The following is a 71514-nucleotide window of genomic DNA, read 5'->3' on the forward strand; positions in this document are numbered from 1 at the left end:
ACTAATTGTCTAGGTAAAACAAAAACAATTTATAATAAGTCAATTTTATAATAAGTAGATCATGATAATTATTAGAATAATAAAGTACTACTTTTAGATTTAAGATAATAGCTAACATTTATAAAATTTAATAAAACAATTATGTTTATTGATAAAATAGTATTTTATTTTACTACAATAATTAGCATTGTTAGAGATAAAATAAGGGTTATTACAATCTATCCCCCTTAAAAGAAGTTTCGTCCCGAAACTTAAAGTTAGAAAAATATAGGTATTAAAATCTACCCTCCTTAAAAGAAGGTTTGTTCGGAAACTTTTAGTTATAAAAATATAGGGTATTAAAATCTACCCTCTTTAAAAGAAGTTTCGTCCTGAAACTTAAAGTTTGGAAAATTTAATACTTTGAAACTCTTTCTAAAATAAAATCAATAAAATTTTGCAACATTTTGAACCATAAAATATTAAGGATATTACCTTCTATCCACCTTAAAAAAAAGGAGTTCGTCCCCGAACTCTAATTACACTAGTCACATAATCATGTAAGGAGAATCACATACTAACAAGTAAAAAGAGATAGTCTCTTCAATTAAACGGCTTGTCCTATAACTTTGAACTTCACTCTTAATTAGTCATTTTAATCCTAGACAACTCAAACGCTGAGATGTGAAGATCTCTGCGTCAATCCCAAAGAGCGATTTGGCTCTGATACCATTTTGTAACACCCCCGATTTACTAACTAGAAAGAAATAAGAATATAAAAGACTTTATAATAAATTTGCGGAAACTTACACCTAAATCGGAGGTGTCACCGCCACACTTGATCACATTGTCAAGTGCTAAGGCTTACAATACTCAATCTATTACAACTCGATTACTAGGTGGTCTATTTAAACTAGAAGTATTAAACGGTCATACACGACAAAACGATAATATTGAGCTCTTTCAACTTGTAATTGCATCTTTCACGATCCATCTGCTCCAGTCAATCTTGACTGCTCACCATAGTGGACAAATTCCAAAAGGATCGTCGCAGGGCCACCATAAGAAAAAGACATGGCCGCAAACACACATAACAAATAAACACACACGTCAGCAAAAGCTGAGTAATCAACGCTTATTGAATAAGCAGACATATAATAATAATAATAATAATAATAATAATAATAATAATAAATAATAATAATAATAATAATAATTTAACAAACACATAAGTACAAATTGATAAACAATTCTTATAAAACTAGTACATATAACCATAAGTAACAAGGGTTTATTTTTAATTTCTTATAAGTTCACCATTTGAGTATTGTGGATCGAGTCCACCACCCAATAGTATATATTGAACTATTGGATGTAACCACCAGAGAGATGTGGATCGCGTCCACCACCCATTAGTATATATTAAACTATTGGATGTAACCACCAGAAAAATGTGAATCTAGTCCACCACCCAATAGTATTGGACTATTGGATGTAACCACCAGAAAAATGTGAATCTAGTCCACCACCCAATAGTATTGGACTATTGGATGTAACCACCAAACAGGTCTTAGTCTTTAAGTGTGCACACCCCCCAGTGAGTGTTTTTAACTCAAAGGAGTAGAATAAGCCTAGGTCGTGCTAGTTAGCTCCGACTAAAATATTAAGACACGATGTGTCATACCACCAATATGTTCATCACCTTAGGGGATCCTGCCTAAGATGTCTTACCGACCAAGTGTATTACATTTTAAGTACTTATATTTTAATAGAGAGTGTGTATGATTGTACATGCATAACCAGTTATCAACAAGCAATTATTTTGCACTTTTACGCAAGGTCATTTCGAAAATCAAGGCAACTTACTACCACCTACATCAAATTGTTAACATATAAAAATATTAAAGGGGTTTTCTAACACTTCTAATCTCACTGCATACCCATATATATATATATATAAGTTACATTAATAAGCTAGGCACATATCTGACTATCGTATGTCACGGTTCAACCATTCCGACTAATAAAATATGTATAGTATAATTCGATAAGTCACATGCCGTAATAATCTTTAACATAAAATACCAAGAAAACAACATATCACACGTATTCACGTAAAAACCATATTTCTTTATAGGGTTTACAAAGTGGTGAACATAGTAGCTTACCTTAACTGCTTATATAGTTTCAAAGATCGCGTACACGCACACTAATAGGGATCTTCCCGCTCTACGGATTCTACAACCAAGTATAACATAACCAGTGTCAAATACCATAGTGGTCGTAACCTATGTAATATATATAGTAGACATATTTTACGATACATATATATGTGTGTGTGTGTACGATGCGGGTGTGAAAGGCCTTGTTATAATCTCTGTTAGATTAGTGGGTGGATAAAATATTTAAATCCAAAATATGATAACCTTATTACTATAATAAGTCAAAATTATAAGGAAAGCTAAATCAACCTAGCATCTAAATACGTAGCAGTGTTAGAATCGATTTCATAAAAAAAAGAATTTGTTTATTTATAAATATAGTACCAAAGTTTAATGAAAACAGAGGTTAATAATGAAATCCTTTCTCTTATGTGACTCAAGAGAAAAGGATGAACCCTCAAGAAAAGAGTTAACTTTACGTAACCAAGACACCTAAAAAAAATGCAAAAGAATAGTCGAGCAACCAAGCCAATTTCGGAAAGGAACACTACCTTCGTTACCGATCGGGTTTCTAAAATGTAAAGCCAAGTGTGTAGGGGATGATGCAGACTACAAGGTAGTGTTTTTCACGGTAGTATTCGGTGTAATTTAGTGGTGTTTCGGTGCAGCCGAAAGTAGGTAGAAACCAACTTCCGCGATCGAGGTTTATCTTTAGTTTTCTTGAGTGGTTCTTCTGGAGAGGATGTGAGGGAGTAATATGTTTTTGCAAAACCCTAGGAATGATGACAAAGTCAGTATTTATAGGAAATCCTAAAAGTGTGAAGTTAAGGGTTAAAATACTAATTAACCGGGATAAGATGATGATAAGCATTGCTAAAAGATAAGTAGCTAGTTTGTTAGTTTCGGGAAGTTTGTTAGAGATGGATGGAATAAGATCACGGTGGATTGGGTTATGATCCTAAGTTTGTTGGACAATTCAAATCATAATAAGATTGAGATGAGTTAAATCTTGAGGCCTGATCACGTATGCGAGATACTAGGGGTTACTTGGTGATGGAGGTTAATGAGTCATACGGTTTCTTTGGTGTAGGTGCCTCCCACTAATTGTCTAGGTAAAACAAAAACAATTTATAATAAGTCAATTTTATAATAAGTAGATCATGATAATTATTAGAATAATAAAGTACTACTTTTAGATTTAAGATAATAGCTAACATTTATAAAATTTAATAAAACAATTATGTTTATTGATAAAATAGTATTTTATTTTACTACAATAATTAGCATTGTTAGAGATAAAATAAGGGTTATTACACTTTATTATGCAAATAGTAAGAGTAAACATCTTTCCGCAACGGAGGTAGTACGATTTTTCATTCATGTATATCTTTTATAATCCCGTGCTTACCTACTTTAAGTAAAAATCGAGTTACTAACCTTAATAGCGGGGTAAGTTGATTTAGCAATATATGTATATTAGAAGATAAATTTTATCAGTCTTGCATCAATTTGCTTGTGTTATACTCCGTACTACCTTCCTTTTAAATGATATTTACATTTTTCTTTTTAGTCCATTTCATAATGTTATTTATATTGTTTTAAAATAATATTAAAAAATACGGAGTATTTATTTTAAAAAATATATTTTAATATTAGGTAGTCCCTTTTAAATGTTATTTATATATTTTTTTTAACTATTTTTGGGCATGCACGCTTACCCCTCTTACCCCAAAACATTTACAATTTTTCACTCACTTTCTCTCTTTTTTTTCTTCGCTCATACACCCTTTTATATATCTCTGTTATTTTATCAATATTTTATTACATGCACCCACATTTTCTTATACTCTACATTATTTTTAAAATATTTATGCAAAATGTAATTGAAAATATCATTATGAAAATGAAGCTAGTAGTATATAGATGGATAATTACATAAAATATTTGTCCTTCTCTTTAATTAAATATGCATGATTATGTTCTTTAATTTAATAGTTGAAGATATAATTATTTATTTAATACTCCGTATAAGATATTAGATATGAGATTATGTTACATTAGTATGGTAAAGTTGCGTTAATAATATTGTTGTTAAAAACCTAGTGATGTTCTAAGATTGCTAAATATCTTTATTATGCATTATATTAATAGGGTAAAATAGTATTGTATATTGTCATACTTCGTATTATTTAAATTGTAATACAACTTGCTGACAAAATAAGGTACATTAGAATTCAAATTTTCCTTTCCATAATATTGTTATTAAACGTTCCAAGATCGGTAAATATTCTAATTAGGCGTTAGATTAGTATGGTTAATTTTATAAATTATATTATTTATTTTATATGAAAAGAAGGCGAATGATAGAGTGAAATTTGTCATCACCATATTAATTTCCTCTATTCTAGTATATTATACGATAGATAGAAAATCCTGATATTATGACTTTATCAAATCAATTGACTAAAGTGACGTATCCTATATACGACAATGTTAAGTAGTTAGGTTGTTAATTTTATTTGTTTCCTTATGCAAACATATTACTATATTAGTACTTATTTTTAAGCAATGACATAATAAATAAGATAGTCTTATTTCCATACATTAAATAATTACATAAGTTAATTCGAATAAATATGGAAGGGCAAAATAGCGATTTTTTTTAATGAGAGTGTGACATGTGTCAGATGTGGTTCCAGGTTATTTATTGATAGATAGATAGTTATAAAGTGCGCCGTAAATGTCTTGGATAGATAGTTATGATGTGTGTCGTAGATATCTTATACATGACGGGCTATTGGTTTATTTGGTAAAAAATTTGTAAAAACTTATGTCAATTATATTCACATGCAAGACTGTGTACGTTACATTTTCATTGACATATATACAAGAATTATTTTAAGCATCCCAAATTACGTACGTACTATACATATATCAATTTATTCAACAAAATATTGGCCAAACTCCTAATAATATTTTGAAATTATACATGCAATTAACTTTAAGTTAAGTTGTCGTTAATACATTATTTATATGCCTATCGCTTAATTCTACTCATAAATAAATAAAATAAATATTTTAAAAATAATAGTTGACCAATACACATTCACTAATTGCGTGGATATCTTACTTTTTTTTATGACCATCCTTTTATTTATGCTATTATTAAATTGCTTAATTTAAAGCTCTAAATTTTTACCGTGTTAATATTAAATGAAATATTCACACGCATATAATCTTTTGGTTTGGAAAATATATGCACATGTAATAAAAATTATTAAATTAACTAAGTAATTCAGTCCATTTATTCAGGGGAAGAAAAAAGATCGGGAAAAATATCAATGTGAGAGCGCCATGTGTCAGTTTTTCTTTTAGGCCACTCTTTTAGTATAGTTATATAGATATCGGATCTAAATTGAAATACAACAATGTATATATAGAATAAAATACAATAAAAAATAGTTACGCATTATGCAAAATGTAAAGATATTCATGTTATACATAAATAAAATCAATAGTATATTTAGTTAATCCGTATATGCATAGTTTCCTTAATTTCATGTAGAAAATCTAATACTAGGAAGTCCATAAAAGATTTTTATTTAATAGAGATAGTTAGAAAAATATTTATTTTAATTATTTATTTATATTAAAAGAGAGGCAAATCAATGAGTGACACTTGTCATCACCACATTGATTTCCTCTCTTTTAGTATAATATATATAGAAGATTTGATAATTTTAATAAATATATTATAAATTAATTCTCATGTTTTGTGTTTAACTTATTTTTATTCTTTTAATATTTTACAAAGGGTAAAATAGGCAATGACTATTTACACTGCTCAAGCGCTCCCATATATAATAGAGATCATTGGGTAGGTATGAGTGTATGACCCCTTTATAAGTTTGTGGATATAGATGTTCCATAGTAGGTAGCTCATTGGTTTGTTTGTGACATTCATTCGGAATAGGAGATGGAATGTGGAGAAAATTAGAAATATTGTTCCCTCTTATATTTGACTATTTGTGATCTTATTTTAGCAACTCCTCTTTACAATAGTACAAATCAGGAAGATTTCAGTAGATGGATGGAAACTAAGGATGGGAATTTTAATATCAATTCAATCAGCTTATTTTCTTTTAATCAATTCACACTAACCCTATCTCTATGAATTACTCATGGAAATCACTATGGAAAATAAAAACTCCCTTTATATATAAAATGTTAATTTAAATTGTTGTCATGAGATCTTGCTAGTGGCTGAGAGCTTATTAAAAAAGTTGGAGTTCCTTTCTCCTCTTTGTTCTAGACTAGAGTCTAGACGGGGTGTCCATTCTGATAACCATTTGCATCTAATCAAAGGTTGTTTTTTTTTTTTTTTGTCAAAAGCTAAATCATTACAACACTAATCGGGAATTACATTACAAATTAAAACACGAGGGGTGGAGTCATAGAATTTCTTTTTAACAGAATACCAAGAGTCTTCAACGAGGCAAGACGAACTTCTTTTAGAACCAATACTTATCCTGCAAAACCAAGAGTTGGTAGAAAATACGGGCCTTCTACCTCTTCTTAATCTTGGGCGAGAGTAAGAAGAGACAGTCATCGGGGTGTCTTGAGAGGAAGAACAGGTTGGACGAACAAAACACTTCAAGGGACAGAAATTTTGCATTTGGAAGGATCAAAGACGACGACGTAGCTTCACTAGTATATATCATTTGGTACTGCATTTTTCAAAGGTTAAAATGTAAGTCCTCTTTTAATCTGGTGTCTTTAAAAAAAAAATTAGACGAACTGGATGAATTATAACCTTGCTCATAATATGGATTGGAAGGTGCTATTTTGGGTAGTTGTTTGGCATATTTTGAAGTCAAGGAATAGGTAGGGGTGAGCACGAGTCGGGTACCCTGCAAACCTATAGCATTATCAGATCAGGAAACCGATATCTAATAATGCTAAAATCGATATCCATAAACCGAATCGTTAAGTTCCGGTACTTGTATTTCGGGTACCCAAACTTTCGGAAAGGATACCAGGTAATCGTTATGATATCCAATTGAAAAAAGTAGACTTTATAGCTAGATTATTGTAATATCATTCAACACCAAATGCTAATATTAGTATATGATTTTGACTACATTACTAATAACATCACAATTTACTCAAATTAACATTGATTATTAACATTTTAGGATTTTGAGCTCTTGGAAAAAATAATTCAATTGGGAAAAACTTTTAAAAAAAAGGATTATCGGATCATTATCGGGTACCCGTCATTTATAAAACGATATCCGTATCCAATACTTCAATTTCGGATCGAGTACCCGAACCGCTAATCATATCGATTCTGGTACCCTTTTCTCGGATCGATCCTAGATCAGGTTTCTGGTTTTTGGTTTTTCGGATAATTTTGCTCAGCCCTAGGAATCATGACAGTTTTTGAGCTAAACAAAAGTGGTTACACTCATATTTGTTTTGGCACTATCCCTATTGTCACCAGTGCTAGAAAAAGAAGGATAGGCATACAGATAGCAATGATGGTGGTGGCACTTCGAAAGAGGTGTAACTATGTAAGTTGGTAGTGATGATTGTGCCCTCTAGCTTGGATGTATTCAAAGTTCTTCATGCTTAAGGCTCAGAGGTGGTTTTTGTTTCTTTTGGAATATTTTGGTAGATTATATCAGGTTGTTAGTTGGTCTGTATATAACCAGACAATAATTTTTGGTATATATGTACGTCCTTCTTGTAACAAACTCGATTATAAACTTATAATACGGAGTAGCATAAAGACTAGTAGCTTTGTGACAATAGATTAATTTTCAATCACATTAGGTTCGGGTCGTTTTGAATACACTCGGAATATGCAATTTGATTATACACCCGGACACACAAATATCTGGATAATTCAGGTTGGTCAATTATTACAACTCTCATTTCAAGTCAGTCAACCACTAACAGATACGAATACGACTATACTCCATTTTTGTTCTAACTTGGTTGCCTCTCACTAGATTAAACTGCCTTAGCTCTTCCAATCGTTAATTTCAGCTCAGAAATTGGCTCAATCTTGGTGTATTACCGATTTGTCGTCGCATCGCATTCCCATGATTTGAGGTTTGAATCAATGAATTTCATTTATTTTTCCAATTATTCGGGGTATTGCAAATGGGCGTCGGATTGGGGTTTGGGAAATTTACGATCTTGTTCATGTAAATATCCAATTATCAATATGTTTAAAATCTGGGTTATATGTGATTTAGTTTTCCGGGTTCTATTTTATTTTCATAAATTGTATTACTTCTATTGAATATTTGTTATAGGGCAAGTGATTCGATTTCTAGATTTTCTCTTTCACTTGCTGTCTAGGTTGCTTGGAAACGGGAAACAGGAAACGGAAACGGAAGCGGGGAAACGGAGATACGGGAAAACTTCAAATTTCAAAATTGTAAAATACGGGGAAACGACTTAAATATATAACTAGCTAGCTTAGGACTCGTGTAACGCACATATGAAATTAAAATTTGTTTACGGAGTATTATAATTACTCGTAAATAATATTATAAATATGAAATATTTTTAATGAATTAATATTTTGTCACGACGTAGTAAAATTTTGAATTTGTATAAGACACAATTAGTTCAAAGTAGAGCTGGCAATGGGTTGGGTTGGGTCGAAATCAGGTCGACCCATTTATAAACGGGTTGAGATTTTTCCAACCCAACCCGACCTGTTTAATTAAACGGGTTGAGATTTTCAACCCAACCCAACCCAACTATAAACGGGTTGACCTGAAGTTGACCCGTTTTGTAATCCCCCGTAATTTTATATATTTTGTTTATATATTTTAACGTATATTAATACATTTAAATATAATTTACGGATTTCAGAAATGAATGTGTAATTAAAATATAATTATTTTATTTCATTTTGAATAATTTTAATGATTTATGAAATCAAAATGTATTTTTGAATTTTACGTTAAAACGAATTCGAATTTCGAAATCACGTTCGATTGAAATTAGCAAGCAACCCTAACCATTTCGGATTCAATAACCTAAACCCTACTCCTAGCCCAATTGGGTAAAAGCCCAAACCAATAAAAATACTCCCTCCCCTTTCCTAATGCACGTGAACCCAAAGAAACACAAAAAAAAAAAAAAACCTCCTCTTGCTCCTTCACTGTTCACGTAACAAGCACCAAACCCTCAACACCCTCCTCCTTGCTGCCGCTGCTCACGCCGCCGGACCCACCAGCACGTCACCGGCATCCCGTCGCCACTGGTAACGCCCACCTTCTCTCTTGTCGTTCTCTTTCTCTTGTTCGTTTTCTTGATCTCCTCCTCAACCGGTTCTTGTTCTCGCACAGCACCACCACCACGCTGAGCGCTCGTGGTTCGGCAATAACCGCCGTCCTCGTCGTCCACCCTTGCACGGTAGATTCCTCCTCCTTATTTCCGTTCTCCCGTCGTGTTTTCCTTTCTTTCGTTTCCTTTTCATGGCTCTCAAACCATGCCTTGATTGTTTTGCCAGCAACACCACCTCGCCGCACCGCCGCGTGCCGCCCAGCCTTCCTCGCCGCACCGCCGCGTGCCGCCCAGCCTTCCTCGTCGCCGGCAGTTCTCCCCCTTCCCTTATTCGGTTAAACCCTTAAACCCTAGACTAATTGAATGTCTTAATTATATATATTTTTAGCTTAAATTATGATTCTTGAATTTAGATTATAAGTCTCATGGTTTAATTTGCAAATTTCAGATTTTTACACGTGCGTAATTGAATTATTAATTTTCAGATTCGTATATTATAATTTAAACAATATTATTTTATTTTCAGATTATATAAATGCATTGAAATATTAGTTTTTTGATTGATTAAAGTATGAAATTCAAGGTTTTTATGATTGTAAATCATGGTAGGTCGAGTATGGATTATTAAATTTGTTGTTTCAATGTACTAGGGACGTAGATTGACCATGGTGAAGCTTTTAAATGAATCTATAGTGCGGAAAATTTAAAGTACGATGTTTGCAAAAGTTTTCAACGAATTTCAATAACTAATTCAACAATTATGATTCTAGGAAATCAAATGTTTAAGTTTTGATATTGGGGAAAGTTCTAAATATGCTTAGGATGCAATTAGAATGCTTTATTATGGTTGTCAATGATCAGAAATTGATTGAGATTATTTATTGGTTGTTTTAGGCGGAGAATTCTCTTTAGGCGACTTTTGAAAGTGTTAAAGTGGCCTATCAGTTTGTTTACACAAGGTACGTACATACCTGTGTGCTTGGAATGTGTGCTAATTGTTGAAACCATGTGTATTATTGATGAACCTGGTTATGTTAATGTTGTTGATGAACTTAGTCGGGTTGAAACTGCATGTTTGATACTGTTGGATGAACATATTAAACCTTTATTGCATTTTGAGGATTTTAACATGTTAGTATGGAAGATTGATGCAAACATGTTTGATTGGGAACGCTAGATTGTTTAGTATATAATTCAGATCAGTTAATTGTTGTTCCCTTTTTAGCTTTTCACTACTTTATGAGGGCGGAGGACCTCATTTAGTAAGTTGAAACCTTATACCCATATTCAGGGGTTAATTAGTATTAAAGAAAAGATTGGAGTTAATTGGAATGAGTCTTGTTAGATGCCTTTGTGATCACTTACTCAATTCCAAGATAAAAACAGTTATAAATAAATGTGAGTTGCATGCCTTATGTGATTGTTGAGTCATAACAGGGTGTCAATTTGTAAATCATGTAAAGTGAAACTGAGTAGCAATAGCTTTAGACTGTGCACGTCTAAAGTGACGGACAAACAGGAGTTGGGGTTCATGGTGGTAGCCCATGGCCTTTCATTCGGACCGGATTGATCACCGCGTCCTATTTTCAGTCAAACGTTCCTCGATATCGCAGGTCACTGAGGTTACGGAGTCGCGCCCGTACCTCGCCTAGCTAGAAAACTCGGTCCATTGCCTATTTAAATTAAAATAATGCTATTGTTATAAAAAGTCTAGTCCAGTCTAGCTTAGTCTAGTTAGGTATGGTCGTTAGATTATCATGCTTTGTTTGCCCTTAATTATGTTTAATAGTATCATGTTAGGATTTTTATTGCTTTAGTATGTAGTACTCAGCTTTGCTGATTACGTGCTTGTTTGTGTGTGTTGATCATGGCTATGCCTTATTGATCCTGTGATGACCCATTTCTGGTGAGCAGTCTCTAAGGATCAATAAGCATTGCCCATCTACAGGTTTGAAGATGATGCATCATTGGGATCGGGATTAGAGAGCTTGTAGTTCTATTTGTTTAATTAAGTGATTCAATTTGTTAACTTGAATTTGAAACTTGTCGTACTATTCGTATTTCCTTATTTCAGTTAATTGTTTTGGACCTAATATGTAATAGATTAATTATGAACCCAAAAGTTAGTTTTATGTTTTCCGCTGCAAAATTCTGAATAAGCCGTACGTTTTTACACGGGCGATAATACTTTGATAATTCCCTACAGTTATATTTAAAAAGAGGTTATTTTAGAAAATGGGAATTGTCGGGGTGTTACAAAGTGGTATTTTTGAGCTAAAGGTTTTACTGACATTTCGTGTCTACCTTTTATATCTTAGGCGCCTAACCAACTAATTAGTTATGTAAAAGTAATTTCACACTAGTGAATAAATTTAAAGTTATTAGCTAGAAATGTTTGAATTTATTTTAATATTGACTCTTGAATCGTGCTTTGAAATACGTTTTTATGCGAATAAATGTATTTCGATTCTTTTGAAATTTAAATTAATATTTCAAAAAAAAAAAAAAAAAAAAAAAAAAAAAAAAAAAAAAAAAAAAAAAAAAAAAAAATTTTACTGCTGCTGCTGCTACAGTACCGTAAAAAAAAAAAAAAAAAAAAAAAAAAAAAAAAAAAAAAAATTATTTAGTTATTTATCGTTTAATAATTATTCTTTTAATCAATCTAATTCTTATAAATCATTCTTGTTTATCCTTTTATGCTTCAATGTTGCATATACTATGATTATTTTGAGAGTTGGGTAGTATAGGAAAAGGCATATAGAATAGAAGCATTGTGCATGCATTATGTCAACATGATTGTAATTTCTCTACCTGCTAACTGTCGTGTCTTCCCTATGCATTGCGATTGATATATATATTCTTACTTATTGTGTATTGTGGGATCATACGGTAAGTGAGAGTACTAATTACTAACATAGAAACTATGTTTAATTGTTATAGATCACTAATCATGTCTGGCATACAAGGAAATAGAATAGGGAGCAATTCTAACCCTATTGTTCTAAGCGATGATGAAAATGAAATGGATTACGAGTCTGACATTAACAGTTACACCAGCCATGAACTTGTTTTGCGTCGAGTTTTAAGAGCAGGAGAACCTGATAGTGATGATGAAGCCCTTCGTGAATTTGATCGTGCTAGAGGGCAAACTAGAGTCGATATTTATCAAGCTGTTTTGAGACCTGAAAGCGATTCGGAGCCTGAGTTTGAGCATGAATTTGGGTTTGAGTTCGAACAAGAATTTGAGTTTGAATTCGAACATGAATTGGAGGTTGAACCTGAGTTTGAGTTTGAGCCCGAACATGAACCTGAACCTGAGCCTGAGCCTGAGGAAGCTAATCATCAACTTCAAGGTCTACGAAGATCCTCTAGGCCAAGAAAAGAAGCTTATTATTTTGATATGGATGACGATGATGAACTTAAATATGAGTTATTCACCCTAGAAGGTTATAGCGAATCAAAGGACAAGTCTGATGACGTTTCCCTTTAGCTTTGCTTACATATTTAGTTGTGTGTGAGAAAAATGTTGGACAATCCGCCCAACCATAATTTATGTTATATCGTAGAACCTTTTTACGTCATTTTGAGAACAGGTGTGTGTTAATATTTAGGATTGTTATTGACATTCTTCTGAGGAATAAAAGCTAGATTATTGACTATCTAAAAGATCAGAGTTTTACGGGCACGCAAATGGAATGTTTTCTTCTTTTATTCTAACTTATTATTCGTGATGATTGAAGTTATTCCTTGTCTCTCAGTTGAATGTTTTGCATGATTGTTCATTTCGTGTGCATTTTGAATGTTAATGTGATATTGCATTGCTAGAGGATAATGTAAGTAAAGTTTCGAACTTGAACTAGAGCATATTAATTTCAGGTCGCGCTCTAGGATGGCCAATAATAGTGACCTAGCTGCTGCTATTCGCCTCTTGGCGGAAAAACTAACCCAGGAAAGAACTGAGCGTCCCGATTCTGCAGGGGACATGTTTGAAAGGCTTGCGAAAGTTAAGCCACCATACTTTAAGGGGCAGGCAGACCCCACCTTCCTTGAAAACTGGATCAGGGAATTTGAGAAACTATTTGGGGCGGTAAACTGTCCTGAGCATATGAAAGTAGGCCAAGCTGTCCTCTACCTGAAAGATGAGGCCGACCTTTGGTGGAGGGAAAATGGCACTAGACTAAGCGCTGCTGAGGGATTCAATTGGGATTCTTTTATTGTTGCCTTGAGGGGGAAGTTCTATCCTCCTTTTATGAGGAAGCAGAAAGCCCAGGAATTTATCAACCTTAGGATGGGGAATATGACCATCGCTGAATACTACAGTAAGTTTATAGCTTTGTCGAGGTTTGCACCTGAGGTGGTAGCTACTGAGGAACTAAAGGCTCAGAGGTTTGAACAGGGGTTAACCGATGAAATCCAACTGGGATTAGGCGGGGAAACCTTTACGTCCTTAGACATTGTGTATGGGAGAGCTGCCCATATTTATGGCCTGCAGACCAGGAGGGACAAAAAGAACATTGTTGTTGGGGATAAAAGGAAAGAGTTTAATGCTGGGGGAAGTCAGGGGAACTTCAAAAGGAATAGAAATGGAAATGGGGATGGTAATGGTAATGGCAACTTTCAGGGAAGGAATAACCAGGGGAATAACTACACCAACAAAAACCAGCCTAACAGAGTGCATCACTGTAAGATGTGCAACAACAATCACCCTGGGAAGGACTGTAAGGGGGAATTGGTGACTTGCAACTACTGTCGTAAGAAGGGGCATAGAGAGTATGAGTGCTTTACAAAGCAGAAGAGAGAGCAGAATGGTAGTGGGAGTAGTAACCAAGGGAAACCAGGGTTTAACCATTCGGGGAACCAAGGTTCGAAGCCTGCTGGGGCACCAAACAACCAGGGAAACCAAAACAAACCTGCCAATGGAAACAACAATAACATCAAGGCTCCCGGAAAGCTGTTCGTAATGAGTAGAAATGAAGCTGAACGTTCTGCAGACGTAGTTTCGGGTACTTTCTCTATCAACTCCTTACCTGTTAAAACATTGTTTGATTCAGGGGCAACATATTCTTTTATTTCGACCTCTATTGTTAAAAATTTGAAGTTAGTAGATTTTGAGGCAATTGATTCACCTGTTAGTATGCCTAATGGTGCAACAATAAGGTGTACGAAATTATTTAAGAACTTGCCTTTGAAAATAAAAGATTGCACTTTTCCATCTAATTTGATAGAATTTAGTTTGGGGGACCTAGATGTGATTCTGGGGATGGATTGGCTAAGCTTATACAAGGCCAGGATAGACTGCGAGATTCAGAAAGTAAGCCTAAAGAACCCTACTGGGAAATCAATATCATATAGACGTTTTGGGAAGTCTGGGAACTTTGGGGTGATCTCCGCATTACAAGTGAGGAAACTGGTCAATAAAGGGTGTGAACTATTTTTCTGTAGTGTCCAAGATGTGAGTAAGAAAGTTGGGGTAGAGATAGGGGATGTCCCAATCGTAAGAGAATTTGTAGATGTATTTCCGGATGAGATTCCGGGTATGCCACCGGCTAGAACCCTTGAATTTACCATAGAATTAAATCCCGGAACTGCACCTATATCCAAAGCACCTTATAGGATGGCACCCCCAGAAATGAGTGAGTTAAAAATACAATTGCAGGACTTGTTCGACAAGGGGTACATTAGGCCTAGTGCATCACCGTGGGGAGCTCCAGTATTGTTTGTCAAAAAGAAAGATGGGAGTATGCGGCTATGTATTGATTATAGGGAGTTGAACAACGTAACAATCAAAAACAAATATCCTTTGCCTAGGATAGATGACCTGTTTGACCAGTTGAACGGGGCAAGTGTATTCTCAAAGATTGATTTGCGTTCGGGATATCACCAATTGAGGGTAGCTGAAAAAGACATTCCTAAGACTGCATTTAGGACTCGTTATGGCCATTATGAGTTTACAGTAATGCCTTTTGGGTTAACCAATGCACCCGCCATCTTTATGGACCTGATGAATAGGATTTTCCATGAGTTCCTAGATAAGTTTGTGGTGGTATTCATTGATGATATTCTGATCTATTCGAGGAATGAAAAGGAACATGACGAACATTTGAGGGTTATCTTGGAGACGCTTAGGAAGAACCAGTTGTATGCAAAGTTCTCTAAGTGCGAGTTCCGTCTGGAAAAGGTAGCATTTTTGGGGCATTATGTGTCAAAGGAAGGAGTCTCTGTGGATCCTGCCAAGATTCAAGCTGTGAGTGAGTGGCCTACCCCGAAGAATGTGTCTGATATTCGGAGTTTCTTAGGTCTAGCTGGGTATTATAGGAGATTTGTGAGAGATTTCTCAAAGATAGCAAGACCCATAACCAACTTGATGAAGAAAGAATCAAAATTTGAGTGGAGCGAAAAATGTGAGGAAGCCTTCCAAATTCTCAAAGAGCGTTTAACCTCAGCACCTGTTTTAACCTTGCCTGATGGGAATGAAGGGTTTGAGGTGTATAGTGATGCGTCGAAGAATGGGTTGGGGTGTGTATTACAGCAAAATGGGAAGGTGATTGCGTATGCGTCGCGTCAATTAAAACCATATGAGGCTAATTACCCTACCCACGATCTAGAGCTAGCTGCGATTGTTTTCGCTTTGAAAATTTGGAGACATTACCTCTATGGGGCAACATGTAAGATCTTCACAGACCACAAAAGCCTAAGATACATTTTCACCCAGAAAGATCTCAACATGAGACAAAGAAGATGGTTAGAGTTGATCAAAGACTATGATTTGAACATCCAGTACCATGAGGGGAAAGCAAACGTAGTTGCCGATGCATTGAGTAGAAAATCTAGCCATAGTATGAATGTCTTGGTAGTGCCTGAAGAGTTGTGTCGAGACATGCAGAGACTTAGCCTGGAAATAGTAAACCCTGGGGAAACCAAAGCAAAACTGAGCGCATTATCATTGGGGTTGTCTATATTCGAGGAGATTAGAGAAAGTCAAGCCGGGGATGAGTGCCTAGAGAGAATCAAAGAAAAGATGGGTCAAGGGAAAGAAGTAGATTTCAAGATTCATGAGGATGGTAGTTTGAGGTTCAAAGGGAGATGGTGTGTACCACAGAAGTGTGAAGAACTCAAGAGACGTCTTATGGATGAGGGGCATAATACTCCATATTCTGTGCACCCTGGGGGTGACAAATTGTACAAAGACCTGAAACAAATCTATTGGTGGCCTAATATGAAACGGGAAGTTGCTGAGTTTGTGTCTAGATGCCTAACCTGTCAGAAAGTCAAAATAGACCACAAAAGACCCATGGGGAAAGTTCAACCTTTAGAAGTGCCTGGATGGAAGTGGGATTCCATTTCTATGGATTTTGTTACTGCCTTGCCTAGATCAAAGAACGGAAATGATACCATTTGGGTGATTGTGGATCGTCTAACAAAATCAGCCGTGTTTATTCCGATTAAAGAGACTTGGAAAAAGAAACAGCTTGCAAGGACATACATTAAGCATGTAGTGAGGTTGCATGGGGTCCCAACCGATATTATCTCAGACCGTGATTCAAGATTCCTCTCGAAATTTTGGCAAAAGGTCCAGTTGAACCTTGGGACAACTTTGAAAATGAGCACTGCTTTCCACCCTGCAACCGATGGTCAGACTGAGAGAACAAACCAGACTATGGAAGATATGTTGAGGGCTTGTGCGATTGACTTTAAGGGTAGTTGGGAAGACCATCTAGACTTGATCGAATTCTCATACAACAATAGCTACCATGCAAGCATTAAGATGGCACCTTTTGAGGCACTATATGGGAGAAAATGTAGAAGTCCCACCTGCTGGAATGATTTCAGTGAAAATATAATCTTGGGAACGGAATTCATTGAGGAGACTGTCAAGAATGTAAAAATGATTCAGGCTAGAATTCAAGCTGCCCAGGATAGGCAAAAGAGTTATGCTGATCTGAAAAGAAGAGATGATGAATTTGCAGTAGGTGATAAAGTGTTCTTGAAAGTATCACCAACCAAGGGTGTGATGAGATTCGGGAAAAAGGGGAAGCTAAGTGCCAAGTATGTAGGCCCATATGAGATTCTGCAACGAATAGGGAAAGTAGCTTACAAGTTAGCCTTGCCAATGGAGTTCGAAAAGATGCACGACGTGTTTCACATTTCCCAACTAAAGCGCTATATCCCTGATGAGCGTCATATCTTAGAGCCTGAGAGAATCCAGATCGATAGTAGCCTCACATACGAAGAAAGGCCTGTGAAAATCCTTGATAGAAAAGTGCGTAGTACACGCAATAAGGACGTCAGCATAGTGAAAGTGCTTTGGTCAAACCACGAGTACGAAGAGGCAACGTGGGAAGCCGAAGCTGAAATGAAGATCAAGTATCCAGAGTTATTTCCTGAGGTGAGTTACGAGGGCGTAACTCGTTTTCTTTAAGGGGGGTAGAATGCGATAGAAATTCGCGCTTTTTACCTATTTTTATGGTATTTTTATGCATTTTATGCTTATTTTTAGCCACTTCTACATGTTGATGCAAGTAAATAGATTCTCCGCATAAGAAAATGTGTTCTTGAATATTGCAAGTAACTCTGTGTTGGCAAAAGAGTGAACAAGAGTGGCACAAAGTGCTTCTACAATAAGAATAAGTTGAAAAGTTTGGAAAGATATGTGAATTTTCGTGTCAAGTTTCGGGACGAAACTTCTTTTAAGAGGGGTAGATTGTAATCCCCCGTAATTTTATATATTTTGTTTATATATTTTAACGTATATTAATACATTTAAATATAATTTACGGATTTCAGAAATGAATGTGTAATTAAAATATAATTATTTTATTTCATTTTGAATAATTTTAATGATTTATGAAATCAAAATGTATTTTTGAATTTTACGTTAAAACGAATTCGAATTTCGAAATCACGTTCGATTGAAATTAGCAAGCAACCCTAACCATTTCGGATTCAATAACCTAAACCCTACTCCTAGCCCAATTGGGTAAAAGCCCAAACCAATAAAAATACTCCCTCCCCTTTCCTAATGCACGTGAACCCAAAGAAACACAAAAAAAAAAAAAAAACCTCCTCTTGCTCCTTCACTGTTCACGTAACAAGCACCAAACCCTCAACACCCTCCTCCTTGCTGCCGCTGCTCACGCCGCCGGACCCACCAGCACGTCACCGGCATCCCGTCGCCACTGGTAACGCCCACCTTCTCTCTTGTCGTTCTCTTTCTCTTGTTCGTTTTCTTGATCTCCTCCTCAACCGGTTCTTGTTCTCGCACAGCACCACCACCACGCTGAGCGCTCGTGGTTCGGCAATAACCGCCGTCCTCGTCGTCCACCCTTGCACGGTAGATTCCTCCTCCTTATTTCCGTTCTCCCGTCGTGTTTTCCTTTCTTTCGTTTCCTTTTCATGGCTCTCAAACCATGCCTTGATTGTTTTGCCAGCAACACCACCTCGCCGCACCGCCGCGTGCCGCCCAGCCTTCCTCGCCGCACCGCCGCGTGCCGCCCAGCCTTCCTCGTCGCCGGCAGTTCTCCCCCTTCCCTTATTCGGTTAAACCCTTAAACCCTAGACTAATTGAATGTCTTAATTATATATATTTTTAGCTTAAATTATGATTCTTGAATTTAGATTATAAGTCTCATGGTTTAATTTGCAAATTTCAGATTTTTACACGTGCGTAATTGAATTATTAATTTTCAGATTCGTATATTATAATTTAAACAATATTATTTTATTTTCAGATTATATAAATGCATTGAAATATTAGTTTTTTGATTGATTAAAGTATGAAATTCAAGGTTTTTATGATTGTAAATCATGGTAGGTCGAGTATGGATTATTAAATTTGTTGTTTCAATGTACTAGGGACGTAGATTGACCATGGTGAAGCTTTTAAATGAATCTATAGTGCGGAAAATTTAAAGTACGATGTTTGCAAAAGTTTTCAACGAATTTCAATAACTAATTCAACAATTATGATTCTAGGAAATCAAATGTTTAAGTTTTGATATTGGGGAAAGTTCTAAATATGCTTAGGATGCAATTAGAATGCTTTATTATGGTTGTCAATGATCAGAAATTGATTGAGATTATTTATTGGTTGTTTTAGGCGGAGAATTCTCTTTAGGCGACTTTTGAAAGTGTTAAAGTGGCCTATCAGTTTGTTTACACAAGGTACGTACATACCTGTGTGCTTGGAATGTGTGCTAATTGTTGAAACCATGTGTATTATTGATGAACCTGGTTATGTTAATGTTGTTGATGAACTTAGTCGGGTTGAAACTGCATGTTTGATACTGTTGGATGAACATATTAAACCTTTATTGCATTTTGAGGATTTTAACATGTTAGTATGGAAGATTGATGCAAACATGTTTGATTGGGAACGCTAGATTGTTTAGTATATAATTCAGATCAGTTAATTGTTGTTCCCTTTTTAGCTTTTCACTACTTTATGAGGGCGGAGGACCTCATTTAGTAAGTTGAAACCTTATACCCATATTCAGGGGTTAATTAGTATTAAAGAAAAGATTGGAGTTAATTGGAATGAGTCTTGTTAGATGCCTTTGTGATCACTTACTCAATTCCAAGATAAAAACAGTTATAAATAAATGTGAGTTGCATGCCTTATGTGATTGTTGAGTCATAACAGGGTGTCAATTTGTAAATCATGTAAAGTGAAACTGAGTAGCAATAGCTTTAGACTGTGCACGTCTAAAGTGACGGACAAACAGGAGTTGGGGTTCATGGTGGTAGCCCATGGCCTTTCATTCGGACCGGATTGATCACCGCGTCCTATTTTCAGTCAAACGTTCCTCGATATCGCAGGTCACTGAGGTTACGGAGTCGCGCCCGTACCTCGCCTAGCTAGAAAACTCGGTCCATTGCCTATTTAAATTAAAATAATGCTATTGTTATAAAAAGTCTAGTCCAGTCTAGCTTAGTCTAGTTAGGTATGGTCGTTAGATTATCATGCTTTGTTTGCCCTTAATTATGTTTAATAGTATCATGTTAGGATTTTTATTGCTTTAGTATGTAGTACTCAGCTTTGCTGATTACGTGCTTGTTTGTGTGTGTTGATCATGGCTATGCCTTATTGATCCTGTGATGACCCATTTCTGGTGAGCAGTCTCTAAGGATCAATAAGCATTGCCCATCTACAGGTTTGAAGATGATGCATCATTGGGATCGGGATTAGAGAGCTTGTAGTTCTATTTGTTTAATTAAGTGATTCAATTTGTTAACTTGAATTTGAAACTTGTCGTACTATTCGTATTTCCTTATTTCAGTTAATTGTTTTGGACCTAATATGTAATAGATTAATTATGAACCCAAAAGTTAGTTTTATGTTTTCCGCTGCAAAATTCTGAATAAGCCGTACGTTTTTACACGGGCGATAATACTTTGATAATTCCCTACAGTTATATTTAAAAAGAGGTTATTTTAGAAAATGGGAATTGTCGGGGTGTTACACGTTTAATTTTTTTTTTTCCACTTTTAATTGTAAATTGATTTGACTATAGAATTGCGAGGTGATTTTGTTATGGCATATCTCATTGCAAAAAGTAATTTTTCAATATGTATTTGACATGAATCAAAACGTCAAATAATTATTCAATGTTGAAGGGAAAATGAGAAATAAAATCTTTCAAATCACATTATACATATATATATTACATACTTGCTTGCACTTAAACGGGTTAGACGGGTTGTTTTCGGGTTGAAAATTTCAACCTGACCCAACCCATTTAATTAAACGGGTTGGGTTGGGTTGACCCATTTAATTAAACGGGTTGAAAATCTTGACCCAACCCTTTATTATTGGGTTGGGTTCGGGTTGGGTTGGTGGGTTGGGTCAATTTTTGCCAGCTCTAGTTCAAAGTGGTCAATTAAACATGAATTATACTAAGTACGTAAACTACAAATTGAACATCAGTATTTTTAATTTATTTTCACTTTTTTCGGGAAAATTGAATAGAAATTATGTTTAATAATAAGTTAAGTTTAAGAAACATAAGAGTTAAATGATTTATCTAAATTTTTATATTGCGGTTGAAATTCATTTGTTAAGATTGTAAAATCATATATTTTTATGATAGTAATTAGTAACATATAAACCAATAATAGAAAATCAATAGTAATAGTGCAGTGTATAATTTGCAATTTTTTCCATGTTACGTGATTGATATTTTTCATATTAATATTAGAAAATCAATAGTAATAGTGCAGTGTATTATTTTCGATTCTTGCCATAATAAATGAAATCGTAATATTACTTGTAATATACTCCGTATATTGTTCTATGATATGGAAGGAAACAAATTATAAAATTTATAGTTTTTAAAATTTTCTTTAATGGAGTAGACATTATAAAATTAAATTAAATTAAAAAAAGAAGTCAAAGACACATCGAGAGATGACACGTGTCAATCATGATGTGCATTTTAGTATATAGTTATTGAAGTTATTGATCGATTAAAAAATATATATTTAAGATAATAAAAAAATTGTTGATTAACATATGATTAATTATTAATGAATAATTTTTAAAATTTAAAAAACAATTTTCAAAATGTTATTACGAGGTAAAGTAAGGAGAAAAGATAAAATAAAAAAAAATCTATTAACGTCGAAGTTTTGTGTACAATATTCTAATTAGTGGCATTTATGATATTTTTAATGCATACAGTCATATCCATATTTTGTGACTATTCAGTTAGACCCTGTTTGGTTCGACCATGGGTATAAGGTATATGTTTGAGTATTAAACCCATGAGTTTATAATCAACGATACATAGAAAATCATAACTTATTCCATCTGTTTGGTAAAGTAAATTTAGAATTTAATCATATCGATAATATACTCTCCTCCTTATTCTCATCTTTTTGTTTTTTACACCTTCCTCTCCTCTTCTACTTAAAGATGTAAGGAAAAAAAAAAACTAAAATTCAATAAAATATAAAAGACAAACATTATATTTTGATATATGGCACCATCTGCACCACCACAATCGCTCGCTTTGCTTCAACTCTAACCATCACATTCTTCTGTCACTAGACGAAATTTGATTTTTGGTGGTTGTTTTTTTTACATTTGAAGCTACAAATCTAGACTTCAATGTCCAAAATTTCGACGATTAACAATATATCTAGGTATTTTATTCAAAGATATATTTAGTTAAATTATTTTTCAGTATTCTAATTTCGTCATTTTGGTTCTTGCGGGGGTGTTGTGGTGGCGTTAGGTGGCATTGGCGATTTGATGGCGAATCGACAGGGTAGTAACATTGTAGTATAATTTTTATGATATTGATTTTTTGGGTAGCTTGGGCGGCGACGGTGGTGGAGTAACATTGGTTAGGCTGTCATGGTGTTTGTTTGATCGAGTTTGCACTGTCGATTTTATTTTCAGTTAATATAATTCCATATACCCACATCACCCTTGAGTATGAGAACTCGATACATAGGAGTTTTGGAGATGGGTCCCCAAATTTTAAATTTTATAAAAATACTCCGTATTTAACCAAACATCAAATATGGGATTGGATGATTTCAAACACATACCTGATTCCAAAATATGCCGAACCAAATACACCCTTAATGATTTAATTTCCATTTGTCTACTCGGGCCAGACCCAAATTTGTAGCACGGTTTCGAATATAGGCTATGCAAGTGTGAAATACAGAGTACCTGAGATCTTATTCAACATTTCAACCTATCTTCTTCAACCTAATTTCAGTTTTCTGGCGGAAAAACTTTCATACAATCAGCAAGTTTGCTTGGGAAACCTGAATATTAGATTGAAATCTCGTTTCCCATTCGTTTCCGGTATGAATTCAGTTTCAAACACGTCTCCATTTTTCTGAAACGGTTTCGGCGCGTTTCCCCGTTTCCCCGTTCCAGGACGTTTCGGAAACGGTAAGTCGTGATTTTTTGGCGTTTTCGTGCTTCGTAGCTTGCTGCTGGATAGTCAATGTTGTTCAATTGGTTGAATTTGGCTTTCTTTTGTGTTGAAAATACCAGCTTTTTTTTATTAGGTTTTTTTTCTGCAGAACTGATCTTGTTCATGTATGTACCCAAATTGGCCAAGTATTCAATTTTTTACTTTCAAATCAGCTGTTGTTACATTTATTTTAGAGTTTAGGGAAAAAATAATTAGAAATGGAAACGTCGGCCGATGGTATGGATCATCACTAGCTATCTGCCTTAGAAATTTGCCCATTTTCCCGTTAATTGTTCAATTGTCGATTTGAATTTCAATTTGATGATGATCTGAACTTTAATAGAAGAGAATAAGCAGGATTTGGGGTGAGGCAGATGGGGGAAGGGAGGGAAGCGAATGATGGCCCAGTTGTGTTTGAAGTAAGGCTACCAAGATGTAAAGTATTAAGGTGTGAATTATTGATGTCCTTGAAGTTGGCAGGATAGTGCATCTCTTAGATAGTTGTTATCGATTCATTATTTTTTCTCGAGCTACGGAGTAGGTGCTAGCAGATAAGAGATGATTCAAGAAGTCACTTGATATGGTGACAAAGACAAGACTTTTCACATGAATATATGCATAGATGATTGGTGTTTATACCAGAATGGCTTAACTTTAACAGTTTTGTAAATTATGTTTGTTTATAATTTTATATTAATAATTGTTGTATGATATTTGCTTGCTAGGTACTGTTGTGAGTTCCGAAAATGGTGCAGCAGCGAATGGAAGACCTTTGACAGTAGAGCAGCCCCTTACCTGTCCCTCTTTTCTCTCTCGAATATCACTCATTAATCACACAGATGGAAGACAGCCACCACCATCATCACCGGCCACAACGCCTATCTGTCCCGCCACGCACGAATGTGCTCACAGCCTTGCGCCACCCTTCTGCATATCCTTTAACCCCTACTCCCACCCCGTCTAAAACCCGACTCTCTCGATCTACCAGCACCATCAATGACAAATCTTCGATTCCATTCTTATTCCTGCTCCTTTTCTCCTTGCGGTCTCTCTACTCCGTCCTTCCTTTCCTCCGCTCCTCCCCGTCTTTCTCTCTGTTCCCTTTCTCCTTTCTCGTTTCTCTCCTCTCCTTCCTCCTCACTCTCAGCTTCTCCCTCTACTCCAAACACCCTCGCTTACCGCTTTTTTCTCTATCCTCCCTTTCTCAATCCCAGGTTAGACACCTCCTCTTTAAGTCCCTTGTCCTTGGTATGGTCTTCCTCCTTCGGTTTCAAGCCCTCCGTTATTGTGGGACTGCTGCTATGATCTTGGCTGAACTGTCTGGGAATATGGCCTTCCGGTTCTGGAAGGACCAGAACTGGGATCGAGACGGGCATTCCAGGGTTCGAGGATTCTTTGCCTTGTTTTCTGGTCTATTCCTTTTATCTGTGAGTTGGGATCGGATGGATTGTTTCCCTCTTTCTTATAGTAATCTTGGTAAAATTCAAAATTCATTGATGGTGGTTGTTGATGGTAATTGTTTGAGAATTGTGCCAATGCTTCTCCCTTTCTTGTCTGGGTTTTTGGGGTGTTATGAGAGGGATTTGATGAATTGGGGGACTATTAGGCAATTGGGTCGAAAACGGGTTCAGTTGATTTCATTATTCTTCACTACTTCCATGCTTTTTTTCCCTGCCATCATTAATATGCTTGTTTTTGAAGCAGAGGGTGGTAGTGTTTCCATTATGAATCTGGGTTGGTCGCTGGCAAACACAGTCTTGTTTGGTGTCCTCTTGAATGAGTGGTATAATGATGAGAAGCGGGTGAATCCTAGTGACTCTGAGAAGGAGTTTCTCATCACCTTTTTGTGTACACTTGTTTTGGAGCTTGTTTACTTCCCAGAGCTCTCACTTTGGGGATTGTTGATCTGTGGGTTTTTGCTTTGGGTTGCGATTCAGCAATTGAATTGGGCCCGTAGTAGATATGTGGAGTTAGGGGCAGAATCTTCAGAAACATTCCTTTCAATGGTAATGAGGCCAATTCGCCATGTGTTGAGTGAACGTAAATCTCGGAAAATTGCCCTTTTCCTCATGATCAATACTGGCTATATGGTGGTGGAATTTGTTGCTGGGTTCATGAGCAATAGTCTTGGGTTGATATCTGATGCTTGTCATATGTTGTTTGATTGTGCTGCATTGGCTATTGGGCTTTATGCTAGTTATATCTCCCGTTTGCCTGCCAATAGCCAGTTTAACTATGGACGTGGTAGGTTTGAGGTGCTTTCAGGATATGTTAATGCAGTTCTTTTGGTTTTGGTTGGAGCTCTAATAGTGTTAGAATCATTGGAAAGAATTCTTGATCCACAGGAGATTTCAACTAATAGTTTATTGGCTGTTTCTATTGGTGGACTTCTTGTAAATGTTGTGGGCTTGATCTTCTTTCACGAGGAGCACCATCATGCCCATGGCGGGTCTTGCTCTCATTCACATTCCGACTCCCACTCTCATACTCACCATGATCATGATCATGTTACTGAGGTTATGCATCATGATGGTGTTTTGGTTGGTGAGAGTAAGAATGGTTCCCATGATATGCACGGTGAAAGCCATCAACATGACCATGTGCATTCTCACGGGGATCATGATCATAGTCATACTCATGGACATCATGATCACAGTCATCATCACGGGAACCACGACCATGATCATAGTCATGGACACCACGACCACGATCACAGTCATGCACACCACGACCACGACCACAGTCATGCACACCACGACCACAGCCATGCACACCATGACCACAGTCATAGTCATGACCAGAATCATTCTTGTGGACACCATGATCAACATCATGAACAGGGTCATCATATTCACCATGATCATAATGATAATGAAGTATGCAAGAGCATCCCCACAGTTCCTGGAGTGGACTCATGCAGTCACAGTCATCATCTAGACTCAAAGACTGAATCCTCCCACAGCAAGAAGCCTCGTCACCAACATATTGACCACAACATGGAAGGCATCTTCTTGCATGTTCTAGCAGACACTTTGGGGAGTGTTGGAGTTGTGATATCAACCCTGTTAATCAAATATAAAGGATGGCTTGTTGCAGATCCAGCTTGTTCTATATTCATATCAGTCCTAATTGTATCATCTGTAATACCTTTACTGAGGAACTCTGCTGAAGTTTTGTTGCAGAGGGTTCCCCGAGCCCACGAACAGGATCTTAAAGCTGCTGTTACTGATGTTATGAAAATAAAAGGAGTTTCAGGCATCCAGAACCTGCATGTCTGGAGTTTGACGAACACAGATGTTATCAGCACTTTACATCTCCGGATTTCGTCAGAAATTGACCAAGCTGCAACAAAAGCACGTGTCATGCACGTACTTGAGGATGCTGGGGTAAAGGATCTGACACTTCAGGTAGAGGGTGTCAAGAGTTTGTAGTTGTTATTTGTAAATAGAATAGAAATAGATTTGCACATTGGTCATTCATTCGTATTTTGTTATATTTATAGCAAATTTTGAATCTTGATACAAATGAGATAGTAAACTGTGGAACTAAGGCTCTTAGTTGCAGGTTTTTATGGCATTGCCATAAGTTCTATACTTGAAGATGAACATCTTTGGTTGCAGCTATGTAAAATAACTGTGGTATTTGGCAAAGGTAGTTCAAAGTATATTATACTCCAAAGGATTTTATTCATCAGTTTTTGAACTTTTTAGGTGCAGTGTGTTATTCCCGTTTTAAGGGTATATAAAGCCTGGTTACAGATTTGTAGCCCAGAAAATGAGTGCTCAATATTTGCAGGAAACTGTCTATTTTCAAAGGATAAAAATGAGTGTTCAAGAATAAAGTATAGTGAACGAAGGAGGCTTTTAGGGTTTTGATATAAAGTGGTTTTTTGAATTGGACTTTGTAGTCATGATCGGTTTATACGGTCATTGTCTGATTTTTGCTATTAAAATAAACGAGTTTATCAAATAACTAAAATGGGCCAATTCAAATTATTCACCCTTATTAAGTAATTCAATCGACCTTCGAATAATTATCGAGTCATAACCTTTACTTTTGACTTGAACAATATTTCTAACGTGGCAAATTGACAATTTATTATGTGCCCACACAATACAAAATAGCCCTAATTAGAGTTAACTTTAAGGTATTAGAATTAGAAAAGAGAGAATAATAAGGCTCTGTTCTTTTGGTCTTAATTTCAGTTCCACTTAGTCTTATGTATAAGACCAACTTCCTTGTCAGATAGTTGTATTTTTTAAAATCTAATAGTTACACATTGTGATCAAATAGTTATGTTCTACTTCTTTTAGTTATATTTTGTAATCAAATAGTAAGTTGCAGTTTCTAATCAAATAGTTATAGTTTGTAATAAAATAGTAAATTTTTAACGCTAACGTCAACGATCTTACGCGATTACAGTCTCATAGGAGACATACACTTATTGCGCACCAGTAGTGCTCAATTGCTAATACATTACTCCCTCCGTCCCTCTTTGTTTGCTCCCTTTGCCATTTTGATTCGTTTTCAAAAGCTTGCTCTATTACTAAAAATGCAAATGGGACCACAACTTTTACTCTCACATACATTATATTTGGTTTCACAACTTTTGTCTTTTTGTGGATGTCAACTAGCTTAGCTGATAAAGTCTTAAAAGCTCGTGATACCCAAGTCCTTAGATCGAATCCCGTCCACATCATTTGTCGCTTTGCCTTTAGTCTCTTTTCAATTACACCAAACTCTTAATAAAATATACTCCGTATTTAGTGAATTGGGCAAGCAAACAAGGGGTTTTTTATTAGACGTCCTCAAACGCTAAAAACGCCCGCGTATTTGTGGTGAAAGGACGATTTTACCCTTTTAAAAACAATTACCTATCTCCCTTCACCCTTTCCCCTTCACTTTTTTAAACTTTTTTTGAATCGAATTAATATATATAAACAAATAAATTTTTTAAACTATATTAATTAAAAAAAATTATTTTTTCAATTATATTAATTATGAAATTCAGTAATTATTCAACTTTTTTTGTTGACAACACATTTTTAAGTATCCGAAATTAAAAACGAAATATAAACTAAAATTTTATTTTTATTACATTCGTTTTTACATGGCGGGAAAAGATTCAATTTTTTTAAAAAGACAAGGGCCGCCCGGAATTGGAGGCCCAAACCATGGATGGGCCGCCAATTCCGGGTAGCCCAACCATGGTTCGGGCACTTGTCTTTTTTTAAAAATAAATTGAATTTGATTTTTTTTTTTTTTAAATAAATTGAATTTGATTTTTTTTTTAAAAAAATAAAACATTAGTTTGTTATTTCGTTTTTAATTTCGGATATTTTAAAAAGTGTTGCCAAAACAAATTGAATACTGAATTTCATAATTAAATATAAATAATACGGAGTATAATTGAAAAAAATAAAATTGTAAGAATTTTTTGTTTAAAATTTTTATTTGTATATATATTAATATCAATTAAAAAAATTTAAAAATGTGAAAGGGAAGAGTGAAGGGGGGTAATTTTCTTTAAAAGTGTAAAATCGTCCTTTCAACATAAATATTAGGGTGTTTTACGCGATTGAGGACGTCGAATAGCGATACACGCAAACAATTATGGATAAATGGAATACAGAAATACGGAGTACTTCGTAACTCAGTCCAGATATGACTCAACCTAAAAACTACTCCCTCCGCCCCATTTTGTTTTTTACGTATTCCATTTTGGGTGTTTCATTTTGTTCTTTACATTTCCTTTTATATTGTCACATAATGTATTAATATTCTATCAAAATTTGTGCCCAAATATTATTTGAACCAATTAAATTCATTGGACATTAAATATTTCTCATTTTCTCAATGTCAGATTTTTGATAAAAGTGAAAACATTATAAATAAACGTAATTTTTGTTTAAATAAAAAAAGTAGAGGAATCTCATTGCACATTAAATAATCGTTAAACCGCGTGAAAAACATCAAACGTAAAAACAAAAAGAGACAGAGGGAGTACACCGTAGTTCGCAACCCAGTCCGGAGAGGACTCGAACCCACAAACTAGTGTTACCTATAAATAGTTTTTCTTGATTAATGTAGCGCAATTTAGAAGGTGGACCATGGTGCACATAGAGCATGGTGCACCTTAAGAACATTAGTATATAATTAAAAGAACATCTGGTTACGTAAAAAGAACATGGACATATATTTTTTTATATTTTTAATAAATTGTGATTTTTTATAACAAAAAAGTAAAACATTATATTGCATGTTCTTTTGTCGTAGTATCATGTTATTTTGTCATGTGCACCATGCTCTATGTGCACCATGGTCCATAGTCCACAGATTGTGTAGGGGTGATTTGGACTAAAAAACGCGACCTTAAATTCCAGCGCCTCCTGTAGAAAACCCCTTCTCATAGCAGAACTCCATATATTGCAGATTCTCTCTCCTCAGCAGCCATTGTTGCAAACCTCAATTCCTCAAACCTTAGCTTCACGTTAGTGGCTTCAGGATTCTACACACAAATTGAAAATTGAAGGAAAACAAATAAAAAATTAGAGAAAAATATCCGCAATTTAGGGCACACTTTGAGATCATTTTCATCGTATTTAAATCGTAAGTTTTACTTCTCTACATTCGCAAAGGGTTTGATTTTAGTTGTTGATTTAAAAGTTCTGATTTTTTTTAACCGATTAATTGTTTAATTTTAGTTAATTTGTTGATTTAGTTGTTTTTATTTTTGGATTGTGAATGTTGTTGCACTTAATCGACTTGAGTAAGCTTATTTTTATTAGGGTCTTGATTTTTTAGGGTTTGTATGAATTTATGCAGAGTTGAATAAATCAGGGGAGTTATAAATGGGTAGGAAGAAGAATTTAGTGATAGATGATGATGAGTATTCAGTTGCGACTGAGTTGTCTGAGGAGTCTCAGGTTACGGAAGAAGATAAAGTAGTTCCTACTGGTGGTGGGAAGAAGAAAGGGAAAAAGGGAAATTCTAAAGGGGCACAGTCGAGAGATGAGGAAGATGAGGAGGTTCCGGAAGTGGCTTTTGCTGGGAAGAAGAAGTCTTCGAAGAAGGGTGGCGTTAAGGCAGGTTTTGAGTTGTTAGGGGATGAGGATAATGACGATCAAGTGAAGGATGGGAGTGACGATGAGGAGGATGTGTCTGTTGTGAGTTTCACGGGCAAGAAGAAGTCATCAAAGGGTTCCAAGAAGGGTGGTGGTAAGGCTAGTTTTGCGTTATTAGGGGATGATGGTGATGAAGATGATGAAGTGAAGGGTCAGAGTGAGGGGGAGGATGATGTACCTGCTGTGAGCTTTACAGGGAAGAAGAAGCCGTCAAAGGGTTCAAAGAAGGGTGGTTCAAAGACAAGTTTTGCACTTTTGGATGATGAGGATAATGATGGAGATGAGAATGTTCAGAGTGAGGAGGATGAAGCTCCTTCAATGAGCTTTGTAGGGAAGAAGAAACCATCTAAAGGGTCGAAGAAGGGTAGCAGTTTGTTCAGTGCTGCGTTGTTGGAGGAAGAAGATGGTGAAGAGGATGATTCTCATTCCGAGGCTCCTTCTGTTTCAAAGACTGCATATGATGAAGTTGATGAAGCTGATGTGGTTGTTGCATTTACTGGTAAAAAGAAGTCATCCAAAAAGAAAGGTAGCAGTGCATTAACTGCTTTAGGAGATGACATCACCACTGAAATGGAAACAAAGGTAATCGCCAATAATGCAGAAGTGGATGATTATTTGCCTCAAGAAAAGGTCAGTGCAGTGGTGCCTGAAACTTCCAAGAATAAGAAGAAGAAAAAAAAGGGTGGAAGGACAGCTGAAGAACAAGACGATTTGGATAAGATTCTAGCAGAACTAGGGGAAGGGCCTGCGGTCTCAAAGCCAGAACCCACTCCAGCGCCATCTCAAGTTGAGAAAGCTGATACACAATTGGAACCTGTTGGCTTGACTGAAGCAGCAGGTGAAAAAGAGGGTGAGGATGAAGGAATCGTGGAGTCAGCGGCCGCGAAGAAGAAGAAAAAGAAGAAAGAGAAGGAGAAAGAGAAAAAAGCAGCAGCTGCTGCCGCATCGTCTGCAGAGATAAAGGTGGAAAAGGAAGATGTGAAAAATGAAACAAAAAATAAAGCGGTGGACAAGAAACTTCCCAAGCATGTCAGGGAAATGCAAGAGGCACTTGCTAGGCGTAAGGAGATGGAAGAAAGGCAAAAGCAAGAAGAAGAAGAGAGGTTAAGGAAGGAGGAAGAGGAGCGACTTAGGCAAGAGGAGCTTTTGAGGCAGGCAGAGGAAGCCAAGCTTAAGAAAAAAGAGAAGGAAAAAGAAAAGCTTCGACTGAAAAAGGAGGCTGGCCTTTTCCTTACTGCGAAGCAGAAGGAAGAACAGCGCAAGAGAGAAATAATGAAAAATCAGTTTCTTGCTACCGCTGGAAATAAGCTTCCTGCTTCTGACAACGGTGCTCCAACTAAGCGACCTATTTACACGACAAAGAAGTCGAAGTCAAACCGTCAAACAAATGGTGTGAAGACTCAAACTCTGGAGGATATGGAGACCAACCAGGAAGCTGTTGGGGATAGTGAGCTTGTTGAAACGGAGAAGGTGGACGAGGTTTGCACAATTGATGTGGAGGAGAAGTCTGAAGTTGCTGATGAAATAGAAGATGTTGTTGCCGAAGAGGATAACGAAGATGATGATGAGGACTGGGATGCTAAAAGTTGGGATGAAAGTAACCTTTCTTTACCTGCTACGAGGGCATTTGAAGATGAAGAGACTGATTCCGGGGATCAGTCATTAGTCAAAAAGGAAGTAAAACAGGCAGCCCAATCAGTTCGTGATACTGGTAGGCCTGCTGCAACTGCCAATGAGGCTCACTCATCTCAGGCAACTAAAGGCCAGACTTCTCTTAGTAAGCAGAAGCATTCTGACTCTGAAGCTGTAGGGAAGAAAAGGAGTAAAGAAACTGAAGTTCAAAAGAAAAAACCTAGTTCAGATACTCAGGCTAAAAATGGTGAAGGAGACCTTAGGTCTCCAATCTGTTGTATAATGGGTCATGTTGACACTGGTAAAACCAAGCTGCTTGATTGTATCAGAGGTACTAATGTTCAGGAGGGCGAAGCTGGAGGTATCACACAACAAATTGGAGCAACATACTTCCCCGCTGAGAACATCAGAGAGAGGACCAGGGAATTGAAAGCTGATGCAAAGCTGAAAGTCCCAGGTCTTCTTGTTATTGACACCCCAGGGCACGAATCTTTCACTAACTTGCGATCGCGAGGTTCCGGGTTGTGTGATATTGCTATCTTGGTTGTGGACATCATGCATGGCTTGGAACCACAGACAATTGAGTCACTTAACCTTTTGAGGATGAGGAATACAGAGTTTATCGTGGCCTTGAACAAGGTGAGTTGATTTGCACAATATTTTGTCATAGCCGCTAGTCATTTACCTTTTGAACTGAAGATGGTTTTCTTTCTCTTCCAATATGTAGGTTGACCGACTTTATGGGTGGAAAACATGTCGCAACGCTCCTATTGTGAAGGCTATGAAACAACAATCCAAGGATGTGCAAAATGAGTTCAATATGAGAACCATAGGGGTAATAGTGCTTGTATGATTTTCGTTGACAGCCTGACTGATTGCAGGATACTTCTTGTCATGACTGCTTTTCTGTGTGATGCTCTACAGGTAATTACCCAGTTTAAGGAACAGGGCTTAAATACTGAACTGTACTATAAAAACAAAGATATGGGTGAAACATACAACATTGTACCAACTAGCGCAATAAGGTAGGATATGGGTTCTTGATTAACCCCATAGGCTCATACTGTTTCATGATGACTGACTATTTTTTATGAAATGATAATAATAACATGCCTATTTTTCTTTTTTAATAATTATTATTATTGTGACGGGGACTTTTTTTTGTCTTCTCTTGGATGCATAACAGTGGGGAAGGTATCCCTGATATGCTATTGGTATTAGTGCAATGGTCTCAGAAGACGATGATTGAGAAGCTTACCTTCAGGGATGAAATCGAGGTATGGTTTTTGTTGTCACCTATTAGCTATTGAGTTGCCTTAGACATTGAGTTTTAATTGACTTAATTGCCGTTCTTGGAATTTCTTAGTGTACAGTACTCGAGGTTAAGGTCGTGGAGGGTCATGGAACAACCATTGATGTTGTATTGGTCAATGGTGTTCTTCACGAAGGAGATCAGATTGTTGTTTGTGGCATGCAGGTACTTTATAGTTGCTTTTAATTTGAACTCGCACTCTTGTAATACCTGCAAGCATTATATATAACTTCGGTTGTATGTCCATTGCAGGGCCCTATATGTGCAACCATCCGTGCTCTGTTGACTCCTCATCCAATGAAGGAACTTAGAGTCAAGGTATGCCTGATTTTTGTCTGATTTACTGTTTCTTTTATTTTCACGTTGTTCCAACTTAATACAAAGTAGTAAATACTCCCCTCCGTCGCACTAAGAATGCCCAAAATTCCTTGTATAGATGTCCCATTGAGTTTTCTCCATACCCTTTTCGGATGACAGAGTTTGAGATAAAATCCAGGAAAATGACGAAACAACAACCCCACATGCCGAACTTCAACCAGTCTTAAAAAGTGAATTCTTCCTATGGGGCAATCACGGTGGGACGGAGGGAGTAGTGAAGTGAACTAGAAGGGACATATTGAGTTATTGATTGGTGGGCTTCGGTCAGCTTTTAGAGGCACCAATTTGAGGATTTTGCTAATAAAAATTGCTAATGATCAGAGTCTTCACATATGTTGGTCTGAGCAAAGCTGCAAAGCTGCTCCCTTCATACCGTGGAAAGATGGACCCTGCAGCTGCTGCTGTAGGGCTAGTGTTCTGCACTAGCTTAGGCCGAGGCCGGGAGTGATTATAGATTTACGACTATTACTAGTTTATTACCATTGACTGCAATGTCATGGCATGTGGAGTGTTACTACTGGAATTTAAAATATCTTAAATCTATCCATGTTTACATATAGAAGGCAAATATTCTCGGTTGTGAGTGGTTGTTATTTTGAACTCAGGTGAGTGTTGCAATGTGTTGTAAGTCCCAGTTTATCACTGCAGTTCAAGAGTTGTGTGAGTGTTATGTAGAATGTAGCTTAAAATATACTACCTCCGTTCCTAATTGATGAATATGATAGCAACAAGAACCAAGGAAGGTTAGGGAAAGAGTGTACAAAGTGGGGCCATGCGTATGAAAAAATACGAGAGAGAGTGTTGTAAGTGGGGTTTATGTAAGAAAAAACTAAGAAAGGTATTGTTTTAACTTGTAAATGGGATTTGTATAGGAGAAAGTTTGTCAAATAGGAAAAAAGCAAATGTAATGGGCAAAGTGAATGGCTGAAAGTAAAAGGCGTAACCAATAAAGTTACTTAGCCATGGAGATGGTATACTATTTAGGATCTTATATTATTATTTTGTAAAAGTCATTTTAAACATTACCATAAAAAATATCTGTAGTGAAATAACAGTCTTATCTTAGATGTGGATTCAGTTATATTGATACGCTTAAAGGTTGTTATATGTGGATTTAATTTTTAGTAATATGCTTAAATGTTCTACTAGCGGCTTTTAACAGCATAATATGGTAAAGTAACCGTTTTCAACAGATGGTGCTACGTGTGATTTAAGACATGTTACAGAGCAACAAGTATGAAACCGGCCAAATAACATTTGCGTGATTGATCGCCCTTGTTTATTCACACCACTGACTATTGTAACATTTCTATTTCTCTGGATACAAACAAGTGGGAAAAATTTGTTTCTAATACGGACATGAATGTTAAGTAGAATTTTAAATTCACTGTATCATTACCGTGTAACTCACATTGATTTAGTAGATCAGGGTGATGGTAGGTTATACACCTCCCCCCTTTCTCGAATAAAGACGAGAAGTATATGTTTAACTCACCCATGGTGATTGATAGCTGATACTCTTCCAGTTTTGCAATGTGTATCAATTAGAAAATGACTACTACCCTTCTGACTGGATCTTAAAGCATATGGTTTTCTAATTTCCTTTTTCTTTATCTATCTTTTGTTTTAGTTACTTCAATTGATCGTTGCTTACTTCTTTGTTGTTTTTTGACACAGGGAACATATCTGCATCATAAACAAATCAAGGCGGCGCAGGGGATCAAAATATCTGCACAGGTAATATTGTCGAATTCTGACTTGCAGTGCATAAATTATATTATGAATGGCAGAGTATGAACTTTTCATTTGATACTCCTGTACACAGGGTCTTGAGCATGCTATTCCTGGGACTGCCTTGTATGTTGTGGGACCTAATGATGATGTTGAAGAGATAAAAAAGTTAGCCATGGAAGACATGGAGTCTGTATTGAGCCGGATAGACAAGAGTGGAGAGGGGGTATGTGTGCAAGCATCTACACTCGGATCATTAGAGGCATTATTGGAGTTTTTAAAATCACCAGCTGTAAGCATTCCCGTCAGTGGCATAAATATAGGCCCTGTGCATAAGAAGGATGTTATGAGGGCAAGTGTCATGCTTGAGAAAAAGAAAGAGTATGCGACTATATTGGCGTTCGATGTCAAGGTCACACCAGAGGCAAAAGAATATGCAGATGATGCTGGTGTTCAAATCTTTTCGGCTGATATCATTTATCACCTGTTTGATCAATTCAAAGCTTACATTGATGACATCAAGGAGGAGAAGAAAAAGGAAGCTGCTGAGGAGGCAGTCTTTCCTTGTGTACTCAAGATTTTACCCAGTTGCATATTCAACAAAAAGGATCCTATTGTGGTGGGGGTGGATGTTCTTGAAGGCGTTGTAAAGGTATGCTTTATTGTCTCTTGCTTTAAGAATTAAAGGGAGGAACAATAGTACAATACTTCTGGGTTTTCTAGTCTTGCCATGTTGATTTTTGTCGTTGAATATGTGTTTTTTAGTGTAAATCTTAGTGGCACACTCATACTTTGTTTTCAAATATAGTGACTGGCTTGCATGATCTATGTTGGAGTTGTACTTCTTTTGAACTTGATCTGAAGAAGGAATTCCCTTTATGTATTTGGGCAATTTGGCCTAAGTTGAACACAGATCCTTCACGAATAGCTAATAAGCTTCATGACTTTATTACTCTTAGGGGCCTCATGAGGTATCTAACAACGTGAAAGTTTTTTTTCTTTTTCAAATGAGTTTAAATTGTTCGATGCCTTTGACAATGAATTTATCAAACCTGCACTGCAAATTGCACCGAAAAGCTTAAACTCATTTGAGAAAGGCTTTATATTGTCAAATACCCCATGAGGCTCCTAAGACTCTAAGAGTAATAAATTGAAGAAACCTAAGGAGAATTATTATTTTCATAAAGGATTTGTCAGAACTCAGAACACTGAACATGCAAAAATTTGTTGTAGATCATACTCCGTAATAACTTTATGTTTTAGTAAAACTTCCTTCCTTATTGATAGTTTATAGACAGCTTTGTACAATATATGAAGTTCGCTGTTGTCCGTTTATGTTAAAAGTCTGCTAGGATACCATATTTTCTTCTATTTGTGTTTATGTCTACAGATATCCAGTATATGATTTGTTACTTGTGATCACTGTTCCCACTTGTGGCTGCTTAATTATACTCTGAAATCGGGAAGTAGGATATGGTTATACTTTCTTTTGTTCTCTGATTACGTTGGAAGAGGGTATTATATAGCTGTTAGAGATTCAATTAGGTTACATGCCTATCTGTGAGTGTTTTTTACCTTATAAAAAAAAACATCTAAGAGGTAAAAAGTCCACCTCCTGTAACCTGAAATCTTTATTTACTAGAGCATTAGTTGTAGATAACTGTAGAATTGTCTTGTATTAATTCGAACTTATACAACGTATCTTCTCATATGTTACATTTTGAAAACCGTGATTTTCTGTTGTGGGGATTAATTTGTTTAGTTTTAGTAAATCAAGAGCTGTACTGTGCCATGTGGGTTTTTGTTTTCCAATTGTTGTCCTCAATCATTTATCAGGCTCTAGTACTGATTTTGGATTTGTATTTCAGATGGGTGCCCCAATCTGTGTTCCTTCAAAGGACTTTATAGACATTGGGCGTATTGCTTCCATCGAAAATAATTTCAAACCAGTTGACTCAGCAAAAAAAGGCCAGCAAGTCGCCATTAAGGTATGAGAAAGTACAATGAATATTACTTTGCTCCAGAAATGGATTTCAGCAAATTTGATGATAGCGAAATAATGGCATACTATTTTTTGTTGTTTCCTAATATCATCTGCTTTGCAGATTGCGGGTAGCAATCCCGAAGAGCAGCAAAAGATGTATGGAAGACATTTTGAAGCGGATGATGAGCTTGTTAGTCGCATTTCTAGAAAATCAATTGACGTGCTCAAAGCCAATTACCGGGTGAGTTACCACATTTTCCCTACACATACACGGTCACCATCACGCACACTAGCATATTTGTACTAACTGAAATAATCCATTGCAGAACGATCCCTCTATGCCTACCGAAAACTGGAAATTGCTTGTCAAGTTGAAGAATCTGTTTAAGATACAGTAAGAAGATTCTATTGCTGCTCCTGTACTATTCCCGGCATTTTTGTGTTGATAAGCGAGTCATACGTGGAGCTGAAGTGTCAAACTTGAAGATGGAAGTTGGAACATGGGCACCAATTCAGGTCCTCTTCTCATTTTTTTAATGGCTTGAGATGTGCTCACCATCATCGGAGCTTTGTTGCCCTTTCTTCAACTGTATTTCTTGCTGACCTTGTCGTGTTGACGTGTTTTCTTTACTCAGTCGAAAGTTCAAGGAGCCTGCAGGGATCTGATTGACGTACTTTTTGGCATTGAGACAAAGAAGTTGATACTCTGATTAGGAATATCAATGTTTTATCTTTTGTAATTTTCGATCTAGAGAGGAGGGGAGAGGGGGGGATAGTGAAGTATGTCGATTTTTTTTGAGAAATTCATGGATTTTGAGTTATGTTATTCGATGTAATCTCGTGAACCTCAGAAAAGAAAGGGGTCGAGAGTAAAAGAAAGAATAGAGAAGAACAACGTTTTGGAATAAATATTGTTTTTGAACAAAAGGCTACTTTCAAGAACGGGCTGTCTGATTTGAGGTGGAACATGGACATCATCCAATCAGCCTGATCGTAAAACCGTACAACTAATAACAACAATAATAAAGAAATGTCTTTATGTAAAATTAAAACCCACAATTTTTTCCTATGAAATTCCAGTAAGTTTTGTACTATCTCCGTTCTCAATTGTTTTTTTTCCTGGGGTTGTTAAATCAGATAATCGGTTGGTTACTGGTTGGATATAATTAATTAGGGTATAAACAGATAATGCTATGTGGGGCCGTTATGTATAAGAGAATTGAACTTTGTTTTAGGTCACTTCGGTTCTTTTCAGATGTCGGTTAGTTTTGACAGCATATTGGCCCAAGCCATGTTTAAAAATTTTACTTTGTTAATTTTGATTTTGTGGAGTTGAGAAAAGGCAAAAATGGTGGGTCAAAAGGACACCACCCTAAAAGGCTAAAACTACTAAACCACCTTTAGAACCTATAGAATTAGTACCACGTACAAAAGAGGGAATACACCTTTTAACTAACCTTTCTACATGATCTATAAAAGATTTTGAATTAGAAAGGAAAATAAACATTGGCACAAAAGGTTTAAACAACTAGACCAAGTAAGGAGAAACTAGGGAATTTTGGTCATTAGATCCCCGAATATTCCAAGAAATTATGTTCATAATAAACTTGGGGGCTGTGAAGTGTCAGCCGCCAAACCAAGAGAGTCAAGGAGAAGAAGGGAAAGAGAACTTTCCTCCTTCTCCATGGCAGTGGCCGCAAGTTGTTTGTTTGCATAAGAAATTGTATTAGCACCCACCGAAATCCTTGCCTTTTTCGTCTTAGGAGACATTGACATTGTTATCTTTCTCTTGCATTGATGAGTCTTGTGCAACCACAACACCTGAACCCAACGAGGCTGTAGAATGACTTTTTTTGTGAACAAAAACCCTCACTTCCTTCAAACCCAAATATCAAAGCATCCCTTATCTCGAAGCCGCTACCTATATAATTTCCGCCTTTAATTTTCTATGTCCAAGTTGAACCCACAAAATTAAAGAAGCCATGTTGATCATAAGACATCGAATGCCTAACATACCACGACATTTTATTGTCTTCACATCAATTCCAGTGCTTCGATTTATATTGCCATTCGATTAAATAGAATTTAAAACGAATTACGTAAGTTTCATCTCTCTCCTTGTTCAATTTTCAAATTGACAGGCTAAATCGCACTCCTATCAAAGATAAACCTAACGTTCACCAACTAAAAATATAGCAAGGGAAGCAGGGATCGTATCCACAGGGAAACAATGTTCTTTCTACTATTAATCGACAAGTCTAGACTATTGGTAACAAGAGATTTGGTTTGGTTTGTAAATTAAACTAAGGCAATAATCAAATTGGAAAATATCAATATTAAGGGAATCTAGGGCAACGGTTCACCACAAATGCAGACCGGGATTGGACAACGGACAACAACAATCAATTAACAATCATAACTAGGAAAACATGCATCTCTCGAATCTTATGAATTCCTTAGGAAAATATAACTAGCAGGCTCTCGCTATGTACTAGAAACAATTCCTATCTAATAGCCACAGATAAAAAACATCAGATTTATACCTCTCGGCGCATAATCTAAGGTTAATCAAACTCAATCAAAATAGCCCGGCCGAACAGAATTGAAGAGAAATTATAATAAGCTATAGAAATCACAATCAGTTAATCAATAATCAAGTCCACATTTAATCCCAATCATGCATTCATGGATCCCCTAAACCCTAGAAATTAAACTACTCACTCATATTAACAGTAAACAAAGCAATTAATATTATGGAAAACATGATCAAAAGCAAATAATAAAGCAAATTAGAAATCAATACCTAAATGAAGAACGAAAAATTAAAGCTTTGATTGAAATTAAAACTAAGTGTTTGCAAAGTTGAGAGAATAACTAAGTAATGAGAGAATAAAACTAAGTGTTCAACTAAAAAATACGGTACCACTAAAAATATATGGGGCTAGTATTTATAGTTTGCCCAAAATAAAGCCCAAAACAGGAATAAAAAAACGCGAAAAAGCATCGGAGGTTGGCGTTGCCCGATCGGGCCAAAATCTGCCCGATCGGGCGGTTGTGAAATGCCCAGAATGACGCCCAGTGTGACCGCCCGATCCGGACCGGGCGAAGCCCGTCCGATCGGGCGCGTGTTGAAGACTTCAGATTTCTTTTTCTTCGCCCGGTCTTCTCATTTCGCCCTCCGCTCAAAGGGCGATTTGCAAAAAGCATCATCCTTCGCCCATATCACCGAGTCTAACTTCCGATGCTCACCGTAAGCATCTAAGGCTCCCGAAAGTCGACGATAGTCGTCCCGAACTCCCTCGGGATCGTGTAATGGCCTAAATCACCATGAAACGAGCCTAAAAAGGCCAATTTCTCACCAAGCAATCCTGAAACTCAAGGCACACTTAATAACAATATTAGTACTAAAAACAGCTCCTTAGAGCTCATTTGATGCATAAAAGTACTAAGGGACGGGGGTAAAACTCTATATAAAACACACATATCACAAATAGATTGAGTTGATTCATTCAATTCGATTAAAAAGATTGCACATGAATTAGGTAAATTGATTCAATCATTAGTTGTGTTATGAGGTAAATGAACGCATACGATGAGCCACACGATTATAACTACAAAAAATTTACCGTTACAATAGTCGATGGAATTCGGACGATGAATAAACACGATGTAAGTTGACTTTTCTGAATGACCGAGATGGGATAGTCGAATACAAAGCGTCAACCACTTGTTGTTTCTAATGCAAAATGAAAGGCAGAGAGCCTAAGTTGTATGGGATCAGACACAAGATTATTTCTGCAAAGCGCTTGTAGCATCTACAGAAATATTCAACGCTCGACTTGGGAATTTGGTGCTGGCAGTGGTTTAAACCCCTCTCCTAGAATTGCGATTATGTTAGATAATGATGAATTTCAAACTATATCCGTACTTTAAATTAACTAAAGGTGAATAAGGTAACTCAAAGATTGAAAAAGAAGTTAAATAAATTTCAATAAAAAGAATTTTAATGCGCTTAATTCTTTGAACCATCTTTTCAACCATTTAATTCTCTAAAATATCAACATTTACTTTTCAGTAGTACTATTGTATTATTGACTTTTAACAATAATATCACCTTTTCTTTTCGGCATACCAATAATATTATTGCACTGTATCTTGTAATATACATTTTATTGTACTATTGCGAAGTCACAAAAAAAAGGAACTTTTGGTTTTACTAACTTAAAAATACACCACTTTTGTAATTATTACCTTATGATTTTTTTTTTTAATTTACCACCTTAAAGTATGTTTTTGTTTGGAATCACTACACTTTACAATATTTTTATTTTAAAATTAACATATCTCTTTCATTTCTTAATAGTTTAAAGTGATTCAAAGTTCATTATTTCTTCTTTGTATAGGGATTTCATTGCGAAAGACATTTCAAAATAATTCGTTTGATAATTCAAAAATATTTTAAAATTTTACAAATATTATATAATTCGTTTTAACTTCTACAAAATTTTAAAAGCAAGATCTCTAAGGTATTCCTTACCCATAAATGAGAAGAATGAATTTTAAATCACTTTAAATGATTAAGAAACGAAAAAGATATCTTAATTTTAAAATGAGAAAACTATCAGGTGGTTATAAACAAAAACATAAATTAAGGTAGTAAATTAAAATAAAATTTTTATAAGGTAATAAATGCAAAAGCGATGTATTTTTAAGGTAGTAAATACCAAAACATCCTAAAAAAACCCCAACATTATCAATAATCTGTATTTTTTTAGCTATGTGTTTCACAATTAGATTTAATTTTTCTATAGTTACAGAAATATAGAGAATTGTAAATAATTTTCGTGTAAACTATTTCATGTAATTTATCTATTCGTAAATGTTTTTAGGTAATTTATTTATCCTTAAATGATTTCATGAATCTATTATATATTTTGTTTTGTACGTCCTAAATAGTTTCATTTAATTCGTTTTATGTCATCTACTTTTAGATTTTGTGAAATCTTGAAACATTATGCAATTTTCACAAATTTTACAATTTTATTACTATTGGTAGGGGTAATATTTTAAATCAATATATTATTAAAAACCCTACTTTTCAAACATTTTTAGTTGCGTCAATATAAATAATCGAGAAGTATTATATTTTTAAATATATTGATTTGAATATTAAAGACCATAAGATAGACTTTAGAAGTTAGTTGAACATTTAACAAGAGTTCTATTACAAGGGTTTACGTTTTCAAAGGAATTAGGTTAGTTGATTCAACCATTAATGTGTTTCGTATGTAATGAACGCATACGACGAGCCACACGAGTATGACTATAAATATTATATCGTTGTAATAGTCGGCGGGATTCAGACGATGAATAAATATTGCGACTGGAATGATCGTTGATTTTTCTAAATGCCAAACATGGGATAGTCGAATAAAAACGCCGACCAAATGATTCGTGCAGGTGGTTTTAAGCTATTTCTCTAAATTTCTCTTTACGCATCTAGATGTGCATTTTCACCACTACTATATATTGTATTATATGCTTTAATAATAATATCACTTTTTCTTTTCGGTTTACAAATGATATTACTGCATTTATCTACTATAATTTTGATTGTACTATTATCAATAAAAAAAGAACTTAACATTCTCTATAAATCCTATTTTTAGCTATATGTTTCAGGATTAGATTCACTTTTTCCATAGTTAAACGGACATAGAAAATTGTAAATTATTTTCGTGTAAACGATTTCATGTAATTTATCTATTCGTAAATGTTTTTAGGTAATTTATTTATCCGTAAATGATTTTATGTGTCAATTATTTTGTTATGTACGTCTCAAATACATGTAATTTGTTTTCTGCCATCTATATATTATTAAAAAAAAAAATATCGAAATTTCAAACATTTTTAGTTGCGTCAGTAGATTATCAAGAAGTAATATATGTTTAAAAATAGTGATATGAATATTAAAGAGCGTAAAATATAATTAAGTTGGTTGAACATTTAACAAGAGTTTCTATCATAATAAGGGTTTAAGCACAAACTTAAAACTACTACATTAATATCAAATAGACATTTAGGATGACAAATACCGTGGCTCGTATACATTAATAAATGTTTGAACAATACAAAACATTCTATCACCTGATTGAAATCCTAAGGAAAATGTAATTTCGTCAAATTTAATTTCACACTTAAGTTGTTTTTAGTGAATTGATGATGCGATATGATTATATGAATAGTTTGTTACTAATTTACTCAACCAATCTTGGAATATGCTACCTCTGTTTCTAAAAGTTCTTTATACCTTGAAATATGTGTTCAAAGTATGAAAATTTTGACCGTAAATTCTCATTATTATATACATCAAAACGTTATCATGTAAGATCTTGTTAGATTGGTTTCGATATATATTTTCAGAATATAACTTTTTATAATTTTTTCACATACGGAATTGGATATATAAGTGGTTAAATATTACATTGGAGTCCGTGCAAATAGTAAGCGTAAAGAACATTAAGGGATCCTCTACTGATGCCGAGTCACCTAACATTATCACATAACTGAATGTATATGTTACACTTGGAGAGAGATCTTCGGTGCTGAATTTTCCAACCACATGAAGCTCTGAAGATTTAAGTTTCACCACTTCAATTAATGCACCATATCTGCAGCAAAAGAACAATAAGAGACTTTCATTTAGAAATACTGAAATAATAAGGGATAATTCTGTTTTAGGTCCTCAAAAAGTATATAATTCGAATAGGAAGAACACCATTTCCTTTCTTTATAAAATACCTGTCTTCAGTTTCAGTCCATTCCCAGTTATGCATGTTAGTGTTCCACACTGGTAAACCGTCATGATCAACTTCTCTCCACTCAATGTGAAATGTACAGAGTCAATATGTTTTCTGTAGAAGGCTTTCGCAATAGAAGGCAGCCTTCAGATTCTTTTCTGTAGTGACAATCATCTTCATGTTCTGCAGATATTTGTTCAGTTTTGACACCCCTCTTACAAACCAATCGCTCCTCGGCTCCTCCAGTACATCTTACACCCCGTACAATTAGTAGGTTTTGAGATAGAACTCTGCTACAACTCTTTTAATCTTCAAGGAGATTGAACAGACAAGTATATAGATGCCTAAGTTGCACAAACATCCCAGGGAATTTTTACAGGTATGTCAGAGTCAACGTTCCTGTAATCTAAAGTCCATAACATCCTCAAATACCCAATTGAACTGAAAAGCTTCCTTATAATTGGCACGAAAGAGATGGTTTGTTGTTCCGGTCCACCACCAGAAGCTTCATAGTTTGGGCTCAATAATGACACCTTGGATGAGTAATCCAGGCTCTTCGAAACGCAAGCTGAAGTTTATTTTTCCACCTCTACTTATTCGAGGTGTGTCGTAATCACAAATTGGTAGTCTTATCCATTTACCTCTTGGCATACCATCCATGTTAAGATCCTTCCGCTGCAAGCGCCGGTAAGGGTAGGTAATCCTAGATGATGCACTATAGAAACGGGCGGTTTTTGCTGATTCTGGTAACATGATCACACACACAACATGGTATGTAACTTGCGGAGATAGATTGTTTACAAGGAATTCCCCAGACACCGCAAATTCATCACAATGATAATTTATTTTGATCATCTTCATTAATGCACCATCACTGCAGAAAAAAACGCAAATGATACTCTTATGAGATTAAGCTATATGTCAAACCACTATTAAAACATAAATGGAAGAAAAATTGTACGAAGTATTTGCTTTTTCATATGAAACAAAGAGAAGCTTAGCAACACGTCAAATGATGTACACATAACACATTTATGCAGTAGCTCCTAATTCTGTGTTTTTTGATTCCTTGTGCATACCTTTCTTTCACGTCCATCCATTCCCAGCAACCCTCGTCATAATAAAGCTCGAATTCATCACTTACCGGTCGTCTACTGAAGCCCGGGTCGAGGAATGTGGCATACAACATGAAGCAATTATGATAGACCTCATTTTGCTTCAAGACCCAGTATTTCTGCATTCGAACAATGTCACAAAGCAAATCATACGTATATGTAGAAAACAACCTATATAGACGAACCCAGTAAAAAAAGTGTAGATAAAGGAAATACAAGGAAAACAGAGTTTTGAAGCCTCCGGCCTCCCTAGGCTAGATTATTGACAAATAGACTGAGAACTTGCCTGCTTTTTTTCGTTCAAGAAAACCCCAGCTCTGAGCTGCTCATGGAGCTTACTGATGGAGGAAAAGTCAACAGGAGAGTCACATTGTTCAATGATGGCGTAAAAGTTATGAGGCAGCCTCAGCAATTTTCTTGACCATCCACATTCTGTTGCTTCTTTGACAAATGCTTTAGGAACCCCAATAAATTCAAGTACCTGAAGGGTTCTTACAAATTCTAAGCCTTGAGGTAAGTGTTGTAACTTTCTGCAGCCTGAAATTTGTACCTTTTTAAGACTCTGCATTGCCCCCTCCTCAATCACCCACTTGCTCAGCTCATGTAGGTTCTCAAGGTGAAACTCCTCAAGCATAGGAAACGAGCCGATCTTGCATTTGAATGTTGTCCCTGTGTAGGCATTTGATAGTCTAAGGAGCTTTAGGTGGGTCAATGCCCCAATAGCCTCCATGGGATCCTCATAGTCCACAACGCTGTCCTCCAATTCTAATATGACAAGGTTTGATGGTAATATAAGAGAGAAGTTTTTCACCTTTACTTGCCCAATCAATACCAGCTTACTAAGGTGTTGGTTATGAGCAAACATTGGATTCACATGCCCTAAAACTATTTCCTCTCCCCAGTGACACTGAAATGAACGAAGCTGATGTGATATAAGGTTAGGGCAACTGAAAGTAGCCTCCAGATCCTTTTGTGTTGACACAACTACCTTCAACCTCTTCACAGTTATGCTTAGATTCACTATCTCCCTAGAAAACCAATCACCCCCATTTGATCTTATACCCCTCAATATCCGCAGGTTCTTCAAACCACTGAAATGTAACCCTTTTCGAGTATTCCACGCATATTCCAATGGCAAAAAAATATGCCTAAGCTGTACCAGCTTCCACAGGACATTGGGAATTTTTACATGAACATCATTATCTAAGTCAATGTTCCTGTAGTCTAAGGTCAAGAGGTTTCTTAGATTTTCAATTGAACTGGGGAGTTTTCTAATATTTGAGGCACGAATACCAAGGTACCTCAAATGAATTAAGTGCCCAATTTCTTTAGGCAAGGCACCATCACCAGTCTTAATACCCCAAAGATTTAATAGTCTAAGCAACTGAAAGCTGTTATGTACAATCCTAAAATCCACTACCTCCTTGGAGACATTGGTCGTCTGTAATAAGCTAGATTTTGTCAGCAATATAAGTGATCTCAGATTTGAATCTTGTGTGGGAAACAAGATGCTGTCAAAGTTAAAGGAAAACAGAGTTTGTAATTGAATTTTGATGACCAGTGAAGAAATATAGAAAAATCTATTACATTATACTAAAACAGATACCAAGAGTGAAACATGTCACTCCCTGGTGCAAAATTTCCAGCAAAAAAAAATCAGGAAAATTTCTACTTTACTTATTTTTTTAGTTATTGTTTATGTGTGGAAAATAACATTTGTTTATAGATTATGAAAATAGTATATGCCACATAATACTCCCTCCGTACTTATTTAAGGGATACACTTGCCTTTTCCAGCCGTATTTATTTAAGAGATACACTTGCCATTTTTAATAACTTATCAACCCCACCATCTACTTAAATAATACATCTAATTTACCCTATGACCCACCATCCTATTAAACAAATAATTTCATAACCCCACCCCCACCTCCCCCCTACCAAAATGACATGGTCCCCACTTGTTTACTTATTAAAATATCTACCCAACCCCACTTACTTTATTATTTTATTTTATTCAATTCTTCTTCTTAATACCCGTGTCTGGCCAAGTGTATCTCTTAAATAAATACGGAGGGAGTAATAATTTGCTAAAAATGATTTTTGGTAATATTTTTGTCAAATCGTTATATTAGTAATGGAAGATATATTTAATCAATATTCAGTCAAATTAGCATATTAGTATATCGAATATTTTGATCAAATTAGCATATCAAGCAGATAAAAATGTAATACGTGGTTGGACGGAGATTGCATACGGATTACATCGTATTATATGATTAAATAAGTATGTTCAAGATTTATTAAATATGCACAAACTTTATGGAGAGAAATATTTTAGTCACATTATAGTCAAATAATTTTTTGAATATATGTGCATGCACGTGACCTAATCTAGTAAAATGTAAAACTGAGTACTTCATTTGCATTTCTATCACTACACTAATATGAGTATGTATTTGGATTGATTTGTTTTCCTTTAGTTTGGAGTTCAATTGATTTTTGAATGATGATTTTTGGAGTTCAATTGACTCAGATACTAACTGCTTCCTTTAATCTTTCATATTTGGATTCATCCTACTTAATTCTTTCAACAACAGAACCCTAGTGTTAAAGCAATAGCTACAACACAAGCAGTAGGTAATAATTTTTTGTCTCAACTTTAGACCTATAAACAGACAAAGGGGTTTGTTTTAAGGTTGTAAAGTGATGCATTAATATTGAATTTTCCCTATTAAAGTTTTGGTTTACATTCGTTTGTTGAAGCAAGTTTTATTGCACTCACGAACCATACAGCTAGGCAATCGAGCTTCTGCCTGTATCCTCCCGACAAAACTAGTAAAAGACTTTTGATCTCATTGCCTATGGATGGAGGTTCCGTTGACTGAACCACATCATTAAGTCATTCCCATGTGGCCTTGATTTTTTTCTTTTCTCAATTTGCATTCTCTTCCTTGTTTTATTGATCAAAATCAAACTATTGTAAACTTAATAATAATAGCGGTATATGTACAAGATCAAAAGAGTAACTAGAATTTTGTTAAATTCGGGAGGGAAGACTGAAAATGGGCTTGTACCCATAATGAGGTAAAGGTAAGGGTTAAGGTAAAGGAAAGTTCCATCAAAAAACCATTAGGTCATGGGTTCAGTAGTTCCTCAATGTATAAGTTTTTACATATTTATCCTCTTCTACAATGTGGGACAACAAGTCACTATATGTGATATTGTGGATCCACACTCCTCGCATGTGATTGTGATTCAAATTAGAGCACGAAAGGCATATAGTAACACAACCACTTACAAACCATAAAAAGGTTCCATCAAAACAAATTGGGTGTAGGTGGACTGGTTGCAGTAGTTCTTAAAGCTTATAATTAGTAAATGTATTTCCTCTTCCCAAAGGGTGATGATAAAGGTCGCAAGTTGCGACAATATTTAGTTGTCGCAATCCTACGTGTAGGGGCGGACCTATATGGCCCTGAAGGGACCCCCATTATTTGAAAAATAAAAAACTGTTAAATTGATATTGAGGTAATTAATTGCACTTGAATATTGAATACAATATATATAGAATTAACTTATAAAGTAGACAATGAAATTTACTTGTAACTTAGTGCTTGCTTGATTACTATGTTTCATAGGATACCTAGGTTCGAATTCTAGTAAGAGGACACTAAACATTTTTTTTTTCTTTCAATTTTTGCCTTTTACTTGTCCTTTTATTGATCCTCTAAATTCTTCATGTTTTTTTTCACCCTTTGTTGGTCGATTTTTCTTCATCATTTTTCTTTATTCATTTATTATTTTTTTATTTTTATATGATTCATGATTTTGCTTTTTACAAAAATACAAAATATTAGTAATGTTACTTTTTTCTTCAAAATGATTTTGTAATTGGCATGGGATATATAAGTAATTTATTTTATACTCTATTTTTATAGACTTATAGTTGCATGTTTTTTTGAACTCTTAAGAGGCCTAATTATATAATAGCGTAATGCCCGATACATTGAAAATGATATTCCTATTTTTTTGTTAGTGTCGTTTTGTGCAATTTGTTCATCGACAATTGTAACAAAAAATCTCCTTCAAAGTATGAAAACTTGTCGTTTTTTTCCCATTTTATTTGAAATCCCACCAAGTTAACCCTGTAATTTGGATAAGGTGTTGAGGTTTATTGTTATGAAACCCAAAAATTAAAGTTCCTAAATCTTCCACATATTTTATTATAGCGTTTATGATATTTTAACTACTTACTTTTCAACTTTAACTCCCTAAAATGAGCAAATACAAGAAATTATAAATTATTTTGGACCCCCATTTGTAAATTTCTGGATCCGCTTCTGCCTACGTGTCGGATTCTAAACAGTACATATAGGCGCCACGTAGGTCATGCATCATCAAAATATTTTTACTACCAATGCAATATTTTTACTATGAAAATATATAAATAAGGTAGGCGATACAAATAAGGAAACAAATATTTATTATATTTATAATAAATTAGAATATTAAGATTTTCCTAGCTTTTTTTTAACATGTATAATAAGTTATATAAGTTAAATATTTTAGTTTCCAATTACATTCATGACACATAAGCATGCCATGTCATCATTGTGACACGGCTTAAAGGTCGCAACTTGCGACCTTTATCATTTTCGCTTCCCAAATTGGGACAACTCCCATGCACACAACATGCGGTTCAACATACTTACTTTACGAAAGAAAAAAAAAATTAAACAATGCGATTGCTAAATCTTTCTATACCTGGACTGAAGAGCAGCCCTCCGTGGTGGAACTGCCATGGTAGAAGCAAAAGTAGTCATGGATTGATTACTTGTACAAATTTGAAGAAAACTCTGTTCTTTGGCTTTTTTGAGACAAAGATCGCGCAATAGATCGTGGAAATGAAATGCCTTTATGGCTCCATTGAAGTTGGTTCGCACAACCTGAATCATGCATCGGTGGCTCAATTCCTCTAGATACTGTAGTGCTACATCTTCTGGGGATATCTCCTCAGGCACAGTGATGAGACCTTCAGCTATCCACATTCGAGTTAGCATGCCGGCTGGAATTTGACAATCTTCTGGAAATAGACCCAGATAAAGAAAGCAATGCTTCAAATGGTTAGGAAGATCTTCATAGCTCAAAGCTAGCAAACCTTCTACACTACCATGCGCGCTTGAAGACAAACCCTTCATCAATCTTAATTTTATAGTTTCATTGATCTGCTGCCATTCTCCAATGCTTCGTCTCGTCTTCAATATCCCAGCTAGAGCCACTACAGCCAAGGGAAGTCCCCCACAATTCTTCAACATAACCATACCTAAACTCCTAAAATCTTCCATATTGCAATCAGTACGATCACCGAGTGCGACCTTACTGAACAACTCCCAACTCTCTTCCTTACTTAGAGGTTGTGGCTCGTGGACAAACAGTTGCTGCTGTATATTTTCAAAATGAACGATTTCTCGGTTACGAGTTGTAATGATAATCTTGCTTTCTCTATTAATATCTTCTGATAATGGAAGGGCAGGGAGTATTTCCTTTAGAGCCTCTCTTCTCCACACATCATCTAGAACGATCAGGTACGCCTTCTTTTTCAAGATGTCGCGGAGCTTGTCGACCAACTCTTCTGCACTCAATTTAGCATGCAATTCATAAGTCTCCCCTTGACCTCCAACCATCCTTAAGATCTCTGAGAGTACATGTCGAGTGCTCCATTCTTGAGATATAAAAACCCATGCCACGCAATTGAAGCACTCCTTTGCAAATGGATGGTTGTACAGCTTCCTTGCCAGGGTAGTTTTTCCAGAGCCACCTATTCCTACAATAGAAATAATATTTATATGGGTGTTTCCCTCGCCCATAAGTACTTCTAACAGCTTCGAAACGTCTTTCTCTATGCCAACAACATACTTACAGCTGTTGTCCTCAAAGGAGTAGCTTGGTGCCCTCCAATATTCAACGTTGTGAAGTTTTCTGAAACCTTCTTGTAACTCAGGGGCGATTCTTTTCAGCCCATAACTATCTAATTTTTTAGTCATTCGCTGCACATCACTCTGCATCACTATCATTTGCTTCCCAACTTTATAGATTTCAGGAGCATTATATAGGAGGCGGCCATATCTCTTGATCCTGTGCTTCTCAGTTGGCGCTGGGACTTTAAGGATGTAAGTATCAATCACATCCTCAACATCATAGACAAGCTTTCTTATTTGGTTTATCAAAGTGCGAACTTCTTTCTCTTCTTGCCTTGCATCAGCATCTTGGAGGTACGCCTGCATCAATTCCAGCTCTTGTTGGAGACCTTTTACTTGATCCACAACTTTGAATAATGTGTCAGCCTCTCGCTTCAGCAAAGAAACAATCCACTGGGAAGCTAATTTAACAATAGATTCTGCCATAATTGTGTTTGACCCTTATAGTTATCCTGCAGATTTTAAGAAATCAGTGAGTGTGTCATTTTTCTTCAACTTTAGTTTATGGAGTATTCGTGTATGTAAGATTCAGGGCATGGACTCCACATAAACTGGTAGTTTTCACGAGAAATTTACATGTAATTAGATACTTTCTAATTTCTATGGATAATTTAGGCCCGGATTGTTTCACTTCCATCTACTGATCTTAATTAAACTAGTCTGATCCAGTGTGATTTTAATTTATCTTTTCTGTTCAAATCTGAAAATTTAAAATTTAGATTTCAAATAAAACTTAATATTGAGGACTTGGAGATTATGGTAAAGAATAATAGAAATATAAAACTAATATTTCAGTTTATATAGGATTTGATAAGAAAACACCCACTTATCTCTATCTCTTAAAGCCATGATATTTTATAAATAAAAAAAGTACTCCCTACGTTTCTGTATAATTGCAAGTTACAATTACTACAAATTTGCTACCAACTAACCAAGCTATGGTCTATTGTCATTTGCCAAAATCAAAAGTCCGAAACTGAAATTAGCATAAAACTAAAGCAAATATGATTTTGTGAAATACAAAGAAACTTTAAGCACTTGAAAATTATAAAAAACAAATATGCAGAATCATACAATATGTAAGTGCTTGAAACAAAATATAAGATAGAGTATGAGGAGACTTACCACTCACCAGAAGATAATCTCAATTCTATGAGGAGTATGTGATATGAATAAATATATCCAGCCAAACGGATGACTCATGGGAAATTGTGGACTACATCTGTTGTAGTTTCTTTCAAATTTTATTATGTTTGGTCCTACTATCCAGTACCCACACTGTGGAATATTCAACTAGCAAGGAGGTCTGGAGGGTACTTGACCAACTTGCGGAATTGGATATTTGGATCAATTGGTCAATCTTGGGTGTTTTTTACTTTTTTTTCCCATACGGAATTACGGATATAAAATTATTTATTCATTCTCTTTTTCTTTTCCCCGAATTACAATGAATGACCGGGTCATTATCAGGTACTTAATTTCAACCACATTTATTTTTGGTTGGAGAAAGGTCGCTTTTGATTCAGTGGATGATTTCTTAGTAAATTCACAACAACATTGTGGATGCCGGGACAGATCTTCATCAATTCAATACGGTTTCTTTCCACCGTTGCTATAGAGGGTAAATTAGGCCACAAAATTTTATGGCTAACTACGGCCATAAATCATAATCACCTCTTCATGTTGTATTGGTTCACTTAATGTTGATTTTTTTCTCAACCATTATCTGAAATGATGAGTTAGGTTGGTCTTATACTCTTATAGACTAAACTAGTTTCACTTTCCTTATACTACAGGAAAATAATTCGAGTTTTGGAATGGGTTGAGTTAGTTTATTCAGCTCCACATTTCATTTCCTTATTCCAAAGGATAAATCAGGCAACTGCTATTGTATCACAGAATACATGAACCACACTAATGTATTAATGTAGTCATCAAAGTCTACCAGAGTCAAGCAAGTCAACCTCCTCTTTTAAAAAAATAATAAACATAAAAATGAAATTGGGTTGGATTTTCTGGAGGAAGGAATTCTGTCCACCCAATTTATATTTACAAAAATAAAATAACGATAACATATATCGGGAAGTGATAAATCCAAGGAAATTTTTACTTCTTCCAAGGAAATCCATATTTTTTCAAAGATGATTTCCTTGGAAGAAGTGAATTATTCCTTGGATTTATCATTTCCCCATATATCACAGGTTCGAATGCGCCATTCCTCATTTGTAATTTACATTGTCCTTGCGCCTCGTTCGCACCAAATAAAAATCAAAGCCGCGTGGAAGAGTCTAACACTCAGACTGAATTACAGGTAATCCTAAATCCTAATCAAGCTGGAAAAGTATAATGTCATTCATTTTGAAACCCTAATTACTATTAACTGGAATCAACATTAAACATGATCATTCAATTGTAATTTTTTTGAATTGGAGATTAGATGAGAAGAATGAAACAGTTTCATGCTGGAATTAACCAATCTAAAATACTATATAAAAACATAGAGATGGAATGGGGAAGAGAGTTACCGGTTACCGGAGGAGCGGAAAGGCCATCTGCAGAGGAGATAGAAGGAAAGAAGAGAGCGGAAAGAGTAGAAGCAACTCATCGCCGGACGCCGGTGAATAGAGGCGGCGGACTGAAGACTAGTGAGGGAATCCTCCACGCAACGAACAACACTTTAACACCTGCATCCCTCCTTCCTCACCTACCTACCACACTTCCATGGTTGTTGTCCTCTCCACCATCGGAAGCCAACACATCTGCACCACCACCATGCACCGACGTTGACAACCCCAATAAAAACAAAACAAAGCAGGAAGTCATTCAGCTTCCCGACTTCCGCCATTAAACGGTGAGCTGATGTTGGTGCTTGGTGGCTGCTTGGGAGGAGATGCAGAGCGATGGTGTACAGTAGACGATGGCTTGGTGTTAGAGGGAGATGATGTGAGGCAGAGGTTGTTGCTTGCAGGGACAGGGAGGCAACTGGCAAGGTGGTGAGGTGGAGTAAATAACACCAAAGTAAAGATGGTTGTGTAGATGGGCCGGGTTTCAGGATGAGACATGGGTCGTGGGCCTGAACAGTCCCGGTGCACATAGAGCCGCTTGTAAGTTGTAACGGACAGGGCCGAAATTCAAAAATGTGGCACAGACCCACGTGCCTCGCCGGTTAGGTCATGTCGTCGTGCCTAAACTAAACCTTTTTTTTTTAACGCAACAAGACGATTATATTAATTAGAAATTAAGGGTTTGTTACAAAAGCCACCTCTCGCAGAGGTAAAACATACGTTAACCAACCTAACAAACCCCCCAAAGATGCTACCAAAATATTACATATTCCCCGAATGATTAAGACCGAAAACCATAACCATCTGTATGAGCTATCCCCATTACAATAATCTACTAATTTATACAACTGAAAAGATAGTGTTCTGATATTTTCCCTTTAGCCCGCAAAAACTTGTTCAAAAGGGACTTGTTTCCAGCAGAACCTTGAATCATCTTCCATGTCCTATTATATTCATACTTATAGACAAAACCAGCAAAATATTCTGACGCCATCTTCCAATTCAACCACATCTGCGTCTTCACAAAACCTACGCCTCACTTGTTCTTAATTGTTGGCTACCTCACCATCTTCTAGCTCAACAATTTCTATGGGGTTAGAAACTGTTGAGCCACCAACAACAAAAGGTTCGAACATTTTACCCTTTCCTTTATCCTGAGCGAGCTGTTGTTTCCCACGTGCAATATCTGCTGCTTGCTTGATATCTGTAACAATTGAACCAAATACAATTTGTGCTGCTGAAGAAGTTGTTGGAACTGCAGGGGTTACTTGGGTTGCACCAGTGGTTCCTATCCCAGCTTCTCCTCTTACAAACTCTGCATAATCCAGATTAGTCAATTCAAGTTCTTTAAAATAATGCTCCTTTGCACAAGCTGGTATAATGTAGTGTAGTTTGTGACCAACAGCCATCACCAAGGCATGTGCTGCAAGATCATGAGCTACTTTGTTGCAGAAACGAGGAATGTGATTGAATGTAATGATCCAGTTCTGACTTAACATATTAGCCACTTCCTTCAGGACAGGGCTGAGTTCATGATAACTATTCTCATCCATTTTCTCCAACATTAACTTGAGTTGGACAGCATCTGTTTCCACCCTCCAATTTGTCCATGCTAAGATCCTTTGCAATGATTAAACCCTCTCTGAGCGCATACAGTTCTGCAGCTAGAGGAGAGCTGACGTTGAATTTACATGAGAAGCCTACGAACCATGAGCCATTAGGCCTTCTGAAAACTCCCCCTCCTCCTGCTTCAGTCATGGATTTCCATGCTCCGTCCACGTTGAGCTTCAAGAAATCTGGTTTTGGTGGGAGCCATTTGAAACCAAAATTTCCAGCTGCCTGATTCTGTTTCACATCTTTACCCTGCAGAATGAAATTAGTACTTTTCCAGTCCACAAAAAAGGAATTATACAATGAAAAGCAATGCTTCATTTGGAGATTGAAAATAGCGTTATTTCTAGAAGTCCAGATATGCCAAATGGCAACAGAAAAAAGGACTTTCCATCTCATAGAACATGAAAGATTAAATTTGATCCATTGTTTCCATTGAAGATTGTAAAAAGAACTGAAATTAAATTTCTCAGTATTCCAAATCCTCTGAAATATGAAAGACCATAGAATGCTTGATTGAGCACAGTCTCTGAATAAATGGATATGAGATTCTTGATCTGAGAGACATCTTGAACAAATAGAGCTAATTTGATGAATAACTCGATTTAAACCTTGGGCTACAGGAAGAATCTCGTGAGCACAATTCCAAATCAACATTCTGTATTTGTAGGGAACTTTTATCTTCCAAATAGACCTCTAGAAAGATTGACCATTATCCACTGAGCGTAAAGAGTTATTAAGTTGAATATAGTACGCAGATTTAATGGTGAACGCTCCATTTTTAGAATATTGCCATCTAATAAAGTCTTCCTCTTTATCATTTGAACTTAAAGGATAAGCAAGAATAAGATTTTTGATTTGAGTAGGGATTAAATGGATAATATCCTCCAAATACCATTTTCCTCCTTTAATAATTCTATTAACGTACCAATGTGCTTTAGAATCTGGAATTTTAACGTCTTTAAGAGTATACAAAGGACCGTCCCCAATCCAGTGATGAAACCATAAGGAGGTTGACTTCCCATTTCCTATATTAATAATTAAACCTTTTTTCAGAATCGGTCGGCCTTTAAGGATGTCCCTCCATAATGGAGATTGAGTACTATTTGGGATACAGTCCAAAAAGTTGGATTTTTTAATATATTTTTCTTTAAAAACTTGAACCCAAAGTTTGTCTGGACGAGTCAAGATAGACCAACCTAATTTTGCCATAAAAGAAAGGTTCCATTCCTTTAACCTACGTATTCCCAATCCTCCATTATCAATGGAATTAGTAACATTTTCCCAAGAGATCCTAGTCATGTACCTATTTCTATCAGTTTTATTCCAAAGAAACTTGCGACTACCTTTTTCTATTTTGTTGATTATAGAAATAGGCAAAATATTAGTCTGCATAACATAAACCGGAAAGGAATTTAACACAGATTTAACCAAGGTACATCTACCTGCCATATTTAAAAGCTTAGCCTGCCATCCTTTAACCTTGTTAGTGGATTTATCAAGAAGCTGAAGGTAATTACTAATCTTTAGTTTATTTGGTCTTATGTCAATGCCTAAGTATTTCCCAAAACAAGTTGAAATTCTGAGACCATAGGGATTAGCTATCTCATGTCTCATTGAATGATGCATCGTATTAGGGAAGATGATGGTAGATTTTTGCATACTAATCCTTAGACCTGACCTTTGTCCAAAGTCCTCTAGAGTTTTCATAATATTACACAAATTCCTTGCAGAGGGTGTGCTAAATAAAAAAACATCATCCGCATAAAAAACATGCGAAAGTTTAATATTTTTTGAAATAGAAATCGGTTTCCACAAACCTAAATGGACTTGTTCTTCTATCATAGTAGACAGCCTATCTAAGCATAACACAAAGATGTAAGAGGATAAAGGATCCCCTTGTCTAATCCCCCTAGTTGGATAGAATTTGTCACAAACCTTATTTACAAATTTCATTGTGTTTTGTCGTGTTGTTTACAAAAAACAACGCAGCTCAGCCAACGAATTTGTGTCCATACCAAGCCGTGCTCTTTTCGTGCCGGGTCTCGTGCCGGCCCAACCCACATCCAACATTACTTTTAAGTACCAGCACAGAGTAACAAGCATTAACACAAGTGACTCTTGTAGTCTTATTGATAGTAATTAGTAGCACTATGTTACATTACACAGCCCAAAAAAAACTAAATTTCAATCAGAAAGATGGACTCCTAAGAAAACACAAAAAGCTTTAGACTCAAAGGGAGACCAAGACCTAAGCCATCATTAGTCAACTGTTCAAAGCTTTAGGCTCAATAACAACGCATCGAATTTCGAACCCTGGCTCAATCCCTGACAGCCTGAAGGCTAGAGTCTGGTCAATCTTTTCCGGGGATGTCCTGAATTCACCAACAGTAACTCTTGTCCATTCATCTTTTGGCTTGTCATGCAAAATAGAATCCTCTGCATTGGATGTTCCAGGAGCGTAAACAAAATAAGATCTTGCACCGTTCAAACACCTTTCAGATGCTAAGAAAGGCAACTTTATCACAAATGCAATTTCGTAAGTGATTTCCGGGGAGAGATTTCCTGCATCGAAATCCCCCAACACGTTGAAAAACTTGTTACTGAAAGGTGGTGATTTCAGTTTGCCCACTTTTATCAGTACTCCCTCACTGCAGCACATGTGAACATGCATTAGTAGTAGTTTGCACTTAAAATGGTGATTCCTCTTGATTAAGATTCTGCAGAAACACAACAAATGACACACAATTTAACATACTCGTACAAGTTTTTAGCGTTTACCTTTCTTCTATTTCGCTCCATTCCCAGCAATTATCCAAGTAAATATCCTTAAATGGGTGACACTCGGCCAAAGAGAGGCAATTGGCGTACAACATGAAGCAATTATAGTAGGACTCATTTCGTTTCACGACCCAATATTTCTGCATAAACAACATCACCGGTCAAACTGAGTAAATAAGCCCAGAAAATTGGACAAATAGTTTTTTTTTTCTTTTTTTTGAAATTCAAAACTTAACATCTACACTAGGAATGATAGTAGAAAGGGTCGATGAACTTGCCTGTGTTTTATTATTCAAGAAAACTCCAGCAGTGAGCTGCTCGTAGAGCTTGCTGATGGAGGAAAAGTCAACAGAAGTGTCAGATTGTTCAATGATAGCTTCAAAGTTATGAGGCAGCCTAAGACTTTGTCTTGACCACCCAGCTTCTTCTGCTTTTTGGACAAATTCCTGGGGCACTCCAAAACACTCGAGTTGCTGAAGGGTAGAAACAAACGGCAAGCCAAGGGGAAACATGTGTAGCATTCCACACTTAATGATCACTAACTTCTTAAGACAAGGCAGTGCGCCTGTCTGTACTTCCCACATGTTCAATTTTGGGAGACTCGCCAAGTAGAGCTCTTCAAGTACAGGAAACGAGTCATCTTTGCAGGTAAACGTAGTCCCCAGGAAGGAATTTGTCAATTTCAGAAGCTTCAGATGGGCCAATGCTCCAGCGGCCATCATGGGATCTTCATTTTCTAGAGTGCTATCCTTCAACTCTAAAACTACAAGGTTAGGTGGCAATATGAAAGACAACCTGTTCACCTGTAATTTTCCAACCAATACCAGTTTATGTAGGTGTTGGTTGTGAGGGAAGATTGGATTTGCTAGCTGCAAGCCTACTCCATTACTCCACTCACAGTGAAATGTATGGAGTCGGCCAACTGTCAGGCTTGGGCAATTGAAGACAGCCTTCAGATCCTTTTCTGTAGTTACAATCACCTTCAACTTCTTCAGATTTGTGCTCAGTTTTGGCACTTCTCTTGCAAACCAATCGCCCCCTCCAACACATCTTACACCCCACAAAATTTGTAGGTTTGACATAGAACTCAACTGCAACTCTTTTAACCTCCATGGAGATTGAACAGGCAAGTATAGATGCCTCAGTTGCACAAACTTCCCAAATATATTGGGAATTCTTATAGGTATGTTGCTATCAGAGTCAATGTTCCTATAGTCTAAAGTCAATAACTTCCTCAAATTCCCAATAGAATTGGGAAGTTCTATTATATTTGAGGCGCGAAGACCAAGGTATCTTAAGTGAATAAAGCTTCCAATTTCTGTGGGTAAGGTACCAGATACAGCCTTAATGCCCCATAGATTCAACAATCTCAGCAACTTGAAATTCTGGTGAACGATCCTTAAATCTAACGTCTTGGAAACATAGGTATTGTGTAAGCTGCTAGATTTTGTCAACAACACAAGTGACCTCAAATTTGAAACTTGTGTGGGGAAAGTGATGCTGGAGAAGGTGGGAAAATAAATATAAAGAATGTCATTAACTTTGAAGATAAATCAAGATAAGGAAGCCATTAAGCCTTTTATCAGGGTGTTACTAACACCTGTATCTCTGTAATACTTCCAACTTTGACATAAATCAAGATAAAGGGAGTGTAAATGCAAGTAAGATGTGTCTATTAATCTCCTTATTTACCTGGAATGAAGAGCAGCTCTGCGTGGTTGGATATTTAACATGGACGCTTCACTGGTAGCTTGATCACTGGTACCAGTATAAACGTGAAGAAAACTCTTTTCCTTGGCTTTTTTGAGACAAAGATCACGCAACAGATCATGCAAGTGAAATGCCTTTATGGCCCCCTTAAAGTTGGTTTTCACTACCTGAATCATGAACCGGTGGCTCAACTCTTCTAAACACTGCACTGCTACATCTTCTTCGGACATCTCTTGATTAGGTGCAACAACAAGACCTTCAGCTATCCACATCCGAGTCAGCATCCCAGCTGATATTTGACAGTCTTCTGGAAATACACCAAGATAAAGAAAGCAAGGCTTCAAATCATAAGGTAGATCCTCATAGCTCAAAGCTAGCAAATCTTGTACAGATGAGCTTATGTCCGTGTATGTACCCTCCATCACCCGTGAACGTACAGTGTCACTCACCAGCTGCCACTCTCCTATGCTTTCTCTTGTGTTCAAAATCCCAGCTAATGCTACTATAGCCAAAGGAAGTCCACCACATTTCTTCAACATTTCTTTGCCAAGTCTCTCAAAACTTTCTATTTTGCAATTTCTACGATGACTAAGAGCGAGCTTACTGAGCAAGTCCCAACCCTCCTCCTCACTTAGAGGACGTGGTTTGTGGACATACACATGTTGCTGAAGGTTTTGCGACAGAATGATTTTCCGATTGCGAGTTGTGATGATAATCTTGCTTCCGTGATTGGTAGGTCCCCACGGAAGGGCAGGAAGTATTTGTTCTAGAGCCTCTTTCCTCCATACATCATCCAAGATAACCAAGTATAGCTTCTCTTTTAAGATGTTGTAGAGCTTATCCATTAGCTCTTCCACATTCAATTTGGCATGGAGCTCAGACGTCTCCTTCGGGCCACCCACCTTCCTTAAAATCTCGGACAGAACATGACGGGTGTCCCATTCTTGAGATATGGATACCCATGCCATACAGTTCATGAAGCACTTTTTGATACATGGATGATTGTAAAGCTTCCTGGCCACAGTAGTTTTCCCGCATCCACCCATCCCCATAATGGAGAGAAGTTTTATCTGGGTATTCCTCTCACCTGTAAGTACTTCCAACAACAGCTTTTGCATGTCCTTCTCCAAACCAACAACATACTCAAAGTTATCATCATAATAGTAGCTTCGCCGCTGGGGCCTCCTATGACGGGGTAGCCTAAAATCTTCTACCGCAGGGATTCTTCTAAACCCATCATTGTTTAAGTTTTCAATTATTTGCTTGACTTTATCTCGTGTCTGATGTATTTGCTTCCCGACTTCATACATCTTTGGTGCACTATGCATGAAGCAGGCAAGTCTCAAGATACAGCTCTCATAGCTCTCTTCAGACCTGGCTTGTACATTAAGGACGTAAATGTCAATCACATCCTCAGCATCATAGGCAAGCTTCGTAATTTGTCGTATGTTATTGTCATCTTCATGTTTTGCATCAGCATCTTGGAGGTATTGCTGCATCAGTTCAAGCTCTTGCTGAAGGCCACGTACTTGATCTGCCACATCGAATAATGTGTTTGCCTCTTGAATTAATAAAGAGCCAATCCACTGGACAGCTGATGCAACAATTGATTCTGTCATAATAGTGTGTTTTGGTGTTTAACTTCTTAGTAGTATTCCTGTTGATTTCAAAGAACTGGATCAGTCACATTGATATAGTATTATAGTCAACTCTCGCAAGTTACTCGTACGAGTATATTACAAGGTATTTATTAAAGCTTATTTACTGCTTAAGATTCCAATTTTACAACTACGTATATCATTTTTTAATAGTATATACTATGAAGTACCTAGTTGAAGAGGACTTATAGAGTTATAGATGCTCCATGGAAAAATTTGTGTAACAGAACAAGTTACTGGTAAGTACCGAGTATTAGTGGTCGTTTGGTTGATAGGAAGTAAAAAATTCCTAGGAAGAAGTTTTTCCCATGTATAAACATTTCCTAGAAAGTAGGACATGTTGCATGGTTGAACGTGAAGAGTAATTTTCCATGGGAAGTAGATCTTCCTAGGAAGTGTGACTTCTTAGGAAGATCCACAATCTCCCACTTCCTACAAAGTTATACTTCCCATGATTTTGCATGCCAACCAAACATCTCATTTTCTGAAGTTACTACAAGGCCAAGAACAACTAGCATCAGACTTTCCATGACATGACCTAGCATCAAATTGAAACAACAAGAAAATGTCCACTATGAAGTGAGAATTCACTGAAATTATACAATAACGAGCTTTTAATCACACAAAAATAGGAAAAAAAAAGAAAAGAAAAAAAAGAGATAGTTGTGAGATATGAAAGAATTGATAGACATGGAAATCCAAGTAAAACCAGTCAAGAGTATATAATAATATGAATACAGCATAGAAAAAAGAAATGAGACTAATATTTTAGGGACGTCTTAAGCACAAAAACCAGTATTTACTCCTTCTAAGGATCCACCTTCTTATATTTCCTCTATTAGATAAGATCCAAATATTAATTTGTTCTTTTTGGTGAATTGTCTGATAACAGTATACAGTACGGTAGAATTATGTTTGTTAAGAGTTCTCACCTAGACTCCTTTCTGTTTTGCATGAACTTAAATTATCTCAGGAAGATAAGGGAATGTTCGCTCTAAGAACAAGCAAATGGTGAGACTCAAACTAACAGAGTTTGATATTTGCAACAATTTGTAAAGACAATTATACCAGTTATTCACTTTTAATCTATGAATTGAAGATCACGACACTAATGTTAATCACTGGCATACTAATTAACATTAGAAGCACATATTGTCTGTTTAACTGCACCTGAAATTGCATTCTTTGTTTTCCCAGCTCCCAAACAGAGCTCACTTCAAGGGTACGACTCCTACTCAGCGAAAGAAGCATAGATCATCGGCATGTTTGTCATTACATACTGTGCTCCACTGCTCCTGAAGGCCGACATCAGGAAGGCGAGAACGGACAGACACCTCCTGCAGTGATGAGTGATGATCCCCAGTTAACATGAGCACACACAAATAATCTCCCAAATCCACCAGTTAAACTTTGTTTTGTCTGTTTCAGCAAAACTACTTTAGTATTCAATCACGCATGTCTTTTGACTTTTGGTTTCATTTCATCCAAATTGGAATCAGTCATTTCCTTAAAAGGCTAAAGGTTTAAGTTTGCATACGAATTTGAATATGTTCCATGATTGGTGATTTGTGTGGTTTAAATCAGCAGAAGTATGCTAAAAATAGCTGGTAATAAGAAAAGAGCATTATAGATATAGGAAAGTAAATTGAACTGATTAATACTTCTACTTATGTCAGAATTTGTAAATTTTCAAGAAACTCAACCAACCAAACAAGGCTTAAATTGAAGCTAGGATCAGGGGGAAAAAATCATAGTACCAAAATACAAAAAAATTAGGAGCACATGAAAATCACAAATCACAAAAACATACGGAGTACATGATCATACAACATATGTCGTACTCCGTACAAGTTACTGATCAAAATATAAGATGCGTAAAACGGATATGTACCAGTTATCACTCACTAGAAGAGGCTGAACACTGTTGAATATTTAGATGAGATGAATAGATATCTAGCTTAATGGAAAACTCATGGGAAATATAGTCTACATTAGTGGAAATTTCTTTCAAAATTGCATTGTTTTTTCACCTAGTGGCCCTAGACCCCTAGTCACTTAACAGGGACGAAGGAGGAGCTCTTGACTAATCTCATGGGAATACCTAGTCAGTGGAAGTTTCTTGGATTTATGGAAAAATTATATGGCCAGTAGCCAGCCACCACATTAGTCAAACTCTGAGGTCCTACAGCCGTACAAGGTTGATGAATTTGATTTATCAGATTGCTACATCATAGTCAACCCAAAATTATATAGCACTACAGTTTCTTAAAGCATTTCCACATTAGTACACATGATACAGACATTATCTTACCCCTTAATTCCTTGGCCGGCTTACTCCGGAAAAGATACAACTTTACTCAAAGACTCTTTACAATAGTTATACTTCCCTATATTCTCAATCTCCCCATTACTTGATTTTATTTGAGAATGGGTGTTTCCGGTTTCTAGTAGCATAGGATAAACCAGGCATTTCATAAGTGTGTAATTCATTGTCACTCATGGATTCACACTATTAAAGAGTGAGTTAAAAGGGGAAATTTGCAGACACAGTAGCACTAAACCTAATGCATAAGTAACTTAAAATTCGAATCCATAATTACTATTTTTTGGTATAACATTCATATACAAAATTGGAATTCAAGAAAATCAGGTAACAAATTTATACTGATTCAATTGTTAAAGGTTTGAATTAGAGATTTGAGGGGGAAATGACACAGTTTGATGCTGCTGGAATCAACCAATATGAATTTCTAAATTGATTCATAGAGAAAGAATGAGTGAAAAAGATAGTTACCGGTTACCGGAGGAGCGGAAAGGCCATCGGTGGTGAAGGAAGAGTGAAAGCAGAAAGCGGACGGAGAAGGGGCCATCCATTGTCGGTGTACGGTGGTGGACGACTGGACGGTTGAAGACTGTGATGAGTTTTAAGTGTTAGCTAGAGAAAGCGGAGGTGGAGGGTTAATCGTGGTTAAAACAGGGATGAGAAAAAAGTGCAAAAGATCTTGCGCGCACAAGGTGTACAACAAATTTATTGTACACTAAAATAAATTTTACTCATTCTTTTGTAACTTTAACCTAATCTTGCTTAACTTTTATATTAATAAAAAAAAGTTGATAGATAAATATTTTAAAGGGTTAAATGAATAATTTTATACATTATTAGTGATTTTGAAGAAATAAGTTTTATTAAAATGAAAATAAAATTCACTAAAAAAATAGATAACTTTTACATATATAAGCTTAACTTTTAAGTATTTTGAGTTTTACTTTTAATTCGGTGTACAATATTTATTGTACAACCCTTGTAAATAAGAATTTGTGAAAAAAGTGTACCTAAATTTTTGTTTCGGTTTTGGGTAATAAAATTGAGAACCTATTGCAACAGATTTCGATTCTCACCTTTTTTGAATCGGGTACCCTGTTGGAATGTTGAATATCTTGTATACACCAATTCTAACATGAATTATCCAGAAATAAGGGATCGAGCCATATAAAAATGTTTTATATTCCCAAAATATAAAACAATTGAAGCTAATTTTAAAAAATCTTTGAGGTATTTGATGTATAAACAATCAGTCTGCCATAGATAGGGAGGATTCGAGGAGAGAGAATAGTGAGGGCGGAAGTAACAATGAGAGAAAAGAGAGATGAGAAAAGTGTAGTGGAAGCTGGGGAAAGATAAAAAGAAGCGTTTTTTATTTTATCGTAGATAAGCTACAGTAACCTGACTTCCCACTTTTAAAAGGTTAAAGATAAATAGAGAATTACATTTTAAGCCAAAACTATAAAACAATCAAAGCTCAAACCATAAAGTAGATTTTTTTCAATAATTTATTTAAGTTTTTAAAATGCTTAACCAGAACCTATCGGAGGAGGTTCCGGTTCTCATTTTCAGGAACCTATTGCAACAGGTTTCGGTTCCCAATTTCCGGTTCCGGTTCCTTAAATTTTGTTGTACTTGTGCTCCCTTTCCTTCTCACTTACATTACTCATGTTCATTACAAACTTGATTTGCCGGTTACATGAAATTGTCATGCACTTAAATCGACATCTTAGTTATATGTTCAAATAACATTGTAATAGGTACATTGTGATCCCTAATATCACAAACTCTACTAACAAGTTCTGTTGAAAACTGCAGAATGAATAAAATCTTCTCCCAGGACAAGGATATAAATGTCAAGTAGATACCTTTTGACAGCAAAATTTTAACAGACCCCGAATTCAGAACAAATGAAATCATGGTAGAACTGCAGCAATGCTCTTCTTTGGTCATATCTCAAGGTACTTTTTCCCTCACTGTCGGATCCACTCATCCGGGCATTCTTGCAGCATACAAAGACAGCTCAGTAACAAACCAGGCTTCAGATTAGTTAGAAGATTGAAGTTTAGGTTCAATAACAACCCCTTTGACCACAAACGCAACGTACGTATAATCTCCCCATTGACAACACAAGGAAAATTCTGCCTCTCCAATATTCTTAGGGTGTCTCAAATTCAACTGTAGAAACTTTTAGCCATTCATTCCTTGGTTTTCCATTCAATGTGCGACTTTGCTGCAGTGAACTGCCATCAGCAAGGCGAAGTTGAGTTTTAACATGGATCATACCTACCCATTCTGAGACGTCTAACATGAACACAAAAGAGAATGTATATGTGACATGTGGAGAGAGATTATTGGTGTCGAATCTTCCACGCACATCAATCACAAGCACTTCAGCTTTTAGATTCGCAACTTTGATCAGTGGACCATCTCTGCTGTAAAGAACAAAGATTACAAGTCTTAGACATTTAAATGTACCTTATAAAAAAACATTTTCCTTTGGGTGATGATAAAGGTCGCAAGTTGCGGCAGCAATCCTACGTGTCGGATTCTAAATGCTACATACAGGCGCCACGTAGGAAATGCGTCATCATAATATTTTTACTATAAAAATATGTGAATAAGGTAGTCGATACAAAGAAGGAAACAAATATTTATTTTATTTATAATAAATTAGAATATTAAGGACTTTCTTACCTTTTTTGTAACATGTATAATAGGTTATATAAATTAAATATTTTAGTTTCCAATTATGTTCATGACATATAAGCATGCCATGTCATCATTGTGACACGGCTTAAAGGTCGCAAGTTGCGACCTTCATCATTTTCGTTCCATTTAACTGAATAAACATCGAAATTTCTTTCCATTCATAGATACAGTACCTTTCTTCTATTTCAGTCCATTTCCACTGAAGCTTGCTGGTGCTGGAATACAGATACGATGTCGTTTCATCAATTTCATGTCCGGTATTCCATACTGGAAGACCATCAATATCATGTTCAGCTGCCAGGGAGAGGTCTGTCGCGTACACCATGAAGCAATTATATTGGTTGTCTTCTTCCTTCAAGATCCAGAATTTCTGCTTTTAACAACAGAAATTGGATCAACAACATACAAATACAAATCAAAATATTAAGCCAGACTTAAACGGGAAAATAAACTAATGGTCCAGAACTTCAGCACTTTTGAAGCCTGTGTCTTATCCACAGTGGTTGGTGGAACTTGCCTTTTTTGTGTTATCCAGAAAAATCCCAGTAGTGAGACGCTCATAGAGCTTGTGAATGGATGAGATGTCGAAGGGAGGGTCGAATTGCTCCACAATGGCTTCAAAGTTATGAGGCAACCTAATCCTTTCCTGCGACCACCCATATACTTTAGCTTGTTTGCTAAATTCTGGAGGAACTCCAAAAAAATCAAGTTGCTGGAGGGTGGTGACAAATGCCAAGCCTTGAGGAAATTGCAACTTTCTACAGCTTAAAATCTCAAGCTTCTTAAGAATCGACATTGCTCCCTCCTCGATTCTCCACGTGCTCAAGTTCTGAAGATTGTCAAGGTAGAGCTCCTCAAGCTGAGGAAAGGAACCGGGGTTGCAAGTGAAAGCAGTTCCCGTGTAAGAATTTGACAGTCTTAGGAGCTTCAGGTGGGCTAATGCTCCAGCAACTAATATAAGATCTACGTTCTCTAAAACACTATCTATCAGTTCTAAAACCAAAAGATTAGATGGCAACATAAGAGTCGGGTTCTGCAACCGTATTTTCCCGACCAATACCAACTTATTCAGGTGTTGGTTGTGAGAGAAAACACGATTTACACATAAGGCTATGCTAGATTCCCACTCACAGTGGAATGTATGGAGTCGATCAAACTTGAGGCTTGGGCAACTGAAAATAGCATCCAAGTCCTTTTCAGTTGACACAAACACCTTCAGCTTCTTCAAAGTCATGCTCAGTTTTGGCATCTCTCTTGAGAACCAATCACCCCCTACACATTTTACACCCCAGAGTATTTGCAGGTTTTTCAATGCACTCAATTGTAATTCTTTAAGAATCCAAGGGCATTTCATTGGCAAAAACAGATGCCTAAGTTGTGTGAGCTTGTACAAGACATTGGGGACTTTCACATCATCATCAGAATCAATATTTCTGTAATCTAAAGTCAATAAATTTCTTAAATTACCGATTGACATGGGGAGTTCAGTAATATTTGAAGCACGAATGCCAAGGTACCTCAAGTGAACTAAGCTTCCGATTTGTGTAGGTAAAGCTCCAGTGGTAGTCTTTATACCCCAGAGATTTAACAATCTAAGCAACTTAAAATTTTGATGGAGAACCCCCAAGTCTAATGTCTCTTTGGAAACATAAGCAGAGTGCATGACAGTAGATCTTGTCAGTAGAACAAGTGACCTTAAGTTTGAAGCTTGTGTAGGGAAACAGGTGCTGAAAAAGTGGGAAGACAAAAGCGCAATTAACTTTAATATACTGTATATATTCACGAGCACGGATGAGAAGAACAGAAAATACATGTATATATATGTCTGCGTGTCCTTACTGTAATATAGCATTATGAAAAGATTATAAGATAGTGTACATCTATGAAATCTATACAAGAAAGTACTATATACCTAACTACATTTGAATATTACCTGGAATGAAGAGCAGCCCTACGTGACTGGAATGCCATTGCAGATGCACCGTTAGAAGCAAAATTGGTGATATGGGCATTCACTTGAAGAAAATTTTGTTCTTTGGCTTTTCTGACACAAAGTTCACGCAATAGATCGTGCATGTGAATTGCTTTTATGGCTCCCTTGAAATTTGTCCGCACTATTTGAATCATGAACTGGTGGCTCAATTCTTCCAAGCGTTGCATTGCTACATCTTCTAGGGTCATCTCATCAATTGCAGTAACAAGTCCCTCAGCTATCCACATTCTGGTTAGCATTCCAGCTGGAATTTGGCAATCTTCCGGGAAAACACCCAGATGAAGAAAGCAAGGCTTAAGATCACAAGGTAAATCATCATAGCTCAGAGCTAGCATATCCCCTACTTTACCATACATATGTGTACATTTACCTTCCATCACCTTTGACCGTACAACTTCACTCACTTGTTGCCATTCCCCAATGCTCCTTTTAGTGTTCAAGATCCCAGCTAATGCTACTATAGCTAACGGAAGCCCATCACATTTCTTTAGCATTTCCTTGCCTAGATTCTCATAGCTCGCATTATTGCAATTTGTATGATAATTACAAGCGATCTTGCAGAACAATTCCCAACTTTCATCCTTGTTTAGAGGTCTTGGCTCATGGACATATAGGTGTCTTTGGAGGTTTTGGAATTGAACAACTTCTTGGTTTCGGGTGGTGATTAATTGATTATAATCTTGCTTCCTTTATTATCGCTGATATGTGGGAGGGCAGGGAGTATTTCCTCGAGAGCCTCTTTCCTCCACACATCATCCAAGACCACAAAATATGATTTCTTTTCCAGGATGCTCCTGAGCTTGTCCACTAGCTCGTCCATGCTTGATGTGGCATTCAACTTAGATATCTCCATAGGGCTACTAACTTTCCTCAAGATTTCAGATAAAACATGCCTGGTGCTCCATTCTTGCGAGATACAAACCCACACACAACAATCAAAACATTCTTTAGTATACGGATGATTGTAGAGCTTCCTAGCAAGGGTGGTTTTCCCCGAGCCACCCATCCCCACAATGGAAACAAATTTTACTTGAGTCTCCCCCTCTCCCATCAATACTTGTACCAAAATATTGATATCTTTCTCTAAACCCACAATAAATTCACCATCATCATCATAGGGGTAGCTTCGTGACTTTTGCTTTGAACATCTTTCACGGTTGCTTGATGATCTCAAATCTTCTCCTACCTTCGTGATTCTTCGTACCCCAGAATCAACTAAGCTGTCAGTAATTCGCTTCACATTACTCTGCATCAACTGTATCTGCTTCCCTATACTGTAGGTCTGAGGCGCAGTATGCAGGAAGCAAGCGAATTTCATGAACCAGCCCTTTTTGCCTAGCACATCAGCCTTTCCTTCAACTTCAAGGATGTAAGTATCAATTACATCCTCAGCATCATAAGCAAGTTTCCTTATTTGCCTGACCAAAGTACGAATCTCCTTCATATCTTGCTTTGCATCCGCATCTTGGAGATACTGTTGCATAAGTTCAAGGTCTTCTTGGAGGCCTCTTACTTGGTCTGCCACTTCGAATAAAATGGTTGCTTCTTGGACTAGCAAGGAGCCAATCCATTGAATAGCTGATGCTACAAGATCAGATGCCGCCATCTAGCAGCTAGTCCAGTACGTACCCTTGTGAAAATGAGGATTAAGTTAGCATATTACTTTATTACTATATCGTACCACAATATTAGGACTGAAATAACGGGAAAAAAACACAATATTAGCTCTAAGACCGATTTCCTCTCATATATCTCCCAAATCCACCAGTTAAGCTTTATTTTGTCTGTTTCAGCAAAACTACTTTAGTATTCAATCACGCATGTCTTTTCGTTTCATTTCATCCAAATCGGAATTCAGTCATTTCCTAAAAAGGCCAAAAAATTAAGTTTGCATACGAATTCGAATATGTTCCCTAATTTGTGATTTGTTTGGTTAAAATCACAAGAAGTATGCAAAAAGTAGCTGGTAATAAGAAAAGACCATTAAAAAGTAAATTGAACTGATTAATACTTATACTTATGTCAGACTTTGTAAATTTTTAAGAAGCTCAACCAACCAAACAAGGCTTAAATTGCAGCTAGTATCAGAAAAAAAATCATAAATGAAGTACTGAAATACAAAGAAATTAGAAGCACATGAAAATCATAAATCACAAAAATATACATGATCATGAAACATACGCAGTGCTCCGTACAAGTTCTTGATCAAAATATAATATGAGTAAAAGGAAATTTACCAGTTACCACTCAGGCACTCACTAGAAGAGGCTGAACACAGTTGAGTATTTAGGTGAGCCGAATAGATATCTAGCTTAATGGAAAAATCATGGGAATATCTAGTCTACGTTAGCGGAAATTTCTTTCAAAATTGCATTTTTTTTCACCTAGTGGCCCTAATCACTTAACGAGGACGAAGGAGGAGCTCTTGACTAGTCAGTGGAAGTTTCTTGGATATATGGAAAAATTATATGGCCAGTAGCCAGCCACCATATTAGTCAAACTCGGGTTCTGGAGGTCCTACAGCCGTACAAGGTTGATGAATTTGATTTATCAGATTGCTACATCATAGTCAAACCAAAATTATATAGCACTATAGATTCTTCAAGCATTTCCACATTAATACACATGATACAGACATTATCTTACCCCTTAATTCCTTGTCCGACTTAATCCGAAAAAGATTCAACTTTACTCGAAGACTCTTTACAATAGTTATACTTCCCTA

The 71514-nt window shown here is 36.2% G+C and overlaps 5 protein-coding genes and 2 long non-coding RNA genes across 13 annotated transcripts in view; 4 read left to right on the top strand and 3 right to left on the bottom strand.

The window, feature by feature from the left end:
• The first annotated feature begins 9124 nt into the window (after positions 1-9124).
• Positions 9125-11723, top strand: LOC130470653 (uncharacterized). Its single transcript, XR_008931365.1, has 5 exons — positions 9125-9426; positions 9512-9578; positions 9676-9783; positions 10344-10408; positions 11364-11723. It is a non-coding gene; the product is annotated as an uncharacterized lncRNA (long non-coding RNA).
• A 6589-nt stretch (positions 11724-18312) lies between these two features.
• On the top strand, positions 18313-20901 carry LOC130469352 (uncharacterized). Its single transcript, XR_008929839.1, has 5 exons — positions 18313-18628; positions 18714-18780; positions 18878-18985; positions 19546-19610; positions 20566-20901. It is a non-coding gene; the product is annotated as an uncharacterized lncRNA (long non-coding RNA).
• A 2210-nt stretch (positions 20902-23111) lies between these two features.
• LOC110798089 (uncharacterized) lies at positions 23112-27058 on the top strand. The gene is made up of 2 exons (XM_022003230.2): positions 23112-23355; positions 24106-27058. Exon 2 carries the CDS (start codon positions 24220-24222, stop codon positions 26809-26811), a length of 2592 nt encoding a protein of 863 aa, XP_021858922.1. The 5' UTR covers positions 23112-23355; positions 24106-24219; the 3' UTR covers positions 26812-27058.
• Positions 27059-29773: 2715 nt separating this feature from the next.
• LOC110798097 (eukaryotic translation initiation factor 5B) lies at positions 29774-38468 on the top strand. Of its 2 annotated transcripts, none has more exons than XM_056838552.1 (13): positions 29774-29989; positions 30185-32775; positions 32864-32971; positions 33061-33161; positions 33323-33413; positions 33503-33613; positions 33701-33766; positions 35504-35563; positions 35652-36209; positions 37426-37545; positions 37663-37782; positions 37868-38057; positions 38177-38468. In XM_056838552.1, the coding sequence occupies exons 2-12, from the start codon at positions 30232-30234 to the stop codon at positions 37937-37939; spliced, it is 3951 nt and encodes a 1316-aa protein (XP_056694530.1). In that variant the 5' UTR covers positions 29774-29989; positions 30185-30231; the 3' UTR covers positions 37940-38057; positions 38177-38468. The 2 variants fall into 2 exon arrangements, with proteins under 2 accessions (XP_056694530.1, XP_021858933.2); XM_022003241.2 differs by having other exon boundaries at positions 30206-32775.
• Positions 38469-43945: 5477 nt separating this feature from the next.
• LOC110797160 (probable disease resistance protein RF45) lies at positions 43946-54429 on the bottom strand. Of its 4 annotated transcripts, none has more exons than XR_008929840.1 (6): positions 53963-54429; positions 50224-51889; positions 45743-46967; positions 45421-45575; positions 44343-45215; positions 43946-44212 (listed from the first exon to the last, which is right to left on the bottom strand). XR_008929840.1 is itself a non-coding variant. In XM_056838553.1 (5 exons), exons 2-5 carry the CDS (start codon positions 51861-51863, stop codon positions 44849-44851), a joined length of 3387 nt encoding a protein of 1128 aa, XP_056694531.1. In that variant the 5' UTR covers positions 51864-51889; positions 53963-54429; the 3' UTR covers positions 43946-44848. The 4 variants fall into 4 exon arrangements, 1 of the variants encoding a protein (XP_056694531.1); XR_008929842.1 differs by having other exon boundaries at positions 44320-45215; XR_008929841.1 differs by lacking the exon at positions 53963-54429 and adding an exon at positions 52563-52711.
• Positions 54430-57708: 3279 nt separating this feature from the next.
• LOC130469353 (disease resistance protein RPP8) lies at positions 57709-64740 on the bottom strand. 3 transcript variants are annotated; one of them, XM_056838554.1, is made up of 6 exons: positions 64556-64740; positions 62932-63098; positions 60086-61760; positions 58672-59893; positions 58394-58533; positions 57709-58263 (listed from the first exon to the last, which is right to left on the bottom strand). In XM_056838554.1, exons 3-6 carry the CDS (start codon positions 61720-61722, stop codon positions 57879-57881), a joined length of 3384 nt encoding a protein of 1127 aa, XP_056694532.1. In that variant the 5' UTR covers positions 61723-61760; positions 62932-63098; positions 64556-64740; the 3' UTR covers positions 57709-57878. The 3 variants fall into 3 exon arrangements, with proteins under 3 accessions (XP_056694532.1, XP_056694534.1, XP_056694533.1); XM_056838556.1 differs by having other exon boundaries at positions 62932-63180; XM_056838555.1 differs by lacking the exon at positions 64556-64740 and adding an exon at positions 63653-63812.
• Positions 64741-65561: 821 nt separating this feature from the next.
• The window catches only part of LOC110798107 (putative disease resistance protein At1g50180), a 6559-nt gene continuing 606 nt past the window's right edge, over positions 65562-71514 (bottom strand). The window contains 6 exon segments of the mRNA XM_022003253.2: positions 65562-66251; positions 66253-66519; positions 66970-67166; positions 67314-68523; positions 68730-69454; positions 69457-70419. Of these exon segments, the coding sequence (XP_021858945.2) occupies positions 66131-66251; positions 66253-66519; positions 66970-67166; positions 67314-68523; positions 68730-69454; positions 69457-70395 (3459 nt within the window). The 5' untranslated portion in view covers positions 70396-70419 and the 3' untranslated portion in view covers positions 65562-66130.

This window comes from Spinacia oleracea, chromosome 3, assembly GCF_020520425.1.
Source record: "Spinacia oleracea cultivar Varoflay chromosome 3, BTI_SOV_V1, whole genome shotgun sequence".
Lineage (NCBI taxonomy): Eukaryota > Viridiplantae > Streptophyta > Magnoliopsida > Caryophyllales > Amaranthaceae > Spinacia > Spinacia oleracea.

Coding starts and splice junctions, on each gene's coding strand:
- LOC110798089 (XM_022003230.2), top strand. CDS start 24,220: ATGGAAGACAGCCACCACCATCATCACCGGCCACAACGCCTATCTGTC.
- LOC110798097 (XM_056838552.1), top strand. CDS start 30,232: ATGGGTAGGAAGAAGAATTTAGTGATAGATGATGATGAGTATTCAGTT. Junction 33,414..33,502: donor CCTTCAGGGATGAAATCGAG/GTATGGTTTTTG, acceptor GGAATTTCTTAG/TGTACAGTACTCGAGGTTAA. Junction 37,546..37,662: donor GCCAGCAAGTCGCCATTAAG/GTATGAGAAAGT, acceptor TCTGCTTTGCAG/ATTGCGGGTAGCAATCCCGA.
- LOC110797160 (XM_056838553.1), bottom strand. CDS start 51,863: ATGGCAGAATCTATTGTTAAATTAGCTTCCCAGTGGATTGTTTCTTTG. Junction 46,968..50,223: donor AGGGCTGCTCTTCAGTCCAG/GTATAGAAAGAT, acceptor TAACTTTGACAG/CATCTTGTTTCCCACACAAG. Junction 45,216..45,420: donor TGGATGGACGTGAAAGAAAG/GTATGCACAAGG, acceptor TTTTTTCTGCAG/TGATGGTGCATTAATGAAGA.
- LOC130469353 (XM_056838554.1), bottom strand. CDS start 61,722: ATGACAGAATCAATTGTTGCATCAGCTGTCCAGTGGATTGGCTCTTTA. Junction 58,534..58,671: donor TCTTGAATAATAAAACACAG/GCAAGTTCATCG, acceptor TTGTTTATGCAG/AAATATTGGGTCGTGAAACG. Junction 58,264..58,393: donor TGGAGCGAAATAGAAGAAAG/GTAAACGCTAAA, acceptor CATGTGCTGCAG/TGAGGGAGTACTGATAAAAG.